The sequence below is a fragment of the Serinus canaria genome, chromosome 15 (assembly GCF_022539315.1).
Source record: "Serinus canaria isolate serCan28SL12 chromosome 15, serCan2020, whole genome shotgun sequence".
Taxonomy (NCBI): Eukaryota; Metazoa; Chordata; class Aves; order Passeriformes; family Fringillidae; genus Serinus; species Serinus canaria.
Genome location: NC_066329.1, coordinates 4,705,610 through 4,774,745, shown reverse-complemented (window position 1 = coordinate 4,774,745; position 69,136 = coordinate 4,705,610). Strand labels below are relative to the sequence as shown.

At 53.4% G+C, this 69,136-nt stretch overlaps 1 protein-coding gene and 1 long non-coding RNA gene across 3 annotated transcripts; both read left to right on the top strand.

The window, feature by feature from the left end:
• Positions 1–19,533: 19,533 nt before the first annotated feature.
• TBX3 (T-box transcription factor 3) lies at positions 19,534–33,192 on the top strand. Of its 2 annotated transcripts, XM_018916521.3 has the most exons (8): positions 19,534–20,122; positions 20,734–21,178; positions 22,996–23,263; positions 24,501–24,647; positions 26,757–26,833; positions 28,169–28,326; positions 29,654–30,357; positions 30,973–33,192. In XM_018916521.3, exons 2-8 carry the CDS (start codon positions 20,784–20,786, stop codon positions 31,417–31,419), a joined length of 2,196 nt encoding a protein of 731 aa, XP_018772066.2. In that variant the 5' UTR covers positions 19,534–20,122; positions 20,734–20,783; the 3' UTR covers positions 31,420–33,192. The 2 variants fall into 2 exon arrangements, with proteins under 2 accessions (XP_018772066.2, XP_009090567.2); XM_009092319.4 differs by having other exon boundaries at positions 19,534–21,178.
• Positions 33,193–36,279: 3,087 nt separating this feature from the next.
• On the top strand, positions 36,280–39,309 carry LOC127060194 (uncharacterized). The gene is made up of 2 exons (XR_007778913.1): positions 36,280–36,739; positions 38,816–39,309. It is a non-coding gene; the product is annotated as an uncharacterized LOC127060194 (long non-coding RNA).
• The last annotated feature ends 29,827 nt before the right edge of the window (positions 39,310–69,136 follow it).

Below are 69,136 nucleotides of genomic sequence, written 5' to 3'. Positions count from 1 at the left end.
TTTGCCCTTCCCATCCATCCCCTCCCCTAGTACCTTTTTGAATTATTTCATAAGTTGAAAAAAGGGTGAAAATTTCCTAAAACTTCTGTGGGGATGAATGGCAGTGAGATAGAGGAGAGACCATTGATGATCCCACTAAAGCAGTGGTTATTGGAGCAAGCTCTCATTTCTGGGCAGAGGACCCACACAGAGCGGCTGTTTGGTGCCCACAGCAGGCACAAACCAAACCCTGGTGTCCCTGAGGACGCTGCAGACTCCACTCACCAGAGTCCATCCCTTGTGCACAGCCCCAGGGGCAGAGCAGGGAAGAATTCCTGCCTGAGCCTCCATGGGATTTCACTCCAATGGGAGATGAGCAGTGGGTGCTGGGAGCCAGGCTGTGCTGTGGGGCTCTGGTGGCCCTACGTGCTGGGTGTGACTGAGGTGTCTCCTGGCAAGCAGCAGCCCTGAGCCTCCTGTGGGGCTGCTTGGCAATCCCTCCCTTCCTCCCACTTTCTGCCTGCACACTGAGCTCTTGGGCAGGAGAGGGGGAAGCTGTTACCTGCTTTCCTGTTTTCCCCTCTAGATATCTCCTCAATGGAAGTGCAGAGAGATCTGGGGCTCATTAATAGCATACCCTATTATCAGCTGAGTGTCACAAACCACCAGTTTTGGATGCCCTGATTTTTTTCTGAGTGGGTGGTTTGGAAGAAGGATAGAGTTGGCTTTCTGGAACACTGCAGAATCCTTCCACTAAATATTTGGCTGCTCAGCAGCCCTGAATACTGAAGCCTTTAGGGCATTCTGGAGTTGAGAGTGTGGAAAACGAGGAATCCTCAATGAACAGACTCGTGAAAATTACAGGTTTCCCTCTGCCGTGCCTCAGTTTACTCATAAGTAAATTGGGCAAAGAAGTCCTTGGGCTTTTGCCCCAGGGGGCCCCAAGTCAAAATTCTTTAAAATCCTTGAAGGCACTTGAATGAAAGACTCTGGACCTGGTAATTACAGAGTGTTGTGCTTGCATGAGGCTATGACATAGGGAAACCTTTGCCAGGCAAGGTTTGGAGAAGGAAATCAGCCTGGCTCTGCCAAACCCTCCGAGGGGAAAATGCAAGATTTACTGTTGCCAGCATCAAAATCAGCTGTTGTCATTCAAGGCCATTGCAAATGGATTTGTGGCAAGACTGTATTTGCACAAACCAGGAGGGAAGAGCAACCTTTGCCAGGGTGAGGCTGCTGCTGCTGCTGCTGGGATTTGCATAGGAGCAGGTTAGGAGGCAGCACTGCCTGGTCAAAGTCAGCTCAGCCCCATCAACCCAGCCAAGCTCTGTTCATTTCCCTAAGCTCAATTTTGGCTTCTTTCCTTGAAAAACATCTTCTCAAGGAGAGAGAGAGAGAGCGAGAGAGAGAGAGAGAGAGAGAGAAAGAGAGAGAGAGAGAGAGAGAGAGAGAGAGAAAGGAGGTCAGCTGTGTCAGAGGATGTTTTGCCTGTCTCCCTTAGGACTCAGTTATGGATTTAACACGAGATTTCCTTGAAGCCCTGGGAAAAAAAGCAAGCTTCAAATTGTAGGTCAAAGCTGTGACTCACCCCTTGGTTTCTGTTTTGTTTTGGGAAGGAGAAGAAGTCGTTTGGGCCAGCTCTGCCCTGTGCAGGGGTATCTCCAAGCTGGGCTGACTCCAGTGTGGTGCTCGGGTTTGGGAAGGCGGTGGGAGCAGGGCTCTCCTGCCTGCACTGCTGTGCCCCACCCCTCTTGCCCTTGCTGAAGAGGGAGATGTGGCCTTCAGAGGTTGGTTTTCCCCCCCTGTGCTCTGCCTGGCACTGGGCTAGAGGGGACATCATAGGGAGGCTGATATTGTGGCTGATATTGCAGTTCAAAGGTAGAAACACGCCTCGGGTCTTCCTTTGCTTGACTACAGGAAAAGCTACAAGACCCCTCACGGCTCATTCTGCTGACACCTCTTTCAGAGGTGCCATTCAGGAGCTTTGTGCATCAAGGAAGTTGTCAGCACAAGATGATAAATGATGAGGTGCCGGCGCTATTGCTAAGGGCCCATTAAAAACGAGACACCTTTGAATTCACAGGGTAATAACAGGCACGGGCTGTGGGTTATTGGTCTCTTTTTCAGCAGAGAAATGATAAATGTTCCTGTGGAAAGAAGTGCCACACCCCCTCAAACAAGCCACCCTTCCCTCTGCCATCAAAATTCCTGGGTCAGAGGAAAGGATTTGATTTCACTGCTAACACTCAGCCAGCACAAATATGTGCTAGGTGTGAAAGCCACCTGTTCTCAGCACAAACCTGGCAGGGAGATGTGCAAAGAGCAAAGGGTGTGAGGCAATTTGGCTGTCACTCATCTTCTCAGGAACTTTGGAGTGATGTGTGAGTGTCTAGAGGAAAGCTCTCACTTGTGGTGAAAAATGCAAACTACTCATTTTACCATTTCCTTTCTTAAATAAAAAATAAAATCCAAAGTTGCCTCACTGCACAAAAAAAAAAAAAAAGGAACTAAAAAATCTTGGGTCAGTGTGTTTTTACCCATCTACTTGGAAGGGGTTGAGCATGGCCTTTGGAAATCCCACTGCTGATGACTTGGCTCAATGCTAATCTCCAGGTCTTTTGATCTTTGTACATTTAGGGCTTGACCTGAAGTCTGGAGAAATTAATGGGAGCCTTTCTCTCTCTCACAGGGTATTTGCTTAGGGACTGATTAATTGATTTTTACATTTGTTGACTCTGCCTATATCATGGACTCAGAGTACACCATGAAAGTTTAATGAAATATTAAAATGGGATATTTGTTGACAAGAGTGACCCTGTGTGTCATGCAAGAAAAACTGCACATTTGGAAGTGTCTTCTGAATGTCCTTAACTCCCTCCAAATCTGATGTTTCCCAGCCATGTGCTCCATCTTCAGGACTTCTTTGGCTGGGTGAACTATCTGATCATGGCAGGTCTTGAGTAGGCTTAGAAAATGTCTGGGGTTTCTGAGCACACCCTTTTCCATGCCTGGAAATTATGCCTGGGCTTAACACATGCAGTCTTCCCAGACATGGTCATTGAATAAATGCAGATCAGCTCTGTCTGGGTGAGAAGCAGCAAACCCAGCACTCCTGGGGTGCCCTGGATGTTTGTGTGTGCCCTGGGAAGTGGGAAGGCACTCCAGCTTGTTTGGGGCATGGCAGGGCAGCACCCATTTCCATCTGGGAAACCCTGGCTGGACAAGGTTTCCACCAGGAGGGTGCCACAGCCAGGCTTTGGTGAAGGGAGGTGAGAAGTGGTTGTGCTGCCAAGGGCCTCTCACCAAGCAAAGGCATCTGTCAGCACTCCCCCCCACTGCCTCCCCTGGGACACACTCCAGTGATCCCAGCACACAGCAGGGGGAAGTGTTTTTTTGTAAAAGGCAGGGCCCAGAGCATTGAAAGGAATGAGGAGGAGACCTTGACTTTGACTGTGTGGTTGATGGCAGATCCCCAAACACAGGTAAAGCACCCTGGGTGTGAAATTGAGGATGGCCATGGCTGAGGAAGTTCCTCCATGGAGAGATTAACTCTTCATGGTCATGCACCTGGATCCATGCCTCCCTTGGAATATCACCCATCAGCTCCAGAGTGGCTGGAAAAAGGTCATTCAAAGTAGTCTTGTACTCCATCCTCTTCCTGTGCCAATCCCAAAGAGCACTTTTGTATCTTCCCTGGAAGGCCTTTACTCCACGGAGTAGTCATATGCAAATCCATCTGCATATTCACATTGCACAGGAGAAAACATAAACCTTTCTTCTTGAGTTTCCACAGGGTATTCCTGGCCTCCTCAGCTCCTGCAATGTCTTCCTTGGCAGGATCATCCCAGAAAGCCTCAGCCTGTGGAAGGAAGTGCAGGGAGAGGCATCCCAGCTCCTTCCAGGCTGTGAAAGGTTGAACTCCTCTCTGTCCCCGTTACCCCTTTGTGATATCCTCGGCCATCCCCACTGGGATGAGTGTTGCCACAAACGATGTTATCTCATGATTACTGTGTAGCAATGGTGTGCATCACAGGTGGAATGGTGAGTTAGTAATGCTAATTCTCTTAAGGGAGGCACAGTGAAGTTGCACAGCCTATTTTTCTGGCCAGAGACTAAAACTCAGCTATTAAGAGGAGACAAGCTGTGAAATCTCTCTCCAGGCATCTGAAGAAACCTCAAGAGATTTTTAGAAGTGCCGAACCCTTAGATGTTCCCAGAGATTTTAGAGGAATCTCGAGTGCTTGCCTCTGGCTATAACCCCATTCCAGGGCTTCGGGTTGTCCCATGAGCAGAGGTACCTGTTTGCAAATCCCCACACTTGCCTCATTTGGGGCAGGTTCTCTACTCTTTCCTAGCCTGGGGCAGTCCAGAGTCCTCCCGTGAGGCATTCCCAGTCTGCTCTGTTGAAACTGACTCTGTGTAATTGGGAAATCATTGCTGCAATGAGCCTAACAGGGGCATGACAAACCTCTGGCTTTATTTTTTTGTTAGAGCTGATGGCTTTGGCTCCCTCGCTGTAGCAGGAGGAGGAATCCAGCTGGAGATCTCCAGCAGAATGTGGCACTTAACGAAGTGAAACTGCTGAGAGCAGCTTAGGACCTGTTGTTTCTTCCCTGCCTGATGTCCCACACTTGTGCACCCCGTGCCTGAGCACTTTGCTGCCCGGGAGCTGTCCTGGGAGCACGGTGGGCATGTGGGATCCATCAGGAGACCTCTGTTTTGTGCTGCAATGTCATGGGGCTTTTACATTTGGCTCTTTGACTGTAACTTCAGGCACTCACGCTGGAGCAGAGCCTCCCAAGGTCCTGCTCAGCGCTGTCTGATGATGCTGAGTGATGAGATGTTGGGCTGTGCTGCTTGCTCACAAGATGCTTTTGGCTAGGGGATACTGAAACATATTCCAGTCCTCTCCAGAGGGCCCTCAGCACCACCCCCATGCCCTCAGCCGGAATGGCTGCAGCCTCCCAGGCGTGCTGAACACGGGGCTGAGTGGTGCTGGCTCCAGCAGCCTCCCCACTGGAGAGCTGGCTCTGAGGAGGCTTTCAGCAGGCACTAGGAGGTGGCAACAGGCCCTTGGGGTGGGGGCTGGAGAGTGCAGCCTCTGTCCTCTCCAGGGATGAAGATGGCAGCTGGGTCCAGCCAGATTCCAGAGGCATCTGGACAGGCTCTGTCATCGAGGTGGGATGTCTGGGGGTAGACAGGGCATGAGGAGGGTTATCTTCTCTCTGCCTTCTTGTCTGGGAGGGGACAGCTAAGAGTTGGACGAGGTTATAGCAGGAGGCTGGAGTGTGGTAAAGGCAGACCTTGAGCACCCTGTGTGCCCGAGGAGGTGCTGAGAAGGGGCTCCCCGGGGTCAGCTGTGATATTCCTGGGGCACGGCGTGGCTGGGGGAGCCTGTTGATCGGGTCCACCCCTCCGTGCTTCGTGTGGTGCCGTTAGGAATACAAGGGAAAGGGAGAAGGAAGCAGGAGGGGCAGCGGTGGGGGAGGACGGAGTGAAAAAGCATCAAAAAAGCCGAGTGAACCTGCTGACTTCCCCAGACTCCGCGGCACCACTGGTCATTTCTGTAGGCTATAGGGGTTGTCAGGGTAGGCTGTAAGGACAGGTGTAAATCTGTCCTGTCATTCCACCCTTCCAGCATCTTCTCACCTGAAGGGCTCCCATTTGTTGCAGAGAGCAAGCAAACAAACCCAGCCGTTGCTTTGACTCGCAGAGGGCATGAAAAGACACCCCGTGCCGCCGGTTAACCTCCGTCCCCTGCCTTTCCCCTCCCGTGTGGAGCTTTTACAGCCAGCCTGAAAGTAAATCCCCCCCTCCAGCTGTTTGTTAAAGCAAAGCAAATAAGGGCTATTACAGCTCAGACCAAAATCCACTTGTTTGCAGTCTGATTTTTAACTGTCATTCCAGCAGAGAGGGCAGGGGGAGGGCTGCAGGCTGGCCCCAGCCCAGGGCAAGAGGGGCCATTTGTCTGCCAGGAGGAGAGGGGTTTCGGCAGCTTCCAGGGCGCTCTGGGGCAGGCAGGGGGATGCTCCGGGGCTCTCTGAAGCGGGGGAACATCTGCGAAACGACCCCGAAGTGTGTGTCGGGTGGAGACGTGACCTCTGGCTGCGGCTTCGCTGCTCAGCCAGGCGAGGCGGCTCCCTTCTCCCAGCTCCTTCCTCTCTTCTTCCTCTTGCAAATTGCGCCGCTGATTTTTGTCCTCAGACCTGGAGCGAAGATTCCTCTCCCTCTTCAAGGAGCCATCCGCAGCATCGGTCTCCCCATGGTTTTCATTAAGGAGTGGATGGTGTGTTTCCCATCAAGAACAACTTTAATCTTGACCGAGCTCTGAAAGCTAAAGGTTTGCAGTTTTCTTCGGCCACCTTTGATTATTACTTCTTCTTGTTTTCCAACTCAATATTATAGATTCTCCCTCCTGGCTGAAGTCCTTAATGGCCCGGTCCATCCCCACTCCCCCAAGTACCCGTTCTGTGGATGTAGCAAACTCTAATTAATTATAACTTATCTCATGACTTGTCAGCATCACATGTTTGATCCTGTTTAGAAACCATATTCCCAGGAGACGGAAAGACTCGGGAGTAGGTTGATGCTACTCAACAGTGATTTAATGGACGCATTAATGCCGAGACAGATAACTGTGTAGCCATGTTAAGTAATACATCAAGAATCTTTCCAGAGAGGCAACTTTACAGGTCACTGCAGAACTGCTAACTGATATTAACCCGCTTTGCATTGTGCTGTGCATACGGGCGCTGGGAGTTCACACACTTTCTTTTGTCTGTGGCTTTTTTCGAGCAGCCTCTTCCCATTCCCCCCTGGAAGCGATGGAGATATTAGACGCCTAATGACAATGTTTCACACGAGGGGGTGGGGTGAGGAGGACAACAGGCTCGTTAGCCGGGTTGATTTTAAGCACACCCAATTACTGGCCCGGAGGAGGCCGGGGCAGAGGCTGCTGCCCGGCAGCGGGGATGCTCCGGGCTCTGCCGGGCTCTCACCGGCCCCGCTGGCTCCGAGCCGCCCGCGCGGGAGATGGAGGCACCTCCCGGGCACGGACGGGGATGCGCTCCTTTTCCAAACCCTCCTCTCCACAAAACCCAGCGGGTTTTGCCTACTTCCTCCTCGAGAGAGAGGTTCCTGCGCCGGGAGGGATGCTGCGACCTCCCTTCTGCCAAACTCCCTCCCAGGATGGGGGCACGCCGGGGACTTGCAGCGGTGGCCCCGGAGGCCCTGGAGGTGGCCGGGAGCACGGTAGCAGCGCCGGGGGCTGCTGCCCATCTTGGGCTGGCAGTTCGCCTCCCCGGGGCCCGTTCTTTGCTCAGCCCCGGAGGAGGGGTTAGGCTTAGGATTAGGGTACTCCGCAGGACAGGAATCGCCCTAGCTACAAGTAGCAGAGTGCAGCGGATTTTACCGTTCGCAAGGTCCGTCTGTCCGTCTCTCGGGCTCCCCCAGCTCCACGCGGGATGCTGGGGGATCTGAACCCGGGCTCCTCCCGGTCTGCCACAGCCTCATCCTCCCGGGCCTCGTCCCGCTCGGATACGCGGAGCGACCCCCGAGAGATCTCTCCAGAGACCCGGCACCCCCTCACAGGAGTCCCGTTCCCACCTGCGAGCCCGCAAAGCGGCTCAGGGGGGACACCCGCACCCAGCTGGGAGTTCCCGTGGACTGAGGGCTCCCCCTCTCTGCTCCCTTCGCTCCATCCCGGCTCTGCGCTGGTCCCGGGCAGAACCGGGGCCACTTCGGCGTGCGGCTCCCCCCGGCCCGGAGCCCCCTGCTCGGGGCACGGGCCCAGTGGGGAGCAACATGCGCCTTCAGTGCCGGAGGGTTTCCTCCCGTGAGGACTCCTCTCCTGAGACTGGAGGGAAGGTGCTGCGGATCCCTCGCTCGTTCCCAACCCTTTCCCGTCTCCCTTCTTCCTGCCAGCCGGACCCTTCAGGGCAGGCGGAGGGAGGAGTGTGCTGAGAGTGAGGGGAAGCTCCCGCTCAGCCGGGGGACACCCCAGCAGGGCTGCGCTGCCCGGCGGGGCGGCCCGAGCACCCAGCGGGTGCCAAGCCGTGACTTCCCCGAGGAAAGCAGGCCGGAGAGGGAGAAGCAGCCGGCGGAGCCGGGCTGTCGGCGGGGCGGCCGGGATGTGGGGTGGGCAGCGGGGACCGCCCCGTCCAGCGCCGCGGGGAAAACTCCCTCCAGCCACGGGCCCGGCTCCTGGCCGGCTCTGTGGGGAAGGCAGAAGCCGAGGCACCGCGGAGCCCCAGCCCTTGAAGCGCAGGGACGGGCGAAGCCCCACGTGCCCGGCTGGGCAGCGGGAGCTCCGCCACCGCCTCGCAGCCCCTGGCACGGTTTCACCCACTCGGGAAAGGTGGGGGGCGGTCTTTTTTTTTTTTTTTTTTTTTTTTTCTCTCGGGCCGTTTGCAGGGCGGCGGAAAGGGAAGGTGGTGCGGTTTGCCCAGGTTGCGAGGGGAGGATTGTGTGCCACTGTTGATTAAACGCTCTCCCCGAAAGATGGTATCCGACATGAGATAATGAGGCTCTGTGACCGGCCCCAGGTTCCCTTTAAGTTTTCCCATGGACTCGAGCTGTCGCCAGTTCACAAAACGACAGTGTAAGACAGCACCACGCTACTCAGATCCAATTTACGGCGCACAAAAGCTGATCCCCAAATCCCCACTAACAAACCGGGACCCGCAGACAATTCCGATAATGTTTAGTTTTTATTCATTTCTCGACTAATTAACTGGAATCCCACCTCCTCTTCCCCCCTCTTGACAATGCCCAATTAATCCGCAATGTATGTCAAAGGTCTGGAACCCACTGTAAACTGCTAAACCTTTGCAAAGATTTGTGTGTCTCTATATTGATCTGATTAGGACCGCGATGCTTTTTCTTCGCTATTACTGCTTGGAAAATAAAACTGTCGCGGGTTTGGGGTTTTTTTGTTTGTTTTGGTTTGTTCTTTTTTATTGTCCCAAAAGCTTTACTTTCTCCAAGTCTAATAGGATTTCTCCAAGGCGCCTTCAAACCTTGCATGTCCATGACTAGCACTGGCTCCAAAGGGAATCAAGCGAAATAAAGTTATCTGCGAGACAGGAGTGGAGAGTGCGTGTGTGCGATGGCGGGGTGTTCCAGGGGGGTTAGACACAATCTGGATATGTCGGAAATTGGCTTGTCTTGAAAAATAAACACGAGTGGGGAGGGATGGGAGTAAGGAATTTTTTTTTTAATATTAAGTTTTTGTGTGTGTGCCAGCGGCTGGGCTGGTGGCGAGCTGGGAGCGCGGAACGGAGCGATCCCCGCCGGCCGGGGCTGCCGCCCACCCCGCTCTGCTGTCGCTGGGGCTGGGGCAGCTCGTTTCTAATCTTCGGAGGGAGCGAATATAAAAGAGGAATTTATTAGCTTTCAGGCCATCAGAGGAATAAACATTGATTTTATTGACCTAATTATGGGCCAAATGACTCCTTCCATCGATCACGTAAAATACTTCATTTGGAGAAAACCAGGCGCAGGCGCCCGGAGGCGGGGAGGAGAGCGGGTGGATGTGCTGCAAGAGGGGGAAAAAAGCAAAAGCTCGAAAACGTATGGAGAGGTTTTAATGCAGTTAACGTGCCCGTCGCGCTGGAGCTCAAGCCCTGTCTCCCAGACGTTATAGTGCGGATGTTTTGCAAACTAAAGCTTTTATGTCGAATTCCAATCCGGCCAGTCAATTTGGCTAAAATAGCATTAAAGAAATGGACAGCAGTTTATTTATATTCCCCCCACACACGCTGTATTTTATAGACAGAAAAGAATTACTTGAAATGTATTTTACAAGCACAGGACAACACGTCGTTTCAGCCCGAGAGCAGCGATTTCTCGTAATTAGAGTAGGCTCGACACTAATAAAGAAGCAAACAGGCTCTTTTTTATGCTTAAACCCAGCTACTGTCCCCGGCGCTTTGCTGCGCGGTGGGATCGTGCTTGGGTGGTGGGCGCACCTGCCCGGGGAAGGGGGCAGCGGGGGGCGAGCGGCTCCTCTCCTGGTCTGATCCGGAGGAGCAGGACTCATAAAACGCGATTTTTTTCCTTTTTTTTTTTTTTTTTTTTTCTTGGCTGGTGGGTGACAGTGAGACGTGACTTTGGATTTATTCGCTCGAGGGTCTTTTTTTGGCGGGGGGTGGTCACTGTATTTCGGGGGAGGAGGAGGTGGTGCGGGATGAGAGATGCTTTTGGCAGGGTGTTTGCTCCCTTCTTATGTCACCTGAAATATTAGATCTCGTACACCTTCACCCGGCCTTCAGTCTGGAGGGGGAGGGTGGATATTTTTAGTCCAGCTGTTTTGAAGAACGGATCTTTCCCTTCCCGGTCCCTAAGTTTAGCTCAGCGCTTCTCTTGCCTGCCGCGTTATTCCTCCCTCTTGGCGAGCCCGGAGCTGCTAATACCGGCCAAACTCTGACCGCCAGGTCCTGAACTTTCCCCCATCCCCTTCTCCCTCCTTCCTCACCACCCTCCCGCGGGACAGGTTATCCTGCGTCACCCGCGGGTCGTCGGCGCGGGAGCAGCGATGCTGTGCCCGTGGCTCGCGTTGTCTCTCAGCCTATAAACGCCTGGCTGTCACTTCTAAAAGCTCTTTTATTGCGATCCGTCCGGATGAGCGGTGCCACTGCTCCAGCCGCTGCCCCGCTCCCGGGGGGGACCGGGCCGGGGGGTGCCCCGGGCCGGGCCGGGCGAGCCGGGCCGCCCAGGTGAGCCAGGCTCCGGCAGGTGAGAGGGGGTGGCCGCGGCGCCATCCCGTGGCCGGAGCCCACGGAGCCTCCTCGGGGCGAGCCCGGCCCTCGGCGGGACCCCCGCGCCCCCTCCCCGCCGGCTGCGAGCGAGGCGTTCAGCCCTCCCTCCTCTCCTCGCTCCGTCTCATTAAGATAGGGCTTTATGCAGAACATCTGTAAGGGAAGGCAAAATAAATGACAACACTTTTACACCACTTCCTACTTAACTTCTCTTTTTATGTGGCTGCTCTGGATTTTCCGACGCTTTGTACTGCTAGAATCTTGTTTGGATGTTTGTACATGTAATACTCTGCCCACTCCAGCTCTTGGGACGGGCTTGTCTTGTATGTTCTTTCTCTTTTCCCCCTCTCCCACCCCCGTCCCAGTGTGCAGAGGCTTCACAATCTGCTCTGCTTACTTCTCTGTCGGGGGACGAGCAGCAGGATTTGTGAGGCAGGGCAGGGACAAACGGCTCCACAAGTGTCGGACATTAATCACACCTTGTCTTTGCAGAAGGTGAGCTCCAGGCACTATGCACCCACTTATTCGCTCTTCAAATCCCCCCTTCTCCTTCCAAGCCGTCGCCTTCCTGTCTCCACTGAACAGCATTTTTCCCTGACCCAGGGTCCGGACAATTGTCCTAATGGTATTTAAAGAAAACAAGGATTAAACATTCATTAATGCTTTTCCCCCTTATTTATACTGTAACATCAGAAAGTTGAGTGCCCCGAGCCCGGAGTGTGTGTCAAGCCTCACTCTACGGAGAAAAAAGCCGTTTAAGGGGGGTGGCTCTCACGGACCACGACGTGATTTGGGCTCCTGAATACTCCTGATGAGCAAGGAACCAATTTTCGGGGGGAATTAACGCTCCCAACACCCCCTAGAAGCGGTACCAAAACGAGCAGAAAGTGGCTGTGCTCTGTGAGAGGGCATTTCCTTCCTTGTCCCGAGGATCAGGAGCGATGCCCCGGCTCCCCGTCTGTTTTATCCTCCCCCATCTCCCATCTACCTGGAATCATTCCTTCCCGCCGCCGCTTTTCCGAGACCGCTTGTGAGCATTTTAGCTTCCCCTTAAGCCCATGTCATTAAAGAAGCGGCTGAAGCAACAGGTGAGCAGGGAATTTTCAGGGCTAGGAGGTGGCAGCCGGTGGCCCCGCGGGGGCTGCAGGCACCGAGCCGCCCAGGCGCGCATCGACCGCGGGGAAAGATGCTCCGCGCCGCGCAGCCCGGCGCCGGGCCGAGCCCGATGGCTCCCTAGCAAAATCTCCTGCGGGAAAAAAACCCCAAACCTTTCCCCTCTAACCCCAGTTAGAGCAAGGGGAAGGAGCCGCTCCGGGAAGAGCAGCAAGAGCTGTACAAATGCAGTTTACACCTGCGACGCGGAGCTGGTTGTATTCTGCTCCTCTCGGCTTTAATTGGAAATCTTTTCAGTCTGCCCCAACTCCTGGATCATCTGGGTTTAATAAATTTTCGCAACACTCCTGCTGCTCCAAAGAAACGCTGTGGCAGAAGCCGGCTCTGCCCGCGTTTCTGAATCCCAGCAGAACAGTAATTACCGTAGGCGCAAGAGTGGCCTGGGACTTGTTTTTGGTCCAGGGGAAAGGGTGGAGAGACGAGGAGAGAAAAACCTGGCCGTGAAATGGGAACTGTAAAGCCTGGAAATGTATATACACACACATGCATATATGTACAGAAAAGCAAGGAGCAAGTGCAAGATCGAAAGCAGAGCCCCGCTTTGCTGCAGCCACGTGTGCCATTAAAAGCAAATAATTCAAAGTACTTTTAAAGTATAAAAACATGGGATCTTTCCCCTTCTGTTATATTTTTTTTTTTTTTGCGGGGGGCAGGGGGGAAGAAGGATACAGATCCCGTCTCCCCTTCTCAGATGACCTCGAAGGACCGGTTTTTTCACTTTCCCATGTGTGCGCCTTTGCGCTTTCCGGAAATCAATCTGAAGTTTGTTCAAAATACTAAACTAAAATAAAACCGCGCTACAAAACCTCCCACGCCCCAGAGACAGAGAGGAGCCCCTGATTTATTTTTCTGCTTTTTTTTTTCTTAATTATTATTATTATTTACTTCCATCTTGTCGTGCTCCCCACGGAAATGATCTCCGGAGGGTTTTGCTGGATCGTGCGTGGATGTGCGAGGGTAGAGGAGATTTTGGTGAAGCGCAGCGGGAGCCGCTGCCCCGACGGGCCGGGGGCTGGTGGCGGGGCTGTCAGCACCCCAAAGCAGGGGTGAGGGGCTGAACCACTGGCTCAGCCCCCGCGGGAAGGTGTCCCCTGGCAGTGGGGACAGCATGGAAGCAGTGGGGAAAGAGGAAGGATTTTCTCGGTTCCCCACATCCAGTGGAGCGGCGCTCCGAGGGAGCCCGCAGCCCCCTGCCCTGCACGTCGGGTGATGGTTTCAGGCTGACCGAAGCGGTCAAGTTTTTGAGAGAAATTTGCCGCTACCCAAAAGTTTCCCAGGGCCGAGCTGGCACATTTCGCCCGCCTTTTGCAGCTCCCGCTTGAAGGGAGGGCCAGTGAAGCCCTTCCCTCGCCCTTCGCAGGCAGATGCCAAGGGTCAAACGCACAGAGGGGCTCCACGAGAGGAAAAAAACCCCGTTCCCAGCCTCCCCCTCCCGCCCCGAACCTCCTAACTGGGACCTTGGAAAAAAAATAGTTTTTCCGTCTTTCACAAAAAAAAAAAAAAAAAAAAAAAAAAATTGATGGAGTTTGTTAAGTTTTGTTTTGATTTTGGGGTTTTTTTGGTTTTGGGGTTTTTTTGAGCTGGGGATAATTTCGGATCTATTTCACGCGAGAAAGGAAGAGTGAAATGAAATTGTTGGGAACACGGTCACGCTGTGGGTGCCCACGGCTGCGCCCCGAGCTCCTCTGCTGCCCAGATGCTCGGGGAACTTCCACCTTGAGCAGTTTTTAATTCCTGCAGCCCATGGCGGGAGGGAGCGGTGCCGGTGCGGGGTCCCGCTGCCCGCAGGGACGCGGCTCAGCCCCGGCCCGGCCGCTCGGGGCCGGGGGAATTCGCTTGGGCACGTCAGAGGCTCGGGGCTGGCTGGAGTTGTCCGCTGCCTCCTCGTCCCTTTCATGTGTGCCCTGCCTTGGGGTGTGCGTGTGGGGGTTACAGCTCTTTAATTGAAACCTAGTAAGGAAAATAGTAATGGATACCAGGCTTCGATGGAGAATACGTGTCCGCGGCTGCATGATGAGTGTTAGTTCAGCAGACTTTAAGAAGCCGATTCTTCTTCCCTGTCATTTCTTTATTGACAGCAGCCCCTATTAGATTTACCATGTCCTTTTGCAACAGCTGGTCCTCCCCCCGCCCGAGGTATTAATCGATGATCGGGTGACTTGGTGGCATCTTGAAGAAAACGGGAGCAAAGCGTGTGTCAGTGGCGGTGCCAGAGGCTCCCGGCTCCCCTCCTTGACCTGCAGCCAGCCTCTGCCGTGTGCCCGGTCAGCCTCAGCCCCTCCCGGGCTCCGGCCCCGCTCCGAGCCCCGGGGGAAGCTGCGCCGCCCCGCCGGGCCTGGGGCGCGGAGGAGGCGCCCGGGGGGCGTGTGGAGATGGGAAAGGCTCCGGTTCTGGGTTGTTAAAGAACACGGCTGATGGTCAAAGCAGATAAAATCGGTTTCTTTGCCGGGTGCTCTCGAGTGCCTTGTTCTACTGGGTCTGCGGGGAGATGGGGGGGCAATGCCGTGTCTGGAGAGCTGGAGGGCTTCTGCGGGAGGAACCGGCGCTCCTTGGCCCTCTTGTTGTGTTGTGTGTGTGTTTAAATAATTGAATAAACGTATCCACTCGTTCCCTCTTTCTCCCTCGCACGCAGAGACACAAAGACAGCATTGAAAAGATAGATCTGTTTGACTATAGGAAAGGACAATTAGCGCGACTTCCTGAGTGGCAAACTGGATGTATGGCTTGGGTATTAAAAAAAAAAAAGCCCTATCCAAATAGTGAACTCTGTTTACAATTTCTGCTCGGCCAACGGTGGTGGAAGCAGGAGGATGGGTGTAGAGAGGGCAAGGGAGGAAACGGGGCTTTCATTTTGTTTCTGCCAGCAGCACCTTGGTGAGAAGAATAAGATCGGGAGTGGAAAGGGTCGCCAGATCTGTGAGTGCAGTGTGGGTTTGTGGCAAGCAGAAGCTGAATGGTGCAAAAAAGGCTCAGAAAAGGTAAAAAGGGATGTGAGCTTGGGAGGGAAGAGGTCCAGCCCCAAACCTTGCTGTGCCCTGACATGCCTTGGTCGGTGAGGCTGGGCCTGGCCCGAGGCAGAGGGGAGAGCTGCAGCAGGCTGCTCTTGGTGCTCCTTTATTTTCTTTTCCAGTGCAGGACAAAGTGGAGGCAACTGGAGAATGTCAGAGCAGCTGGGATGGGGATAGATGAACGCAGGTCTTGTGGGGAGGGGAGGAACTGGGGTAGGGCTGGTGATGTGAGTACCTGGAGCCCTGATGTTTTGGGCTTCCAGCAGAACCAGCAGCTGGCAGGATCTCGAGCAGGCTCGGGGTGCCCAGGAGGAGCGAGGGGAGCTGGGAGCTGTGAAGGGCTGCTCAATGTGCTCAGTGTGGTGACCTCGTGTTGGGGGACAGCACTGCCTGACCCTGCCACACTCAGTGCTGCACTGCTCCCACCAGGCTGGGCCACGAGCAATCCTTCCCCTGAGGATTGCTCATCCCAGTGAGAGGTGGTGGAGGAGAAAGCTCTCCAAGTGGTCTTTCCTCTCTTTTTCCCCCCAGTATTACAACAAGCAGTGCTGTCTCTGGGTTTCCCCCAACTCTGCAAAGCCCTTAGCTCAGCTGTGTTGGGAAGGGGGCCTGATCCTCCTGGTGGGGGATCTTCTGTTGAGTGCTGGGAACGGCCCTTGTGATTTCAGTGAAACACAACGGGGCTGAGTCTGCTCAGAGAAAGATGTGGGGAATTTAATTCTTGATATTTTTAATGCCTCACAATGCTTTTTTAGACTCTGGCAGGTTATTTTTTAAAGTTTTTGGGCCAGGCTTTCCATGAAATCCAATTTGTAATTGCAGGAAGTGCTCTGCCAAAGGGCAAGGCAAAGAACTGCTTCAGTGATTCCCCACTCTCCCCATAGCAGTTTGTATAATCCAAGTGTATAGACGAGCTCCCTAAGGGAGCTGCTCCATTATGCTTGTGGCCTGCAGTGCCACTCCGGGATGGATCTGTGTCAACACGGCCCTCGTCTCCTGACACCTTCTGTGGGGCTGGGGAAGGGCCTGTCTGGGGCTGGGCACACTTTCCCTCGGAATCAGCGTGTAATCACCACTCCCCAGATGCCCCCCGTGCTCCAGCCAGTATTTACTGCAAACCTGCCAAAGTAAACCAGCCCGCTGTGTTTTATTTTGGATAAACACAGCGTGGCCACGCCGGGGTGTTGCCTCCTGAAGGGCTGGAGACAGAGCAGAGGTTGCATCGCCGTGGGAAAGGGAGGGAGGAGAGGGATAAATCCTGCAGGATGCAGAGCTGCTGGCAGGCAGGATGGGTCTGGGCCCCTGGGGATGCTTGGAACAGGCAGCGCGATAAGGAAATGCATAGATAGGATGCAAAACCCCGCTCAGGCTGTGCACGTTGGCCCTGCTCACCGTGCACCGAGGCTTGTTCTTTCCTGCAGAGCACCCAGCACATGGAGGGGGTGTCAGGGACACCTCAGGGGCTGCCGTAGGAGCGGGGATTGGCGGTGTGCCCCAGGGCACGAATCCCTCCCGGTGCCACACACCCACGGCGCACCTCCGCAGAGGCCGTGGAGCACTCACAGCCCCTCCACGCACGCACACACGCCTCGGAGCTGCTCCCGCAGGCCTGGGAGAGGACGTGTGGGCCCGAAAGCTGGGCTGCCTTTATTTTCCTCTTGCTCCTTCCTCCAGCTGGCTCTTCAGGCCACCGGGAGAGAACCAAAGCCTCTCCTCCTACACCTCTAACACATATGCACGGGGAATGCTCGCTGCAGCGCCGAGCTCTCGTGCAAACGCTAAAAGTTGCTTAGGAGGGTGAAATCCGAGGAAGCGGAGCTTTCCCAGCCACTCAGCCACCACAGACCCGGGGTCTGGATTCAGCCGGGGAAAACCCATCGAGGTGCTGGCGATGGTGCAGTGAAGAAGAGCTGGGGAGGGTGGGAGCCGCTCCCCCCGCCCTGGCCTTTAGCTCTTGTGCTCCGAGATTAGAGAGCCCCGGCCTGGCCGCTCTCCGGGGAGACAGCAGAGACCTTTCATGCCTCTTTGAAGAGCCAAGATAGTGTCGGCCTTGGTGCAAGCCCAGGCTGCAGACAGGCCGGGAGGCGCGGGGGCAGCCGGCTATCTTGGCGTGCTATCACCCTGGCTCCCCCCGCCACCAGCCCCAATTCCCACCTCCACCCGCTCCCGCTTCACCGTCAGACACCCTGATCTCTTTTTCTTCTTCTTTTTTTTTTTTTCCTCCTTACTCCCGTACCATCCCTTCGCTTTGTCATTCATTTCTACGGGTCTCTCCTTATTTATTTATTTACTTCTGCGCCTGGCTTATTTATTTCAGGCAAAGAGGAGGCTAACAAGTAGCTGGAAGCACTGGCCAATATTTAACTAAGATGGCTGGCCATCAGGTCCCTTTTGTTTGCTTGCAAATTAATCATCCAGCGCGCAGTCGGCGCCAGGGTAGATTTATCACACACAGAAGGGGGAATGAGGCGGCCGAAGGGAGACAAAGACTGTTCGCACCTTCCCGCTTTTGATCTTAGATTAGTGCAGCCTCCCTTCATAATACGAGTCTCCGGGGGGCTTCGTCGGGGAGGTCACTCGGAACTGGCGGAAGTTGGCACGCCATTAGCCAGACGCTGGAATTGGAAATCATAAGCGGCAAACATTTTATTTTCTTGCGCGGGTGGGTGCGGAGCGCGGCGCAAGGTGCGGGGCAGGCGCGGAGGGCGGCAGCGACTCCGGTTTCTGCCGCGGCGCCGGGGGCGCGCTCCGGCGGGGCGGGCGCGGGGGCCCGGGGCGCGGCGGGGCCGGGGGCGGCAGCGCTTGTCCCGCGGAAGCCCGCGGGCACCTCCCGGTCGCCGTGAGACAGCGGCAGCCCACTTGGAGTAAATTGCAGCAAACTTCTTGAGGCCGCCGGGCGTTTGCTGTGGACGCTGATAAAGGGAAGGCAGAGGCTTTGGGGGTTCCCACCGTGGCAGGAGCCCGAGAACCGGCTCCGAGCAGAGGCTAGAAAGACTCGCTCTCTTGGTCGATAAGCAGCCGCACAGCGCAGCCGAGCGCTGCGCGGGTAACCAGGCTCCTGGCTTCGTGAAACACATCAGACTTCTCCCCCTCATCCTCTTTGAACGCATTACTACCGCTTCCTTTCCTCCCTCCTCCTCTTTTCACCCCCACCCCCGACTAAAGGGGAGATATTTTGGTGAATGCAAAGCGATCCTAGACGCTGGTTACTACAGGGACTTCACCAAGCTGGCGCCAAGCGCTCTTAACCATGTGCGTCAAAAATGCAATGTTAGAAGAGCTAATCACTTTAGAGGTTCCGCTCCCATCTGCGCACAGCCAGCGCCGAGCCCCCGCGCTCCCCCGCTCCGCTCCCTGAGGATTATCCTGCCCTGTTTAAAGCAGGGTGGGGGGCGTCAGGAGATTCCCCCTCCATCCCCAGGGCAGGCTGGTGATTCGGCACCTCCCAGCGCTGGGATACCCTCTGCCTGACACGCGTGGGCGCTCCGCGCCCTGCATGCCCACGACACGCACAGTCCCAAGCCCCCTCTTACTGCCCTGCACTGTCACACACCCATTACCAGCAGCACCCCCCCCCCCCGCCCCAAAAGGAATATATCTCCCCAGAAACTTCCCAGGAGGATCCTGCCCGGCTCTTCCCTCTCTCGGATCAGACCCACGCGTGACGCCTTTCCCGGGGGGTGGCTGTCTCCATGCGAGCCCGGGTTAACCCGGAGCTGGCCCCCCCCCCCGCCCGGCGCTGCCCCGGCCCGGGCGCAGGGAAAGCCGCACTTCCCGTCTCCTCCCCGCGCACCTCGTGGAAGAGGAGGGGTGTGGGAGCGTAACCCTGTCGGCGCCGGTGACAGCCGAGTGGCCTTAATCGGCAACGCCAAAGAAAGGAAGAAAAAAGGAATAATAAAATGCATTGAAATCCCATTTTCCAGCGGCCTCCCGCTTCCCTGCGCGCACCCGCTTCGATCAGCAGCCGCCGGGGCCGGAGCTGAGCCAGCGGCGGCCCGCCCGCCGCAGCCTCCAGCCGCCCACCACAACAATAACAGCGGCGGCCGCGGCCGCTGGAGCAGCCGGAGCCGAGCTCCGAGCGGGGGAAGAGCCTCAGAGCCACCCCCGAGCCCCGGAGCTCACCCCCCAGATTCGCGGGGGGAAGGAAAGCGCCCTGCTCCCGGCCTGGAGGTGTCGTTTAAAGAAAGCAACTTTGCCGGGGAGGGGAGAAACGGCGCGGGGGCAGCGGCAGGGGGGTGACACCGACGCGGCGGCCGCGGGGACCGGCGGCAGCCGCGGCGGGCATGGGCGTGCGGCGCGGCGGCCTCCCGAGGTGGCTCCGGGCCGGGGGGGGGACACGGGGGGAACCCGCTACGGTACCGGCGGCGTTTGGGGAAGGGGGGAGAGCAGCTTCGGAACCCCCCACCGCCACGCGTGGAGCCCCCCCCGCTGCCGGCGCTCGGGAAGCTCCTACCGGGGGAGAGCGGCCGGGCAGTGCCCAGGCTGCCGGGGCGGCGGGAGGCCGGGGCCGGGGGGCGAGGCGGCCCCCAGCACCCCCCTAGAGGCGGGCGCTGCCGGCCCCTTCCCTCCTCCCTCCCTGCTCCCTCCCCTCTGATCATGTTGACATATTCACACGGCCCGAAGTACTAGTGATGCTTTGCTGCAGCGTTACAGTTTCCGACACCTTCTTTTTATAACTCGGCGCTGTCCCCCTCCACCCGAGCTGTCAGAACCCCGCCTATGGAGCCTCACAATTGGTCCGAAAGCGTCAAAGAGCCAATCAAGGCGGCTCCAGCTCCCCTGTAACCCACAACACATCCCTACGATCGGGTGCACGCAGAGCACAGACTCACAGGGAATTCTCAGAGCCGAGAGGCTCCTTCTCCCTCTCTCTTCTCTCTCTTTCTCTTTTCCTCTCTTTCTCCCTCCCCCTTTTTTCTCTTCCTTTCTCTTTCCCTCTCACTTTCTCTCTCTTTTATGGAGACAACAGTATAATTCTGGCAGATTTTTTTTAAGGCACAGCGAAAGAGAAAGAGAGAGGGAAAAATAAATTAAAAAAAAAAAAAAAAAAAGGAGGAGGGTGAAAGAAAGAAGAGATCCTGATGGAAATCAGGACACCCTGACCAGCTCCTGCTTGGGGAGTGAGGAAGGCGAGGCGGAAACGAGATTTTCCTACAAGTTGCTGCTGAAGGTTGCTCAGGAGCCTTCCTCGGCCGGCGAGGGGGGGTGGGTTTGTTTGCTTCTTTCTGCTTTCCCTCCTTCCCCAGCCTCTGCTCTGCAGCCTGACCGTACGGAGGAAAGGTGGAGGGGTGGGGGGGAGGGGGAAGAGAGCCAGCCACCCAAAAAGAAAACCTCGCTTCGAGCCGTCACCGTCCGCCAAGGAAGAAGAGAAGGGGGATTGGGACTAAGAGAAAAAAAGAAGAAGAAGAAAAAAAAGGACTTCGGCTTGTCCAGCTCTTCTGCGGCACCACGAGCAGACAGCGAACCCGGTGGATTTTTTTTCTTCCCTTCTTCGGCGTTTCTTTTCCAGCACAAGGACTTCCACTCAGGAAAAAAAACGCGAACAACTAAAAAGCAAAACAAAGCCTCTGAGACGGAACACGAGAAAAAGCAAGACTAATAATGAACAATCCTGTTAATCCGCTGTCCCGAGGGCTGGGGATGTGCCCCGGCTCGGGAAGTTGTAGGCTGTAGAAGTTCTGCCTCTCCTTCATGTACTGTGCCGTTTAGAGCTTGTTTCCCCCAACCCTTTTTTTTTTTTTTTTTTTTTTTTTTTTGGTGCTTTATTGCTGTTATTATTATTATCTTAATTTTTCTTCTTCGTGATGTGCTGTTAGAAACCACTCCGGGACTACTCCAACAGTAGGAAGACCAAGGAGTGGAGTGGATGAATTTACCGATGAGAGATCCAGTAATCCCTGGGACAAGCATGGCTTATCATCCCTTTTTACCGCACCGGGCACCGGACTTTGCCATGAGCGCTGTGCTGGGACATCAGCCTCCCTTCTTCCCGGCTCTGGCTTTGCCTCCCAACGGGGCGGCTGCCCTGTCCCTTCCCGGGGCTCTGGCTAAACCCATCATGGATCAGTTAGTGGGGGCTGCAGAGACTGGTATTCCCTTTTCTTCCCTGGGTCACCAGGCAGCAGCCCATCTGAGGCCTTTAAAAACTCTGGAGCCAGAAGAAGAGGTAGAAGACGATCCGAAAGTGCATCTGGAAGCTAAAGAGCTTTGGGAGCAATTCCATAAAAGAGGCACAGAGATGGTGATTACCAAATCGGGAAGGTAGGTCTGGGTAGGGGGTTCGTGCCTTCCCCCCCCCCCCCCCCAATCCCCCACCCCTCAGGCTCCGCACCCCAGCAGGGCAAGGCTCTCTCTCGGGCGGTTTCCTCCGTAAATCTCCTTTCACCTGCAATTCTGGGAAGCTTTAGGCAGCTGAAGATCCGAGCCCGTCTGGGGCACCAGGCTGCCGGGAAAAGCCCAAGCGCGACCCGGCCCTGCTCAGCATGAGCGTGTGCAGGGGGTGAGAGGGTCCCTTCATGGTTCAGTAGCTTAATGCTTGCTGGAGAAAACTGGGAGCAGGAAGAAAATAATTTGGGGTTGGCAAAGGGGATGGCCTGGTTTTCAGCCTCGCTACACGCAGTTTTTCTTCCTTAAGCAAGGGGAATGAAGGAAAAATCCTTTGGAGAGGCGTCTGGCTGCTGGTGGGGCAGGAGGGCAGATAGGCTCGGTGTGTCAGGCTGTGCCTCTCTCTGTGCTGGGATCTCGGCTGGGTTTGTGCTGGCTGGTTATGTCTGGAAATGTACAGAAAAGCTGACAAAACTCCCCAGCCGTCCTGCAGCCGCTGCTGGAGTGGCAGGGAAGGGTTTGCAGCTCGGCTCTGCCTGTCCCTATATTTATGTAACCTTCACGTGGGAATGAATGAACACACACGGCGCGTCCACGCTCGGCATTTCTGCTTTTTATAGGTTTACCCGTCTGAAATCTCTCTATATTCGCTACTCATTGACATCTGGACTCTTTTACAACTCTACCTATTGCTGTGATGATACGTAGGGTGAAAACCTCCTTTGCACCCGGGTGTTTTTCTAAGGGGCTCTCTGAGAAACCTCCCAAACTCTCCACATGTGATTTGCCAGGAGAATTACTCAAGGAAGCCACTCCTGAAAAGTCTTCTTAGATGGCCTTCAGCTGCCTTGCTGGAGCTTCGCCTGTGTGCAAAGCACCAGTTGCAGGCTACAGACTCAGGGGAAAAAAAAATAAATAGAAGCCCTAAAAGCAGTAAGGAGAAAAAAAAAAATCTCCTCGCCCGTTTTACTGCTTTCCCGAAGTTTTTTCTCTTAATTGTGGTCAAAAGTTTTTGCGTGAAAGCCTCGGCCAGTATTAAGAGCTCTTACATGTTGCAAAGTCATGTGTTTCCTTTTAAGTTGAGATTTGCTGAATGCCAACCACTCGATATAATAAACAGCAAATTTGTGGTATCCTGTTGCAGTTTGGAGCCGGAGCTGGGAGCGGAGGGGAGCGGGGATTGCAGAGAACCCTCGGCACAGGGGGGATCCCCGGCTGGCCGGAGCACGGGGAGAGCCCCGGCAGCCACGCTGCCCTCGCTGGGGGCTTTTTATTCTCGTCTGCGAAGTGTAAAACTCCGCACTTTATCTGGAGGCTGGGTTGTAATAATTCAGACGATTTATTTTATCGGGGTGCGATCAGCTCCCATTTCTTTGTTTAGCAGGCAAAAAGGAAACTAATGAGAGATCAGAGAGCCCCAAATGGGCCTTTGCTGTTTAGGAATGGCAGAGAGAGGTAGGCGCCTGCTGATTTCTAGGGAATGCCTACCTTTCCCATCCAGGGACCATTTTCTCCTGCAACTTTTAAGCATTTGGGAAATCTTTTCACTGGGGGGGCGGGGGGGGGGGGGAGGGAGTTGAGGAAACCTTTTTGCTGGACACAGACTTACTCTGCTGCTTTTGAGAGCTGAAGAAGTCGCTTGGTAGACACGCTACCAAAATTCAGAAGCTTATTTAAACGCTGTAATTAATTTCATTTTATTTCTCTCTTGTCTTTTCTTCCCCCCACTTCCTCCCTCCCCCCTCTGCCCATAGGAGAATGTTTCCTCCATTTAAAGTGAGATGCACTGGACTGGATAAAAAGGCCAAGTACATTTTATTGATGGATATTGTGGCGGCTGATGATTGTAGGTACAAATTCCATAATTCCCGGTGGATGGTAGCCGGCAAGGCTGACCCTGAAATGCCAAAGAGAATGTACATCCACCCGGACAGCCCGGCCACCGGCGAACAATGGATGTCCAAAGTAGTCACCTTTCACAAGCTGAAGCTCACTAACAACATCTCTGACAAGCACGGATTTGTGAGTGCCTTTTACGCCTTCCTTTGCCCCCCTTTTCCCCTCCCTCGTCACCGGCCGGAGCGGGGGTCCCGGGGGGGTGTGCCCGGAGCACGGCGGCTGCTCGGCCGGGCAGGTCCCGCTGGCAGCTCCGGCGGGCGGCCGAAATGAGGGGAAAACGGGGCAGAAAGACCTCCCCGAGCCCGCGGGACGGGCATCTGTCCGGGTTATAACAGTCCTTGATTTTTCCTCCTGCTGAGGTCAGGACTAAAGCCTGGAGTTTGCTCTGTAACCTCCCCGTGCCATGCAGCGTTAACTTCAGGGATACATTTCCAGCGCAGCGCAACTCGATATTTGTCAGAGCTGCGGTGACTTTATATATCTATATATATTTTTAATAAAGTCGATCACACTTTCTAAGCATAGGAAAACGATATGCATATGTGTATAAAGGGCTTAAAGGCCTAAGTACGCAAACGTTTAAATCTATATTAATCTGGATAATGTAAAGCAAGCCGGAGTGAAAATAAACAGGGACCAAAAGCAGAGGTCAAGTTGCCCATTCATGTCTATCCACTCCTTTACATTTACCGGGTGTGCAGAGATAAAAACTTACCCTGAGAGTGAAATCAAACAAACCTGCTGATAAGTGCTCTGTCGATCCTGGCCATTTCTTTCTATTCCTGGGAAAGCCTCCGCCTCGGAGCCGGGGCTTGCTGCTGGTGGCTGCGGCCGGGGGATTTCTAATGTGCCGAAGATTGCATTTGCTGCTGTGATTTGATTAGACGATACATTTTTGCCGTTCGCAGAAGGCCTTAAGTGAATTGGGGCACGCAATTAGACCGAGCCGAGGCTCTCGTGGTGGTGTTGCAACTGTAGCTGCTGCTCCTGCTTTACTTGATTTTATATTTTTATTTTTACACTTTGCAATCAAAAGACATTGCTGCCGGAGCCCAAACAGCTTCTCCCCCTCTCCCAGCAGAGCTCTGAAGGGGTTCCCCCCTCTCTCCTCTCCTTCGAGAGGTCCAGCGAGAGCCTAAGCCCGGCGAGCTGGAGCTGTCAGTACTTTTAGTTGGATGCTGCGAGGCGTGTGCGTGTGTTTGGAGTGTGCTTGGCGGGGAGGAGGAGTGAGGGGAGGCAGGAGAGGGAAGGCAAATTAGGAGGAGAAAGTGCCGATGGCTGGGGGAAATGCTGCTCCTGTTGACCGTCTTCTTTCCCCCTCTCCTGCCCTCTCTGCTGCCGGCCGCTGCCCCCCCCCCAGACCATTTTAAACTCCATGCACAAGTACCAGCCCCGGTTCCACATCGTCCGAGCCAACGATATCCTCAAGCTGCCTTACAGCACGTTCAGGACCTACGTTTTCCCGGAGACTGAATTCATCGCAGTGACCGCATACCAGAATGATAAGGTAAGGAGATTAAGAGAGGATTTGTTTTACGTGTTTTGGCTTTTAAGAGAACTTTTACTCTGCATTGTTCCCTTAAAACTCACGAAGCCCATCCCGCTCTTCTCTCTCTCTCTCCTCCTTCATCTTTTCCCCCAAAATCTCCTTGATCCAACTTCGGGGAAGGCGCTGGGGGAGGGGGTCGAGCACTCTCATAGTACTGACCTCGGGGAAGGCAATTAAAAGGAGGGAGGACTGGGGGTGAGGGGGAGAATGTTTAGGGGTTTTCTACGTTTTTTTCCCCCCAGTATATCTCTCCAGCATGAGGAAAGGGATGGGGTGGGGTTTGCTGCTCTTAGTGTGGATTTAATCTAAGATGCATCAGGGAAAAAAAATTAATAAAAGAGACTCGGCTCCGTGTGTCGAAAGACAGAGTGGGGAGAGCAGCAGGGCTGAGATTTTGTAATTCTTCCTGGCCTTTGTGCTGTTTTAGCTCCTTTAACAGCAATTGGCAATATGTCTGGAGAGCACGTCTGGTTCCTATTATTATTATATTATGATTTTTTTTTTGCATCCTGCAGTGTTTTATTATTTTTTGTGGTACAGAAATATGCTCTGGTCAGAGAGGGGTATCTCGCTTGAATTTAACTGGAAGGGCTGGAAAAGCCCGTGTGAGAAAGTTTTGCAGCACTGCAAACGCTGCCTTTCCATTGCTGCTGGTTTATTGTCGCTTGCGATGAAGGTGGTATATTTGGGAGAGTGGCAAACGGCGAATTTACGATTGTTAAGTCAAGTGGAAGGAAGGGAAGGAGCCAAAAAAAGGGGCTTTGATTTTTTTGTTGTCTGTGAATTACAACTTTGCGTTCGCCTGCGTTGAGCGCAGAGGCTCTGGATGCGCAGCGCCCGCTCTCTGCAGCTCTCCCGTGCCCCTCTCTGCTCCTCGCATCCTTCACCGTAAAAAATTTGGGGGTGAAAAGGGAGGGGTCTGTACCCTTCTGCCCTCGGTCTCCAAAAAACCGCTTCCCCCTCGGGGCTCGGGCTATTTTCCTCTCTGTTTGCAGCCAGGCACTTGCAAGGAAACTGAAAGAAAATGGGTGTACAGAGAGTAGACTTTGCTTTGGGACTTATCAGCAGGGCTGGCCGGCCCGGTCTATCAGCTGGGGGCGGCTGGGTTGAAGGACAGAAATGAGCATATTTGTGTGATTGCCATGAAATCGGCTGGGAAGCGGCGTGCGGAAGCGGCGGGGAGCCCTCGGCTCGGTGCGGGGGGAGCAGAAGGCATGGCCAGGAGCACCTGGATTAAAAGTCCCGCTGGCTTTAGCAGTGGGGTTTTCCTGCTCCCTCCTGCTCCCGTGTGTGCGGCGGGGGGGTGACTCGGCAGCCGGGGCTGCTCCTGCCCGCATTCGGGGTTTCCTTTTTGGGGTCATCCTCTGCCCCTGAATTGGGGGTCGCTGTGCTTGCAGCCCGGCCCGAGGCCGGGAATGGAGCGGCGGGGAGGCGGCGTTCCCGTTGCCACTGCTCGCATCCTGCCGGGCTCTGAATTCGGTTCCGTGCATCGTAGGCGCGGGCACCCGGCACTTGCGGGATGCCCCGCACCCCCCATCCCTCCCAACAGCCATTCCCTGCCATAACCTGAACCCCAAACGGAAAAACTTCCACACACACCCCCCCAAAAAATATCAACTGGCTCCTGGCACCCCTGGCGCCCCAACACACATGGAGTATAATGCGATTATATGAAGTATTTTATTATAGTGAGGGGGTGGGTATGATTCCTTTGCGGTTTAATTATGGTATTTAAAGAGTTTTAAGCACGGGCATAACTTGCATGGATCTCATTGCACGGCTCAATTAATTCCGATGTGGTGGCAGCAACACGGGGCTCTTTCATTGCCACCACGGTCCAGGTCACCGGCCAGCCCGGCGGGGGATTGGGGGCGAGCTGCCTCCAAACAGCTCGGGAACACGCATGGATTCACCCAAAATCCAGGGACCTTTGCCCCCTGCCCTGTCCTACTCCTGCCAGCACTAGGGGAACTGGGAAGAGTGGGGTTTGCTGTTGTTTTATAATACAAAAATCTCCTTATTCTGCCCCAAACCCCTCGCTATTTTTTTTTTCTCTCTATCCTATAGATCACGCAATTAAAAATCGACAACAACCCCTTTGCCAAAGGTTTTCGGGACACCGGGAATGGAAGGAGGGAAAAGAGGTGAGTCTGGCTCCATTCTATACAGGCTCCTCGTTTGGTTTTCATGTGTTAAGCTCAGAACACGAGCAGAGGTCAAAATCACCTTGCCTTGCCTCCAAACCACACTTCCCCCCGCCAAAATCCATAAGGATCTTGGCGTTAATAGCGTCAAACAGATTGCATGGGAATTCTTTCCTGCTTTCCACGTTTAGTTTTCACATCACAGGGGATGGCTGGCCAAAGGGAATGCAGCACATTAAGCAAATATTGCTAGAAAAAAGCTTTCTCTTACAAATTTGAGAGGGAATATTACAGTGTAGTTTGGATCTGGGGCTGGAGAAGAGGGGCAAGTGAGGGCTGAGCACTGCTTGAATCTCCTCTGGCATTTTTCTGGGGGCTGTCTGGAAAAGAGTAAAATGGAGGAGAAACAGAAATAAACACAGAAATTGAGGAGAAACACAGAAATAGAAGAGAAACACAGAAATAAGCTGTTTGGACAGAGGTATCTCATGAATATGGAAGTAATTAATGATAGAAGATTCTTTATTTTTTCCAAAAGCAGCAGGACAGAGTTTGTGCCCCAGGTAGGCAAACAGAACTCGTTATAATGGGACTCGAGACTCTTATTTTTAATATAAGAAGAAAATAGAGAAAAAAGGGACATTTTTTTTCCTTTAATGGGGGATATGTCTGTTTTGTTGCATTGCAGGAGACAGGATATTTTAGCCATTTGCAGAGGGGGTTAGATAATGAATAAATAGATCTGCTTCTCTTTTTTTCAAACAAACAACAAAATAAAAAGGTGGGGGGAACGTGGTGTAAACCAAGAAGCCTCTCTCCCTGCCCTGCACACACACAACCATGCACACGCCAGCTCCTCTTGTCCATCAGTGTGAAAATAAAGCCAGCGCTGGAGCCACAGGACGGAAACGATTTCTAATTTCTCTAAATATAAATAGATTTTTTACTCCGGGTTAATTGTTGGTGAAAAGATTACATAAAGTGCCTAACAAAATAACCACTTCCTAGCAATCTTAGCAACCATTAAGATGGCTCATATCTCTGGAACATCCTTGCCTTTTAAAAGCTAATCTCCAGGGAATGCTTCCCTCTCCCCTCCGCCCCTTGTCTTTAATATCAGCCCTCGCTGAGGAGCTGCTCACGCTTCCAAGAAATCTCCTCTCATTAGCAGCCAAGCCCTGCCTGCCAGAAACGCGCTCTCCTCCTCGAGGGGACCGTGGCTCTTCATTCCCTTGTGCTCCTCGTGCCCCAATGGGAACTGCAGGAGGGGCTGGGGAGCAGGGGGGGTCCCGGGGGGCGCCAGGGACCCTCGCCCAGCGGGTTCTGTGCCCGCAGGAAGCAGCTGACCCTGCAGTCCATGCGGGTGTATGACGAGAGGCAGAAGAAGGAGAATCCCACCTCGGACGAGTCGTCCAATGAGCAGACGGCCTTCAAGTGCTTTGCCCAGTCCTCCTGTCCTGCCGTGCCTGCCGTGGGCACCTCCAGCCTCAAAGGTGAGAGCTGTGGCCCCTGGTCTCCTCTGGGAGAGCCTGGGTGCCCGCTCTGTGGTGGCAAATCCTGGCCTGTACCACTGCCCTCTGGCACTGGCCCGTTTTCTTTCCTTCCTTCTTTCCTTCCTTCTTGCCTTGCTTCCTACCTCTTCTCTTCTTTTCTCATGTTTTTTCTCTTTGCTCTCTTCTCTCTATTCTTTCTCTCTTTAGTTTTTCTGCCCTCTCTTTCCTTGCCCTCACTCTTCTTCTTGTTTCCTTTCTTTTTGTCTTTCCCTCTCCTCCCTTCTCCCCCTCACTCTCCTCTCTCTGCCTTCCTCACTCTTCCTCTCCTTCTCCCTCTCCCCCCCGGCCTCCCTCTCCCCTTGCCGCACATTCATCCCTCCCCTCCTTGGTTCAGAAAGGAGCCAGCTCCGAGTCAAGGGAGCAAAGACAGACCACGGGGCAAAAGTTCAAAACTGGAGTCACTCCATTAATATCCCTCACTGAATCTGTTACTAGAGGAAGGATCTTTCCCCTGGATACAGTCGCGAACTTTGTTATAGAAAAGTCACCCTGGGTTTCTCCGCGCGGGGTTGGGAGCTGTCTGCAGCTCTCTCGTATGTATTAATCCATCCCGGGCCGGGGGGGCAGGGGGAGGAGGAAACAACCTCTTTTTTGTAGTTGCTTTACTCGTTTTTTTAAAGGCCTGCCGAGCTGAGGGGAGGGGAGCTGGGAGGGGACCCGAAAAGCAAAGCAGAGCTTCGCACCTGGGGCGCTGAAATTAGGAGATGAAGTGCAGAGGAATCCAGCAAAGCCGTGCATGTGTCTGGGGAGAAGGGGGGCCAGGCCGTGATGAAGACGGCTGCGGGTGTCTCTGTGTGCCTTTGCAAAGTTTGCCCGTTGAAAGGGATGAAAATTTTGGGAAATTTCGTGGGAGACACATCCCCAAGGCCCTTCAGCCCTGTGCTGAGGGTGCTGCTGTCCCGTTCCTCCTCTACCCCCGCTGCAGCTGGGGAGGGAAGGGGGGTCCCTGGGGACTCCGGCAGCCCCGGGGAGCTCTGGGGAGCAGAGCTGCTGGCCCCGGGCCCGCCCGGCTGGGGGGTCGCTCCTCTGGGCCGCTGCTTTGTTTCGCAGCCAAATTTCCTGCGTTGTGTAAAACTCGGGCTGGCTTGGACGGGGCAGGCGGTGGGAGCCGAGGGCTGTATTTATTTATATAATAATAAAGAAAGGGAAGTATTTCCACACAAACCTCTGGCCGGCCAGGAAGCGTCTCTGCCCACTCTCCCAGCCCGGTGGGGATTTCGGGATGTGCAGTGCCAGATCCCAGCCCCGGGCCCCCTTTGTCTTGCAGATCTCTGCCCCAGCGAGGGAGACAGCGATGCAGACAGCAAAGACGATCCCTTGCTAGAAGGAAACGAGTCGGGCAAAATCAGCACGACCACCGCCGCCACCCCAGCGCCGGCCAGCTCCGCTGCCACCGCGGGGGACGACCCCCGGGACAAGGGCGGCAGCCCCTCCAAAAGCCACTTCTTCCCTGGGGACTCGGCAGGGAGTCGGAGCCGAGAGAGGACTGAGAAAGCCCCTCCGGACTCGCGGCACAGCCCGGCTACCATCTCTTCCAGCACCCGGGGGGCAAGCCTGAGCGGCGAGGAACTGAAAAGCCCCCTCAGGGATGGCCCCAAAGTAGATGAGAACCGACTGCTGGGGAAAGAGCCCTTCACCCCCCTGACGGTCCAAACCGACAGCACGGCCCACCTGAGCCAGGGACACTTGCAGAACCTCGGCTTCCCCCCTGCCCTGGCCGGCCAGCAGTTCTTCAACCCGCTGGGGAACGGGCACCCGCTGCTGCTGCACCCCGGGCAGTTCGCCATGGGGGGAGCCTTCTCGGGCATGGCCGCGGGCATGGGGCCCCTCCTCGCCACCGTCTCCGGGGCGTCCGCCGGGGTCTCGGGACTGGACAACACGGTCATGGCCACGGCGGCGGCCCAGGGACTCTCGGGAGCATCGGCGGCTGCTTTGCCTTTCCATCTGCAGCAGCATGTCCTGGCTTCACAGGTACTGCGTTCCCCCGCGCCGTCCCTCCGGGCCGGGGAGCTCCGAGCCTGGGGAAGGGAAGGGGGCAGAGGGCACCTCCTTTAAATTCCCCGCTTCCATGTCTCCCCCAGTGCCCCTCACAGGGGCCAGTCACAGGGCTTGGCAGCAGGTCGGAGGAGGGAAAGCTGTGGGCGGGGAGGGTGACCCAGCTTGATCTCCCTGAGCTCTCCCACCCTCCCCGCTGTCCTTCAGAGCCCGGGGCTCGTCCCGGCCTGCGGAGCGGAGCCGCTGTCGGCGGGGGAGGGCGATGTGCCGGGGCTGTCCTGCGGAGCGGGAGGGGGGGCTGGACCTGCGGGGAAAGGGCGCTTGCCCCAGCGCAAGAGAATCGTCCGGTGCGGGGGGAGAGCGGGGGAGAGACCCCACGGCCAATTAGGCCCCGGTGGGCCCGGCGGGAGCGGGGCCGTGTGGGGCAGAGCCCGGGCAGGGTGTGCCCCGTGGCCCCGGTGTTTCTGGCCCGGGCAGCGGGAGGACAGCTCTCCATCGCGGGGGAGCGCTTGGCGCGGGGGCGCCGTGCGGGATCCCCGCGGTGAGCGTGCGGGCCGGTAACCCTTTCCTCTCTCTCCTCCCCTCCCGCAGGGCCTGGCCATGTCTCCCTTCGGCAGCCTTTTCCCCTACCCCTACACCTACATGGCGGCGGCGGCCGCCGCCTCCAGCGCCGCTTCCAGCTCGGTGCACCGGCACCCGTTCCTGAGCGCCGTGCGGCCGCGGCTCCGCTACAGCCCCTACCCGCTGCCCGTGCCCCTGTCGGACGGCAGCAGCCTCCTCACCACCGCCCTGCCCGGCCTGGCCGCCGGCTCCGGCGAGGGCAAGGCGGGCGGGCTGAGCGCCAGCCCCGGCTCCGTGCCCCTGGACTCCGCCTCGGACCTCACCAGCCGCTCCTCCACGCTCTCGTCCGGCTCCGTGTCCCTGTCCCCCAAGCTGGGCGCGGACAAGGAGGCGGCCACCAGCGAACTGCAGAACATCCAGCGCCTGGTCAGTGGGCTCGACCCCAAGCAGGACAGATCCCGCAGCGGCTCCCCGTAACCCCCCGGCCTCCGGGAGCTCATTTCAAATCCGTCTCGCAGTGCACTTTGTTTAAAAGAAACCACATCCTCCACCCCGCGAGTGTTTGTTTTTTACCCCCTTCTTTATTTTGTTTTTTTCTTTTTTCCTACTTCTATTTTTTCTTTTTTTTAACATATAAAATCCCGCGGCGTTTAGCAACAAAAAGGTATCTGGTGGAGCAGGGAAAAAAGGGTCGGGGATGGGGGAGTGCTGGGTCGGGGGCTCCTCACAGGGATCGAGGCACCGGTGGGGTTTGTGGCATCCTCCTTTTATTTTCTTTTTTACCAGTGTAAAAAAAAATAAAACCCAAAACCAAAACACACCGGAAAAAAAAAAAAGAAAAAAAAGAGAAAAAAAAGCCTAAATGAAAAAATAAAGCAAAAAAAAAAAAATCAAACAAACTATGAATAAAAATTAAGTAAGAGAAGTGATTTTTTTTTCTCTCTGGAAGAAAAGCGTGTAAGTAACTCCCGTATTGGTTCTTCAACAGTTGTTTCCTGGGCGGGTTGTTAACCACAACCCCCTTAGTCGATATTAAGGGAAGCTGTGTGTTTAAAATATTATTGTGATGTCTGAGAGCCAGTTGGTGGCTTTTTTTTTTTGCATGTTCCAGAGTAGTCTGCTTTTTTTTTTTTTTTTTTTTTTTTTTAGGGGGGGTGGTGGTATTTTTTATTTCAGTGGGGTTTTGTTGTTTATTTTTAATGCTCGTTTCAAATCCCAGGGAAAAAATTATTATTAATAATAATAAAAACAAAAATAAGACCTTTGTCCCTCTACCTTAAACATTCTCCCTTGTAGCAACAAAAATAAGACGTGTAGTTGGAAAGAAAAAAAAAGTGAATTTATTTTATCTAAAAACCTCTGTAGCTCGACTGTAGATTTATCACAGCTTTCCCTGTTTAATTGTATATGCAATAACAAGGTTTAACATACTGAGAAGACGAAAAGAGTGGACACTATTATTAAAACAAAGTATTTATGTAATTATTTGATAACTCTTGTAAATACGTGGAATATGAATACTCAAAATTAAACTTTAATTTATTGACATTGTACATATCTCTGTAAATATGACTGCAGCGGTCTTCTTTTTTTTCCTTCTGTTTTTATTTTTAGTCGTTTTCATTTCAAGTTGGTAATTCCTTTAAACATAGATCTCGACCCAGAGGAGAAATTCCCCCATTTGTGAGGGCTCAGTTTTTAAATCAGCTTAGCCCAGGAAAACCTCGTCCTTTGGTCAAGGAACCAAATGCAAAAGGCAAAGCAGAAAGAAACCAAATTATTCAAAGACCGTAAAAAAATTCAAAGAGAGAAAAAGACAAAGGAGTGTGCCATGGTAGCTTTTAATCCTCGATTTCTTCGGTGTTCAAAATGTCAACAACCACAAAATTATATATGTTTATACATGACAACAGGCTTCTCCAGTGGCTTGAGAGAGAAAAAAAAAAAAAAAGAGGTGAAGATTCTAGGATTTTCTGTACTTTCCATTATTTTTGCCCGTTTCCTCAGTGCGTCAGAAAACAACCCTGCAATGGAGTTTCACTACTGTGCTTATTGTTGTCTTTGTTTGCGTGAGTGCATATTTTCTTGGGTTGAAAGTCAGGTGCTCAGAGCTGGTTCAAAGAAAAAAAAAATGAAGGTATATTTTGTGTTATATAAATGTTGAGAAGTTCTTGCTATTTTTTTTTTCTGTAATTTTTTCCCCCCCTTTTAAAAGTCACTGAAGTTTCAATAAATTTTTATTGAAATGTCTTGGGCGTACTGTGAAATGCCTTCACCCCAACCCTCCCCGACGTGCCTGGGAGGATGGAGGGGTTGAAAGATATATATCCCTCTTCTGCCTTTCTCCTCCACCCCCTTTCCCGTTCCCAATATTAAGATATTTCTCCTGCAAGGAGCTAGTACGAACCAGTCGAGATGGTGTCATTGGAATTGTTGGGGGGGAAGGACGAGTTTTAAGCAAGCTGTTTAATGTACCTTTTCCGTCTTTAGCCCTCTCGCTTTTAAAGTCGATCCAGAGGCTGCTAAAGTCACCTCTTTTAATGGAACAATATTAAGTGGCGTTTGAAAAGTTAATGAGAAAGGCTCAGCTATGCTTTTATCTGTCATAAATTAATAACGCAAAAGTGAAGAATTAGAGAATAGATCGGTTAAATTTTAATGCAGAGCCCTCCTTCAAAGTTTCCAGGTAAAGTGCTCAGGAGTTGATGCTGCTGCTGGGCTCGTTTTCCTCTCCCGTCCGGGCAGAGGATTTGGCTTTCCCAGTCAGTTATCACCTGGAAATACATGGGTTTTTAATATCTATTTTCCCCCCTTTTATTGGAATCGCCCCTTTTTGCCCTCAGGCTCCCGATATATCGAGATTAAGCTGGAAAACGGCTGGAACGGGGACAGACATCCAGGCTGGACCAGTGGCCTGGGAGGTCACTGAGAGGAGAGCTGAGGAGAGCTGGCAGCCCCTGCTGTACCTCTGCCAGCCTATGAGCACATCCTTTAGCAGAACATATATATTTCTTGTTAATGAGATTTTTTTCCCCCGTCCCTTCAACAGTTAGTGGCCCGTATATTGAAAAGCGATTCATCGTCCGCCAGTAATAAATATTATAAGGATGTACTTCCAGCCTGTATCCTGTTTTATGCTCTGCCTGCCCCTCGGCCCGCGGCCCCCGGTTCCTGCGCCGGCGAGATAAAGGGAGATCCAGGGGGTAAAAGTGGCCCTGAAGTTGTGGGGTTTTGTTTGGGGTTGTTTTTTTTTTTTTCCGCCCTCGATTTTTTAATTTCAAAATTCCCCCACGAACATGAAACTTCCCCTTCGTGGGGAAATGGGACCCTTCCCATTTCAGCCTGGGGATGGGGTTTTGTTTAAATCCACGATGTTTGAGAGGGAGAAAGGTTTGGGCTGAGCAGGAGTTTTTGTCTCCCTGTTCTTTGGATGGCCCAAGGTGACGGCTGCTGGAAATGTCACTTGAGCTGATGCTCTCCTGAGCTGGCCTGGGCGAGGAGGGGCTTTTAGGGATAGAGGTGGCGGCGGGTCTGGCCAGAGAAATGAGAAAAAATAAAAGAATCCACGCGAAGAAGGAGGCAGCGCTGTGCAGCCACCCCGAAGGCTGCAGCCCCACCAGCCGCTCTCCACACGCGTGGGAGCTGGAGCCGCTCCGGGAGAGGGACTCCGGTGCCGAGGGGAGCAGGACAGCGGGACAGAGCCCTGGGACAGCCATCCCTGCCCGGGGAGCAGCTATCCCCTCTGCTGAGATCCGGCCTCAGCGGCAGCGCCAAGGCTCCGGTCCATGACAGACAGCCGGGCCCTCGCCCCCATCCCTCTGGCTTCAGGAATCACGCGAGGACCTCAATTTTTTCTCCTCTCTCAGCTGCTGGTCCCCCAAACGGCTCTTAGAGGGGGACAGCCGCTCTGATCTGTGGATGAGTGGGGGAAATGTCCTAGTTGGTGAGGAATTCACTGCTGATGGTCAAGAGGGAAGCAGCAGACACCCACCCCAGGCCCCCCTTGCCCGTCTCGCTGTTCTGACAGCCCGGTAGCCGCCCCTCAAGCCGGGCAGGCACCGGCAGCCCCGGGGCGCCGCAACCCCCGAGCTCACGATTTATTCTTTTTAAGGCTGAGGGTGCAGCCTGATTGCTTCAAACCCCCACTTTTCCACGGGCCTAATGCTGACCTCCCCCTCTCCATGCCCTTGCAAGAAATCCGTGTACCGCAGGTGTAACTCTGACTTGCAAATGGCTTTATCTCTTGTGTATCTTATTTGTATATAGTAACGTTAATGAGTAACTCTTGTGGCGCTTGTGGAAGGAGGTAAACAGCGAGCAATCTCTGTGGATTATCCTGTCTATTACTCACCTGGCGCCTGTCTTGATATCCTCAATGGTTTTATGGCTGATGCAGGCGACCCGGCGCTGGGTGGGGGTGGCCGGCGGCGGGGGGGCTCCGGCGGGGCGGCGGCGCCACCTCTCGGGCAACCCGAGCAGAGCCCCGAGACCCCCGAAAGGACCCACGGCCCGTGGGAGGGGGCACAGAACGCCCCGAACGAGGGGGAACTCGGGGCGTGCTGGGGGGAGTCAGCATCCCACACCCCCCACCCCGACCCCCGGGCGGGCAGCGCGGCGCAGCTCCCGCAAGCGCAGCTCCCGCAGGCTCCCGCAGGCTCTGCTAGGAGCCGAGCTGCGTTTGACCCACGGGAGTTTCAGCCCCGAGTCCAAAGTCTCTGGGAAAGCGAGGCCGCGGCCGCCCCGCGGGGATGGAAGGAGCGGGGAAGGAGCACGGAGCGCTCCCCGGAGCGGCAGCGGCAGCGCCCGGGGGGCAGCGCGACACCGACACCCCGGCGGGCCGGGCACCCGCAGTCGCCGGCGCGCTCGGCCCACGCTCCGCTATTAGTTAATTATTGATTGATTACAAGTGAAAATTTATGACCCTCTCTACCCCCCGCCCCCCCGCAGCCTCCCGGTCCCTCGCACGCACACACGCTCCTGCCCTCTGCAAACACTCCGGGGGAGGCGGGAGGCGTGTTGTTGTTTTTGGCCTTGACAGCTTCCAGGAATATGAAATATTTAAGCCCTTCGGTCGATCTCCCTTACCCTGGACGTCCTTTTTTTTTTTTTTTTTTTTTTTTTTTTTTTTTCCTTCCCCCCTTTCATGTCCCGGCTCGGAGGCTCCCGCGGCGGCCGAGCCCCCTCCCCGCAAACAGCCGGCGTGCGGGCTCGGAGCACGCCAGGCCTCGCAGATCAAAGGGACCTCTCCGGCCTCTGCACAAGCGAAGAAAAAAAAAAAAAAAGACAAGAAAAAAAAAAAGTTTGATTTCTTTAACGATTGTTCGTAAAAATCTTGGAAGCAGAGACCATCCGCCTCCTCCTTCGCCTCGGGCTGCAGGATTGCACCGGGAAACGATTTTGGGAAGGCAGAAAGACAGTTTGGGAGAAGGGAAGAGAAAAAAAAGGGGGAAAAATTAAAAATATAGAGGAGTTGCTTGAATTTAGCAGCCGTTTATCGGCAGGAGCGCACACGCCGTCCCGGGTGGGAGCCCCAGCCGCAGCCCCGGTGGGCAGCGGGGTCGGGGCCGCTCTCGGACTAGCGCTTCCCAAAATAGGGAGGGTTCAAAGCCCCTGAGTGTGCCCGTGGCTGTGCGGGGGACACTCCCCAGGGGGACACTCCCCAGCTCCGGCCGGCTCGCCCGGGGCGAGGGGCGCTGCCAGAAGGTGACCGTAGTGCTGCCCCGGCCGGGGCTGAGAGACGGACGGACGGACGGAGGGACGGCTGATGGACGGAGCGGTTGTTTGCCGTCTCGGGAGGGTAAATGGGCCGATGAGGCGATTGCCTCGAGGCGCTGGCGCTTGGCAGCGTGCGGGGACCGCCCCGCTGCCCCCCCGGTCCCTGTCACCGGGCCGGGAGCGACAGCCGGCCGGGCGGATCCGCGCTGGAGGCGCCGGGACGGCGGGGCTGGAATCATCTGATGGGGGAAACGGGGCGGGAGAAACCTCCCTCCTTCGGCACCTCCAGCCGCGCCTCGCAGAGAAACCCACGGGGGCACGGCGGTAACCCCTAGCCCTCATCCTGTCCCGGGGGAGTGGAGAGACCCCCGGCAGGACATCCCGGCCTGGGGATCTGGGCTTCGCACCGCGGTATCGCCGCGCAACCACCTCCCTTTGCACCTGAAGGTTTTTGGTTGCGGGTGGGGAGAAAAAACCAGCGGTTCCCAGGGAGGCAGCCCCGGAGGGTGATGCCTTGGTCTTCTTCTTGTTGGCATTTTTGTTTTGGTGTTTTGATTATTTTTCTTTTCCAGCCAACCCCAAACTTCCCACGTGCTTCTCCCCAAACCCCACATTATTAGGGAACAATTAAGGCGTGTAAAAACACGGCGGGGCAAAGTCCTTGAGCTGGAAGTGGCCGTCCAAGGCGCTATTTGAGCTCCTGGCCCCATCCTCTCGCCCCGACGAGGGGGCTGCTGAGGGCAGGGTGAACCCCGAGGCCGGGCCAGGGCCCCGGAGCTTCTGTGGGGCTCCGGAGCTGCTCTTTCCTCATCTGCCACCCTCCTTCGTGGAAGATCAACCCGCAGCCGCCTCGCACACACCACCTTCGGGCTTTCCCTTTTCTAATCCATCTCTTTTTTTCCCATTCTTTCTTTGGTTTCGTGCTTTTTATGATCTGATTATTCTAGAATAAATGCTTAATAATTATTATACTTCTAAACGCTCTCAGCCGAAACAGTTCGACCTTTAGCTCAGGTAACCGCGGCCATAATTCCTGCTGAATTTCACCTTGGTCTCACCAAACGAAGCTTTCCCTCACCCTCCCACATAAAAACCTTCCCAGAGAAGGCATTCAAATAAAAACCAAACCAGCACCGAGCGGGCTGGGCTGAGCGGAGCCGACCCGACCCCACGGACACCCCGACCCCCTCCCCTCCCGGGGCAGCTCCCCTCTGCCTCCAACTTCTCTCCTTTCCGAGGTCCTTTCGAGCTTAATTTCCTTTCAAGCCGCCCGAGCGCCACTCACAAAATAAAGCTATCAAGGAAATAAGCCCGAGAGAAAAAGCCAGTGGTGCTTTTCCCCCCGGACCTGCTCGTCCCAGTGAAGGTACGAGCGGAGCGGCTGCGGGCAGGGGGAGCCGGCCGAGCCGGGGGACGCGGGGTCCGGCCGGGAGCATCCCTGGGGCTGGACTGACGGGTCGCTAAAACAAGGAGGTGTTCTTGGGGCAGGAGGAGGCGGCAGGGAGGGACTTGGAGGGATTTCTCCAAGCTTTCCTGGAGTCTCGTTCTAGGTCCCTCTGCAGGAAAGGGGTCCCCGCCACCGCGCTGCCCGAGCGCGCTCCCTCGGGGATGTGTCACCGCGATTTTCAGCAGGATTCTGTCCCTTCTGCCCCGACACTGCTCCTGGGCGCTCTCGCGTTTATTTTCCACCGGTTTCTTGGAAATGCACTTTCCCAGCGTTCCCTCGCTGTCCATTCCTGGCCTTCCCCGTGGATTTTCGAGGGGCGCTTTTTTATTCCTCCGTTCTCCCGTGTCCTTTTTCAGCCGGTTTTCATTTCTCCCGTCTCGGATCTAAAAAGCAAGCAGAAAAAAACCCCTCAAACCTAAATACAATTATAAACCAGGTCAGGAGGCTCCCCCGCTTCCCTTGCTGGAGCTGGTGGGGGTAGGGGCTACCCCTAGGAAAAGTGAAAAGCTCGTTTTAATGGGCGGTCATTGCTAAATCTCACCTTCGGGCCAAAACGACTCGCGACCCATTGCCCTCCTTACGATGTATTTATTTGTCTCAGTGGCACCAGCCGTCAGTCATTAGTGGGGGGGTGAAGCCGAGAGCCGCCCCACGGTGGTGGCGGTGGTCCTGTGGCTTTTTTGGTTTGTTTTAAATACTATTTTTCAACAGGAGCCCTTCCAGAAGAGGAGGAATAACCTGTCCCGGGAGGTCTCCTTGGCGAAACACGGGGGGAACACGCGTGGGAGCGCAGAGAGCGGCGACCCCTCCGAAAATGGTTTTGGTCGGAGCGAGAGGGGTTTGGTTCTCTCCCCGAGGGGTTCGCTCCCAGGAAAAGCGGCGCTTGGGCCGGCAGGGACTTTATTTAATGGACGGCAACGTTTTCCAATAGTAACAATAACGGAGGGGCAAACCAGCCCAGAAACCCGAGCTCAGCAGCAGCCGGGCGAGCATCCTCGACCCCGGGACCGGGAGTGCAGCCGGGCAGCAGCTCCGGACACCCGCCCGGCCGTGCTCGCCGGCACGCAGATCTGTGGTTACGGCCGATGACACTTTATGCACAGCTTTCTCTGCAGGTCGTATTCAGAAAGCAGTTTTATATACATTTTATCGATTTATATAGCTCAAATGCTTGTGTGTGATTATATAAAGTTGATATAAAGAAACATGGCTGTGAGCACATTTATTTTCACTCCACACCAGGCGTGTGCTGTGTGGGATCCCGGCTCGCCCTGTCCCCGCTGCCCGCACTCGTCCCCTCCGGCCCCGGCTTTCCCAGCTGAGTCCCGCCTGGCCGAGCTCAGCCCGGCCGGGGCTCGGACCGCTGGATTTGGGATTCGTTTAGTGATACTTTTGCTATCGAGTATTTTGGGTCAATTCATCTCTGCCAACAGCAGTTCGCTGAGCAGCCCCAGGCTCCGCCGTCACCCCCGGGACAGCTCTGGGGGCCCTGACCACCGTGCAGGGAGAGGGAAACGGGTGTGAGTGTCCCCGGTACTGGGGTTCACACCCCTTCCACAGGCGGCTCTGCTTCGTTCCCTCTGCCAAATATTTAACCAGGGATAGGGACGAGAGAGAAACAACAAATTTCATCCTCCCTTTCCCCCAGCTCGCCATCCCTCGGCTCCAAACCTGTCGGGAGGCTGCACCGACGGGGCGGGAGCGCTTGGCCTGGCTGGCTCCGGGCAGGGAGGGAGGAAGAGAGGGATGGAAGAAAGGGATGGATTGGGGACGGGGTCGGGGTGGGGAGGGAGAAGCTCCATCCTCGTGCCACAGCTCATTTCATCCTGAATTCGTGAAATCACGAAATTAGGGAACCATGAAACCACGGCAGCGGGCAGGACCTGGGTGCCCGGAGCCAGCAGCCCGCAGGAGGAGGACGGGGGGCTCCTTGCTGCTGGGGGAGTCCCCGCGGCCGCTCCCGGGCTGCTCCCGAGGCCGGGGCCGCTCCCGGGAGCGGGGCCGGTCTCTGCCGGGCCCGGTGTCGCCTCCGCCGCTCCTGGGGCGCCACCTGGCGGGAGCAGCCCGGCACGGCACTGCCCGGAGCACGGGCACGGCTCGGTTCTACGGGCACGGCTCAGCACGGCACGGGCACGGCCCGGAGCACGGTCACGGCTCGGCTCCAGAGGTCCGCGGGGAGCCTTTCCCAGGGCTGGCAGGGGCAGCAGCGGGGTCAGGGGGTCCTGGGGATCCCCAAGAGCCTGGCCATGAGGAATGAAGAGAACACAAGCAGCAGGAGCCAAAGGGAAAAGATCAGAATTGAAGTGCTCCTTCTTCAGAGGCAGAGGAAGAAGAGGCAGGGCTGGAAATGCTGTGAGCCCCCTGCTCTGCTCACCCGAGAGCAGGAGGGCAGGGCTGCCTCCAGCACCGCCAGGATGGCTCCTGGGGACTTCCACGCACTCCAAAGGAGAACCTTTGGGCTGGGCATTCAGAGGGAAGCAGCTTTGGGCCTGGCACTCTTGCAGGAAACCTCTCAGGGTTCTCCAGGTGTGTGTGAGTGTAGCTGGGAGCAGGGCAGGGGCTTCACAAACAGAACTTCGCCCTCCTGGCCGTGCCACGGGCTGGTTTGGGTGGCAGAGGCCTCCTTGCTTTGTCTCCTTGGGCTTCTGATGCCCTCCCTCACACCTACGGAACTGTTTTGCTCCCCTGGTTCTGTCTTTGCCCTCTGCCTGCTCACTCACAGACAGGTCCCAGTGCAAGCAAGCACAAAACCAATGTGTTTATGTTTTGTTTCACAGTTTTATTCGTACTCCTCCAGCTTGCCTTACACTTTTACTCTCTCTTACACACAACTATCCTTCATAAGCACTTTGCCTTATAATACCCTTGTTTTAGCTCTGATTTCTGCCTCCTGCCCCAGAAACTGCCATTTCACATTAAACACTTCACTCTGGGCCAGAGATTAACCGGCTTTGGTGACATCAGAGGGCACAAAAATGTGAGAAGGAGGATGTAAAAGCAAGGAAGACAAGCATCAAACTTCAGGGCAAACAGTGGGCATGATACTGATTGCCTTTTAGTGTGCAGTGGGTGCACAATGGGGAGGAAAACCTTCCCAGAGAAAAAAAAAACAAAAAACAAAAAACCACTCACCCTGCCTGAGGATCTTGGAGCAGACAGTGAAACTTAGGGATTAACTCAGAGGGGACCTTATCCCAGGGCTTCTGTGGGGAAGTGGTTTTCCAGGTCTAGCAGAGCTCCCAAATAAAGTGCTGTCCTACTTTCTGGCTGTGTCTGCAGAGTGATGAGAAATGGCCATTGTCTGTGCCCAGGCTGGTGCGTGCTCTCATTAGGGCTCTGAATTGTGTGTGTGCATCTGGCGTCAGGGCTCTTGGGAAGGCAGGACAGGCAGGGCGTTGTGGGAGGGAATTCCCAGCTTCCAGCAGGCTGGGACATTTCTGAAGGAGTTTTAAACTCCTGGAGCCTCAGTGGTGGGACAGGAAGCTGGTGGTGGGCAGGATGGTGGTCCTGCATCATGAATGTTTAATGGAGCTGTGTAGCCACATTGCTCCTCACAGAGAAAAGCAAGGCAACCTTCCCAGGAATATTTCTGGGATTCACATTCTCTGAACCTCAGAGAATGATCAAAACAATCCTTATTGTTTGCTGTGCCTGTGTTGTGCCAAAGTAGAATGCAATGTGGAGATTGTTTACCCAAAGTGAGGGTGTTTTGTTTCCTTGGCCTGTCAGGACCAGGTGTGTGTGTCAGGATTGCTGGGGGACAGTCAGGAGATTCTGGGCACTTGAGTGCAGCATTGAGTGCTTGTCAGATTCAGTTTAGATGTAGTATGGATGTAATATAGTATAATAAAGTAATTAATTAGCCTTCTGATAAGATGGAGTTCTCCTCATCATTCCTCTCCATTGTTGGGGGCAAAACTATCCACTCTAGAGTTGTGTGAGCAGAGCTCTGGGGGAATCCTCCCCTGCAGGGGCAGAGCCTTCCCTGGGAGCAGCAGGAGTCACTGGAGGTGTATCCAAGTAAGCCCATTTTGCTCCTTGGGTGTTGGGTTCTGATCTGAACTGACAGGGGTTAGGAGACCTGGAAAATGGCCTTCCCTCCTTCCCCTAATGAGTTACCCCGAGCCCAGGGCACTCCATGTTCACTGAGGATGGTCTAACAAGGAGAAGTGTCAGGAAACATGAAGGCACAGCTGTTCTTTCCACTTGGGTAGCTGTGATCAGTTTAAATAATGGATATTCTGTTCAGCTCCTTCCAGGGCAACTTGGAGTCTCCAGCCCCTCACTAAGAGGAGACACGCTGATTTATCATTTATTTATTGGATTCTAACCCTGTTTTACGGGTAATCAATCGCTGCTTTTTCAGCTTCCTCTTAAATCACATCACCCCCGTGCAATCAGGGGCTGAGGCCACTCCCAGAGCACAGAGGTTCCCACTGGAAAAAGTGTTTCCATCAGATTTGGAGATGCTGATGTGGGCAGTGATGGGGGCTGATTTGGCCATGTCTCTGGGGCTGGGTGAGCACCCTGGTGGCCCTGAGGTCACACTGGAGGAGGGTGCTGTTTTCTCAGCTGCTCTGCAGTTTGGAGACCCTGGTGTTTGCGTTGGGATGAGCTGGGACAGAAATCCTATTTAGGGCTAAATCCTATTTATTACAGAAAAATGGAGGGCAGGGCACAGTCTGTAAACTCAGATGAAAACTGTCCTGTATTCTTGGCACATCACTTGTACATCCCCCCAGATGCCTCCCCACCACTGAGTGGGACCCAACACATCCCCAGTGAGAGCTTCACACGAATTTTAGTGCCAGGACCCCTGAGAGCAGCGTGGGCACTCTGTGAGGGCCCTCACTGCCTGCCTGGGGTGGTGCTTGCCCTCCTCCTGTGCCCAGGTGATGCCCATCAGGCTCAAGGAGAACCAGCTGTGGCCAATGAAGAGATAATTCCAGTGTGGATTTGCTGCATGGAAGAAAAGGGCCTTGAGTTTTTATAGACCTGATCCAGGCTAAGGAAGGATTGTTCCTCAAAGCTGTGCTGCTGAAGGAGCTATGAGAGGTGTTTGGGAGAGGACCTGTGCTGGGGAGCTCTGGAATCCTTGTGAAGGTAGGGAACTGTGAGAAGTGAGGGGGACGTGGTGTAGACACGGATGGAAATGGTTGCTGTGTGATTTCCTGGCTCCCCTCAAGAGCTGGGGGGGGTTTGTTTCCCTGGAGGGAGTTTTAGATGTGTCAGATGTGCCTTCCCTGTGACTCAAAAGGGCTCCAGGGTCTTGGAACTTCTGGTTTCTGCTTCTCTGGGGACGGGTGGGATGAGCAGAGACAGAAGCAATGTGATTTACATGGAGCTGAGGGTGGGGGAGAAAGCAGCTGCTCTGTGCAAATCTGGAATCTGAGTGTGTGAAAATGTGGGAAGGGCTCACCGAGGTTCCCTGTGGAGCTGCTTCTCCTCCCTGCTCCTGCAGCTGATGCTGGGCCTGCTGCCCTCCATCCAGGGCAAAGCATTAAACCTCAGGGGTCTGAGGTTTTCCGTGGAGCCTGGGCACAAACTGAGCTGGCTTTGCTCTTTGTTGGGACTCTTCCAGACTCACCCTTGCTCGTCTGTGGGATTCAAGCTGGACCTGGTTTGGGTCCCCAGGTGCCAGTGTGTCCCCACAGAGAGCTGGTAGCCATCCTGCCCCTGCAGGCAGAGGGGAAATGGTTTGGGGTGTGCGTGGGGTCCTGCCCTATCAGTCTCTGTGCTCTTTGATTTTTGGAGTTCCTTGGCTGGAGAACAAAGGAAGAGCCCTGGGTTTGGGGAGGATGTTGAAACCCGGGGACCAGCGTGGCAAAGATTCTGCTGCAGAATCAGGAGTGTAGCTGGAAGGGAAGGAACTTGACAAACGAGTGGAATGCTGCCCCTGGCTGCCCTGGCAGCCTTTTATCATCCTGCATCATCTGCCAGCCTGGCTGGGCTGCTCGACACCTGCTTTCTTATGTGAGAAGTCCCCAAGCTCCCCACAGTGGTTTTGCTTTTGAAGGACCTCAGCCAGGCACAGCATCCATGTGTAATTTTCCACTCTTGGCAAGGCCCACCCCAGTGAATTTGGGAAAGCCATCTGCTGATGATGGCTGTCCCTTGGGGCTCTGGGTGCTTCAGGGCCCAGCCCCCAGGAACAGGGTGGGAGCTGTGATGGGGGCCAATGGCCCTGGTCAGGCTGAAATGGAGTAGAAATAAATGTTGGTTTTTAAAAACTCTCTCCAGGAAATGTGATCTTTGGCTTTAAAACAATCTGTTACCCCCTCTAAAGGTTTAATGTAGAAAAAGAAAAATGCTGGAAGGGTGGGATGCCACTACAACCATCAAAGCTGCAGATACTTCTTCTGCTGTTGTCACAAGAATGTGCTCATCTTTGCACACAAGACAATACCAGATGTTTGATTGTTGAGGAAATATTGATTTTCCAGGAAAATGACAGCACTGGATGAATTTCTCATTTGCTAGTGAGTTGTTATACATAGGATTGAACACCACAACATTTTAGGCTGGGTTCTGTTCTCATTGTCTGCAACTTCCTAAATTTCACAAAGCCTAGAAACTTAATAATACTTATATATGATATATATAATATCTAGGAGCTGATTCTCCTTGCAGGAGCTGCACAGCTGCTGCCAACCCACGGTGTAAATGCTGCCCTCCCTAGCCACGGGTGCCCCATCATTCCCAGGGGTGAGGAGGGTGCTCTTTATGGTCATGTCTTACAGCTGGGGGCTGAAGAACCACTCACAGGTTTCCAGTGGGCAAAGAGACACAAAAAAAGGCTCAAAAAGCTCCTCTGCCTTGGCACTGAGGGGGCAGAGCAAGGGCAGGGAGTCAGGACACAGCCCTGGCTGGTTTTGATCTCTGTTCTGGTTGTACCCAATGGTGTTTCCCTGTGAGCTCTGCAGATCGCTGTCTCCTAATCCCTGCTGCCACCCCTTCCTGCAGGTGAAGGGCAGGCCTGGCTGGAGTCCTCTGGGGCACCCTGGTGTGCAGGAGCAGGGTTCCCTCACCCCCTGAGCCCTGTGCCACCCTGGTGACCCATCAGTGAGGCCTCTGCTCCTGTGGGGAGGGAAATCATTTGAATTTCTCTGATCTGATACTGGTGCAGCTTTGTCTAGATCAGGGAATGCTTTTCTAGGCTCGGGTGGGATTTGCAGTGTTCATTTCATTTAAATCCCTTTAGGCAGAAGGTCTGGGGTGTTTTTGCAGGGCTCAGTGCATGGGAACAGCTACATGCACATTATGGTAAATACAGCTTGGAAAAATTCTGGGTGTAGAGGCACAGGTGTTTAAGTCCTTAATTTTAATGGAGATAACAAACCCCAAACCTTGTAGTTAGTCCTGATTATTCTGGCTTGGCTGTGAGGTGCCAGGCTTTGAAACACGGATGGTATCTTTGTCATTAACCAGCCTGCTACCCTTGTAAAAGCTTTTTTTTTTAATAAAACTTTCCATGTTCACAAAGATTTTTAACGGAGGGGGAGAGGAGCATGTGCCGCTCCTGGTGTGTCAGAGGAGGGGCTGGAGATGCTGCTGCGTGCTGTGGGGCAGGAGGACTCGGAGCAGGCTCTCAGAGCCCGGTTTGCATAGAGCCCAGGTGAAGGCGCGGCTGTTCCAGGGAACCGTATGGAAATGTGCCGCTAGATGGCCCCAGGAAGAAGGAGGATGGGGCTGCGGGGCAGCGAGGGCAGCGAGCCGCCTCCAGCAGGCACCTGGTGCCGCCGCAGGGCCCGGGCAGGGCTGGGGTGCCGCGCTCCGACCGCCGGGACAGCGCTGGTGGGAAAGAGCAGGGGCAGCACCCGGGGCTCCCGCACTGCTCAACTCTCCCGGCCCCTGCTGCTGCCTCTTGTGCACGGCAGCGTGCTCCGGGCTGTGCCCAGCTGGGCTGCTGGGGACTCCCTGTCCTGCTGTGATGGCCCACGGGACTGCTGGGGACTCCCTGTCCTGCTGTGGTGGCCCACGGGACTGCTGGGGGCTCCCTGTCCTGCTGTGATGGCCCACGGGACTGCTGGGGGCTCCCTGTCCTGCTGTGATGGCCCACGGGACTGCTGGGGACTCCCTGTCCTGCTGTGATGGCCCACGGGACTGCTGGGGGCTCCCTGTCCTGCTGTGGTGGCCCATGGGACTGCTGGGGACTCCCTGTCCTGCTGTGATGGCCCACGGGACTGCTGGGGGCTCCCTGTCCCTGTCCTGTGTCCCCAGGACTGCTGTGGGCTCCCTGTCCCTGTCCTGTGTCCCCAGGAATGGTGTGGGCTCCCCGTGCTGTGTCCCCAGGACTGCTGTGGGCTACCTGTCCCAGTGCTGTGCCCTGTCTTGGCACTTTTCCATGAGATGAGGGACAGCCCAGCACAGCTGGCATGTCAGGGTGGCTCTAAGCTCTGTGTGTCCCAGTGTCCTTCTCCTGTCTCTGGAGAGTTAACCAGGTTTGCTGGAGCCCTGGTAACTCACAGGCATCACCTTCCATCTGGAGTCAGCCTGGCAGCCACAGCCCCGGCCCCACGCTGGGATAAGTGACAACATCTCCCCTGTGATGAGCAAAGCCTGGGGTCTGCTGGCCTGGCTGGTGGGGCTTGGGGCTGCTCTTTGGGACTGTCCTGTGTTTGGGACCAAGGTGCCTTTCCTTTCCCCTCCTGTGGAGGAAGCCTTAACTTTAGAAGGGGACACTGAGTGTTCCCTTTGGATGGGGCTTGGGGCAGCCTGGTGTCCCTGCCATGGCAAGGGGGGGGGGGGGAGCTTGGTGGTCTTTAATGTCCCTTCCAACCCAAACCACCCTGGGGTTCTGAGTGTCTCCTTCTGTTACTGCTGCTTCAGCTGGATGGAGGGTCACAGACATTTAGGGCTCCAGGTCCTCTGGAAGGGTGGTGGCTGTGCTCAGGGGAGCCCATGGGTCAGGAGGGGATGTAGGGGCTGTGGCTCCTGCCCCACACCTGAGCCTGTGGGAAGCAGAGAGGATGAGAGGCTGTGCATCGTTCCTGCGCTCCTCTCTGGTGTGCTGATGAGCTCCTGGGGAGGATTTAATGAATGGAGCTTCTCTGATGGAGGAGATAGGAAAAATTGCTAACCTGGGGAGGTGGAAAACAGTGCAGGGCCATGTCACAGAGTCAGCCTGGCCTGGTGGCCTCTCAGGAGGGGATGGCTGCTGCGTGAGCCAGCTTAGGAGGGGAAGCACAGCCAGGGAAGGAGCTGCCACCGAGCCACGGCTTTCTGGGATGTGCTGGCACAAATCTGCTCTGGAAGGAGCTCTGGGAGGCTCTGCAGCGCTGCAGGCAGGTGTGAGCACTGCCAGGGAGCGCTGCAGGGCAGGCTCCCCTCGGGCCAGCCGGGGAAGTACCTGCTCTCCTGCAGACAGGGAAGCTGCGTCCTCTCCCCTGTGATATGGAGTTCCTGCGGGGCCCCGGGCGAGTGGCACTGCTCTTCCAAGCCAAGCTTTGCTCCTGAGGCAAGCTGGGATGAGTCCAAGGGCTTGTCTGGTTTCCTTTCTAGGTTTCCTCCCTGTTTAGTGGGATTAATAACACCTAAGGGTGTCAGAGTTAATTACTCATCAGGCTTTGGGCGCTCTGAGAAAGCCCTGTGCCATCCATTGTTTGCATTTATGAGGCACTGCTGCCTCCTGACTTCCAGAGGAGTGACTGAGGGCCCCTCTGTGACTCTGCTTTTTGAGGGACACACAAAAGCCCCTCTGTGACTGCTGATGCCAGCATGGACTGATGGGGCACAGGAGGGAATCCAAAGGAGCAGTTTGATTTGGGAAGGGGTCAAAAAGAGGATGTGGCTCCTTCACAAGACCCCTTGATTTAAGGAACAAACCAACCTTCAAAAAGCCAAGACAACATCTTTAATCCCTTACCCAGAATTCAGTAAAACCCATGGAAAACCTCTGAGTCTGGGGGATACTGGATCACTTCCAAAGGGTGGAAAACAGTGCAGAAAGGTTGAACCCGGGTTGGGACAAGCTGGAATTTTGTGGTCAGGACAGAGCTCAGGTCTTTCGAGGGAGAAGTGCAGATTTCTGTCCCTGTGTTTGAACTGACACAACTGAATTTACTCACTTTGGGACATTTGATGCAGATTTGAGCCACAGGACAAATATCCCTTTTTTTGGCCTTGTCATAACCAGTATGAGCTGAAATAACACCTGCTAGGGAGTGTCCCTGGGTAGCCATGGATCAATCCAGTTCAGCATGGCTCAGAAAGGGATTGGCAAGGCTGGGACACCTGGCCTCTGTAGTCAGGAGCTTTTTCCCTGAAAATCTTCATCTTACCCCTCCCCATCCCTAAATATCAATTCAGAGCTTTTTTTCCCCTCTTCCAGCCCCGTTTTTAGAAAGCATCCTGTAGAAATAGCTGCTCACTGAGTACATTCCTTCTGACAGGCAAACTGAAAGCTGCTCTTGGATTTAGGTGCTTTTCTCTCAGGGAGGCTCAGCTCCAGCTGAAGCACGGCAGGACCTGCTGAGTCAATGTGTCTGTGCTGCCCTGCGAGGTGGGAAGTGCAGTGCCCTGCCTGACACCTGCTGATGAGCCCAGCCAGGATTGTTTTACCTGTGGGAGGAGGAATTTCTGGAAGGGGAAATGCAGAAGGGAGCGCTTGGAGTCAGGCTGAACCTGTTCTGTGGGGTGCTGGCCCTGCTGAGGCACTGGGATGATTGCTCTGCTCACTCTGTGGGAGCAGGGAGCTGAACCTACCAACACATCCCTGAGGATTTTATTCCCAGACTTGCTGGGTTCATTAAGTGGCAGCAGGGGTAGGTTTGGATCCCTTGTGACCCAGGAGCTCTGGAGGATGCGTGCTAGGAACTCCTCCAGCTGACTGCAGGTGCATCTTGAGGCTTTTGGTGTCTTGAATTTCAGGCCTTTTAGCAATGTGGGGAGTTTGGGAGCATCCTGTGGTGTGTGATGGATGTAGGAGGGGAAGTGGATATTCAGCAGGCCCTGTGGGATGGGTGTGCCTGGAGGAACCTGGGGTCCTGTTGCCTGAAATGGCTCCTTTTATCATTCTAGACTGTGTCATTCCCACCCTGCAGGATGGCAGCTGTGTCCACTGTCCAAGTCTTTGCTGCCAAATTCACACAGCCATGGAATTGTCTGGATTGGGAGGAGTTCTAAAGCCCATCTCATCCCTCCTCCTGCCATGGGCAGGGGCACCTTCCACTGCCCCAGGGAGCTCCAGGCCCTGTCCAGCCTGGCCTTGGCACTGCCAGGGGCAGCCTCAGCTTCTCTGGGCACCCTGTGCCAGGGCTGCCCACCCTCCCAGGGAGAATTCCCTCCAATATCCCATCTAACCCTGCCCTGTGGCACTGAGAAGCCATTCCCTGTGTCCTGGCATTCCAGGCCCTGTGAAAAGCGGTGGAAGCCCTTGGAAATCTCCCAGCAAGATGGGGAGGAAACTCTTGGGAGGACAGAAGGAAATGAGAAGCTCTTTGAGTGCTGCCAGGCTCCTGTTCTGTGGCTGCTTGTGCCTCGTGCTGGGTCTGTGCTGTGGCTCCCTGGGCAGGGCAGGGAGGAATGGGCTGTGCTGGAGGAAGGAATTCCTTCATGGTGGGCTGGTTCCAGGTTGGTTTTGATGGCAAAGTTGGGAATAAAAAGGAGTGGCTTTTATTTCTGATTTACCTCCTCCACCATCCCTGCTCCTCTGCTTTCACCAGCTGTACAAAAGGACACGGAACAGTGGCTTTCTTTTTTTGCAGATATTTATTTTGTGGGCTTTTCTTACACAGATTTTGGAAATAGGAAACACAGGAATGTGCTGCCAGGGCCGTGCTTTCCTCAGCAGAGCTGCTCCCAGCCTTGGCTGCCCTGCTGTGGAGGAAAGCTGGTGCTCCCAGCCCTGCTGCACTGGGGCAGTCTCACCTGGGGGATCAGGACTGGTAGGTCCCACCTGTCCCTGTGTGGGTTGCTCAGGGGGATGAACCCCCCATGTACCCCCAGACTGCAGCCTGGGCAGGGGGAAAAGGAGCCTTGCCTGCCCCTTCTCCCCTGCAGTGGGTGCAGAGGGCTGGCCCACGAGCTGGCTGTAAATCAGAGTGCAGGAGGAAGGCAATTTTCTGTGAGTGAAACCTGCCCTCACCGAGCCCTGGGGGAGGAGGAGAACTCCCAGTGTCAAGGTGGGACGGAGGAGCACCAGAACGAGATTTAATTTCCTTCCCAATAATTTTCTCAAGCTGTATAAACTTTCCTTATTTAAAACAAATACTCCCTGAAAACACATTCTGTGTCAGTGGCCCTGTGAAAACAGCCCCAGTCACAACCTGTGCCTGTCCCTTGCTCGCAGCCTCAGCCAAAAGCCAGCAGTTTTACATTTTGCTCTATTAATTCGAGCTGTAAATTTCCTTGTGCAAAGTCTCCCAGGCTGGGGAATGAATTTAAGTAAACAGGGTGTACAATAATAGACTTGTGTTAGGGCAGGTTTTTCAAGTGGCCTGTAGCTTTTGGAGTAAGTTGGTCCAAGTCTTGCCCTGTTACAGAGGAGAGCGTGTGAGTTTGTCCAGGAGGTGGAGGAGGTCACAGAAAAGGCCTGGCTGGTAAAAATCTCTGTATCCAGACAAGAGCAAAGAATTCAGGTGAATTCCTTGCCTGGCCCATGGCAGAAGGGTTGAACTAAGGGATTTTTAAGGCCCCTCCCAACCCAAACTATTTCATGATCCTATTATTCCATTATAGTTTTTTGGTTCGAGTCTTCCATAATTAATTTTTTTTCTCAGTGATAGCATCTAGGAGATAATTATGACGCTGAGGGTTTTTTTTCCTTCTCCTGACCTACACAGTCCTGATTGCCCACTCTAAAATCAGTTTGATTTGCTGACTAAAGAATTAGTTCCTTCTCAGTTATCTTCTGTGGGGAGAAGACAGGAGGAGTTTCTCCTGTAAGTGGGATGGAAACCAACATTCTGTTCCAGGTTTGTGGGCATCCTTGCTCTGAGACCCCTGGAACTCTGCCTGCTTGCTGTACAGCTGTGCTGGACCCGTTTCTGGCTCCTGTTGCCAAGGAATCTGAAGGGATTCTGGGGATGTTACGAGGTGTTCATGTTTCCTGCTGCTCCAGGAAATCTCTACTGTAAATGCAACCTACTTATCTCAGATTGTTGTTCAATCTCCTGCTAAAACCAGGCTCAAGGTGAACATGATCTAGGAGGCTGCAGCTGAGCAAAGACTGATCCCATGTTGCAAAATAAGCAGATTTCCTGCCTGATGCTTCTGTGGTAGATGGTTTTATTTCCCCCCATGAACTTGCAGTTAAAATGCACATCTGGTCAGTGTCTTGGAGTGATCTTGTAAAGGGAACTTGATCATTAGATAAAGAGGAAAGGAACTTCTGCCTTACAGACAGCCCTTTACTGAAAAAAGAAAAAAAAAGGAAAGTTGTATGGAATACCCTGGCATAGAAGCCCAAGAGCAGGGGTTTCTTTGGGTTTCCTTGGGCTCCCCTGGGTTTGGGGATGTCTGGTTATCCAACCTTTCTCCAGCTGTCTCTTGTAAAACCACAGCAAAGTACTTCTGACTTCTGCTGGGGGAAAAAACTCAAGAAAATATCTTTAAGCCCTTATCCAGAACTCAGTAAAACCTCTGGGTCCAGGGGATATTGGATCACTTCCAAAGGGTGGAAAACAGTGCAGAAAGGTTGAGCCCAGCTCATGTTAGATCTAGGAGCCAAGGGAAATTCTCTGCTCCTGGGAATGGGGAAAAGAAAAGGTCTTGGTAAAATCGGGGTCTTAGTGCTGGAGGAAGTGATTGATTGACCCAAAATGGAAAAGGTTTGGGTTTCTGGGATAGGAGGAGGATAAAACCTTGTTTGCTGGGGCACTTGAGCATCTTCTGAACCAGGAGTTTCCTCTTGGTCCCTTCCTTAGACAAAAGGTGGGTGCCAGTGTTCCTGCTGCTGCCACAGCCCCAGCTGAGATACATCCATTTCCTCTCTTGGAAACAAGTGTCTGCAGCCCAAGTTCCCTCCTTCCCCAGCCAGGGGGTGATCCTGCAGCAAGGCTCAGCCCAGGGCTGTGTGCAGCCCCAAAAGACACCGAGCCTCACTTCTCTGGGCCTGAGGTGCAACTGGCAGCAAAAGGGCAAATTTACCCAGCTGAATGCAAAGACTTTTTTAGATCAAACCAAGTGTTTGCCTTGGCTTTCAGAAGCTTGGAGATACCTTGGGTGGAGAGCTGCCAGCTGGCTGCTCCCCAGCCACTGACTCAGAATGTAAAAGTGGAGTGTGAGTCTCTGTATTTTTTCCCCCCAACTTCTTGACAAACTTTATAACTGGCTTTTTTTTTTTTTTTTTTTTTAGGAGGAGGAGGGAATTCTCATGGTTTTAAGCAAATCACAACTGACTCAGCCTAAGCCCAAGGGTAGAATGGCAAAGGCTTGCTGGATTAAGTGTCCTGGAACAACTGGCTGCACAGCTCTTTCTTGTTTTCTGGCTGTGAGGATCATCCTTTTGATCAGATCCATTTCCCTGCTGCTTTCCGAGTTGTGAATCCAGGTTGGTCATGGCAGGGTGGCAAACAATGAGCATGGAGCAGGAGGTTAAGCCCAGGGAGAGTGTGGTGGTCTCTGGGTGCTGCTCACACCCTGCTGGCCCAGCAGGGACACCTGAGGCCACCTGCTTGTAAACTGGGGAGGGTTGGGGGCCTGAGATTCCAACAGCAGCCTGGATTCCTGTCACCCGTGCAGAGAGGTGTCTCTGACTCACCTGCTGGAGTGTCTGACTTCCAAGTCTGGCTGTAAAACCCAGATTTGTATCCTTCCCCAGGATTTAGAAGCTGTGTTTGGGCCATTTACCATCTCTCCTGCATATCTGACCCTCCCAGCTCCTGTCTGTGCTGCTGAGCTTGTCCTTACCCTCAGGGCTCCCTGGAGAACTGGTCTTGGAGAGCATCAGCAGCTCCTGCTCATCCCTTGGGTGCTGCTGATCCCTACTGGAAGCAAACTTCCTTGCTTCTCTGGCTGGAGAGGAAATTGGGGTGATTTTATAGACCTCTGCATCTGGGAGAAATCACTTAAATTCAGAGTCACCAAGGTTGGAAGACTCCTTCTAGATCATCAGGTCATCAACTTTTCACTGTCACCCCTTTTCAAGGACTTTGGGGACCATGAGGAGGCCAAAAGCCCAAAAAGTGCCAAGTGTCCTGATTCCCAGTCAGTGTGCTGAGGGATGGGCACAGCACCACCACAGCCCTTGGCTGGTCTCTGACTGAAATCCCTGCCCAGCTGCCCCAGTCAGGCTGGTTTGAAGGCCAGTTTGTGTTCTGCTTCCCCAAACAGCTCCTGCTGTGGCTCTAAAACGATGCCTGTCCAAAAGTGAAGGCTTTGTAGGACATGAGGTGACTGTGCCCAAGTGACTGCCATGTCCAAGCCTGAAAATGTCATTTTAAGGCAATTCTTTAGAGCAGTAAACTTGCAGCACAATCAGTTTGCAGTGGGCTCCCAAAGGTGGAGCCAGCAAGGGCTGCTGTGTGAATTTGCAGATTTATTTGCAATAAACTGATTTGCCTGATTAGGGTGGCTCATGAACACAGCTGCTGCTTGGTGCAGGGCTTCTGACATCAGCACTGTTACACCAGGGGTGAAATTGGCCTCCCCTACATTGTTACCAGTTGCAGGAATTTATCGTCCACCTGTGCTCTGATTTAGGCGTGTGTAAATCCCAGGCAACTGCATTAACATCAATAAAGCTGCTTGAAGAGATCTCTATCTGGGCTGCTGCTGAAGCCTTCTCCTGTTGCTGTTGGCTATGCAGGTGCAGGGATGTGGTTGGCTTCAGCTGGGAAACAAGATGCCATCCAAGTGTGTGTCTAGCATGCAAACAAGAAAACGCTGAGTTGAAACCACAATGCTCATTTAAAAGCAGGGGGGAGATGCTGTCAGGCTTTCAAGAGATGATTTCTCTTTGCCATCTTGAAATATTTGAACAGACAGAAATTTTCTGGTGGATGTTTGCCTGGAAATGTTTCCCTTGGAGGAGGAGAAACTGTTCTCCTCCTTTGTGGTGGTCAGAGGAAGGTGGGCTGGTTCCAGGTTGGTTTTGATGGCAAATTTGGGAATAAAAATGAGTGGTTTTTATTTCTCATTTACCTCCTCCACCATCCCTGCTCCTCTGCTTTCACCAGCTGTACAAAAGGACACAGAACAACAGCAGCTTTCTTTTTTTGCAGATGTTTATTTTGTGGGCTTTTCTTACACAAATGTTGGAAATTGGAAACAACCTTGAGGATGTGGGGTGGAGCAGAGCCACCTTGCACTGGTGTATGGATTTGGGGTCAGTTGTTCTTGTGGTAGCAGCAGAAATTAAAATTTACCTGAAAAAATTGTCCCAGGGAGTGGAGGGAGTTCAGCCCTCAAAGAATTTCTCCACTGAGCTGGTGGCTGCAAACCCAAAGCATTTGGGACTGGCAAATGACTGAACCCCTTGTGATGTTATAAAGGCTGCCAGATCAATTATCCATACAATTTCTGGGTCTCACTGCCCCCTTTGGGGCAGCTGCCCTAAGGAGATCTGGGATTATTTTGGGGCCATATGGAAACTCCCTGGGCAGAGGTGCAAGCCAGGATTGCTTTGGATTGGTTTTTCACATGTGAAATGCAGGTTTTTGACTGGAATTTCTCCTGATTAGCTGAACTAGAAGGATTGGAAATACTGTTCAAGGCAGTTCATTTCTGGGAGCATGTGCTCATATCTGGGGACTCCAGCACTGAGCTAACAATGGACAGGTGCAGGGGAGGAAGAAAGAGGATTATTGGTAGGTTTAGTAGCAATTTTTAAAAAATTAATATGTTGTCTTCTTGGAGTGAGAGGTGGAATCTTATAGAAGGAAAAGACTTGTGGCATCCTGAGGTTTTCCACTGCTGGCAGGGAGGGATGCTGGCTGCATGCCCTCAGCTGGTGACAGTCTGGGCAGGAGAAGGGGGTGCCAGCCTCTGCTCTGGGGACACTGCCACCCTCTCTGCGGGGTCCCTGCAGAGCCACTGTGTCCTCCAGTCCCAGCCTCTGGCCAAATTCTCTTTCCATTCAGACAAGTGGCAATGGTCAATATTGGGGTGTGCAACCTCCCTCTGTTTTTTTACCCCTGCTCCCTCTCGTGCCCCTGAGCTGGAAGCAAACACCACCCAAAGCCAAGCACCTTCACCCCCAGACTAAACCATGGCCTTCCTCATACTCTTCATCCCTCAGAAAACTGGAATGCTGCCTTTGGAACGAGCAGAGGAGGTACTTTTGGGCTGTCACCTTTGCAGCTGCTGGGTCTTTAAAATGAAGGAGGGTCTGAAAAGATCAGTTTGGATCTGATCCTCACTCACCTTGCAGGGCCCCTGGAGCAGCTGGTGCAGGAGTTGCAGTTCAGGTGTCTCATGTGCCTGTTTTCCATGAACAGGTTTCCCACCTGGGCTGTGTCTCCCATGGCAGATTGTAGCTGGAGGTCCCTGCTGGGAATTCTGGCAGTTTTTCCCACAGGCCAATGCAAAGTACCACAGGGGATGGGAAGTGGGCAGGAATCTGTCCTGGAGAGGAAAGCAGAGGCCCTGGCTGCATCTTACATTGCCATGGTTTGTGGTGATGATGCCTTTTGTCAATAATGGCTCTTGGTTTTTATTGATCTGGGGGGACAGTGTGTCCCAAACAGCCTTCCTTGGGGACAGGGCTTGGAGTGGCTCTTGTAGAAATGCCACCTGTGCAGTGGTGTGAGGAAGGGGGCTGTTAAAAGGGAGAATTCCTTTCCAGCCTCAGTGCTCCTGTAGGTGTACCCAGGTTTGCTAAAAATAGGCTCCTTAGCTGCCTGAAAATGGGCTGCCCCAGGGCTTTGACTCCTGCAGCTCCCCTCCTCCTTTCCCTGCTTTTGAAGTTGAATGCTTATGGATGTTTTTTAGCTTATCACAAACCCATCACAGCTGGCAGGACTCCACTGTTGCAGGGCTGAGGGTTTTCTTTCTCAGCCTCCACCCATGCAGGCACCTCTGGGGAACAGAGCACGTGAAATCCTCTGTGGCTGCCAGAGCAGCTCCTCACCTCTCCCTGCCTCACAGAGGGTGCTTAGCATTTCTGTCAGGAGGATTTCCCACCTCCTGGAGCACCTCAGACACTGCCTGTGCCCTTGATCTCGGCAGTTCCTGTGACAGACCCGTTCTGGTGGCCTTCAGTCTCTGCTTGGAGCCCTCAGGCTTGTCCTGAGGGGCTGGATCAGCTTGTGAAGGGGATGGTATTTCCAGGAGCCCTCCTGTTTTAAGTGTTTCCCTCCCAGAGATCACAGGGAGAAGAAAATTCACTGTTGATACCTGCTGAGACAGAACCATGGAATTGTTTGGGCTGGAAGGGACCTTGAATATACTTTAGTTCCAATTCCCCTGCCATTGGCAAGGACACCTTCTAGACCCCCACCAGATTTAAGGGGCACCTTCCAGGGGGTTTAGAGAGTTTTTGCACCATCAGCAGCTGGAGGGGTCTTGTACTAATCTTGTTTTTGTGGGGCACGTTAGAGGACAGGTGTGGCTGAGAGAGAACAACCTGTTGGAAATAAAGGACATTTAGAAACGTGGCCATGTCCCCAGCAGGGCCCTGGGGTGGGAGGCACTGACACAGCCCATGCTGTCCCCAGGAGAGGGGACACAGAGCAGCTGTGGGACTCGGAGGGATCTGTGCTGGATGTGTGGGCTGGCTGTGCCTGGGAGCACGGCAGGAGGAACCACAGAGTGCTGGAGGCTGGGAAAAGCCACTGGGAAAGCTGTGTGTGCCCTGCTGTGCCTGCCAGCTGAGCCCAGGGATGGTTCCAGGCTGCTCTTCTCACCTCGGGCCTGCCAGGCTTAGGGGGGCTGGGTCCAAACTGTGTTTTAAAGGTTGGGGGAGCTGCTTTGGGCACACCTGAGGGCTTCCAAGGGGCTCCTGCTGAGGCCTGAAGGGGAGTGCAGCTGGTGCTGGCCATGGCTCCATGGCTGGAAGGGTGGCACTGGATAAAGGAGGGTGCAGGACACGTTTTAGGGTGCAGCAGAAAGGATCCATCCTGGTTTATTTCACACATCTCCTTCTGTAGGGTGTTTTAAGAACATCCCCTATCCCCAGTTGGTCAGTAACAAGTTGTTACCCTGTGTTAATTGGTCCCTCAAACCCTTGGTGTGTACAGGCAGGAAAGGTTGTTTGTGAGAGACAGCTTCCATTTTTCTGAGAGTGTAAGAACAGTTTATACAGTGGGTAAGGTTTATCACAGTCCTAGAGCTCTTCCTCAGGGAGAGCAGGTTGTTTCCCACAGTTCTGGAGCTCTTCCTCAGGGAAAATGAGTTGTTTTCCACTGCCCCAGAGCTCTGTGGCCACCAAGGGCTGTCAGCATTCTCGTGGTTTCTGTCAGCTGCAGTCAGGGTTTGGTTTGTGGGCCTTTGGCTGCTGTTCCACCACCACAGGAGTGGTGCAGGAGCTGGGACACGTGGGCTGAGCATGGCTGAAGGAGCTCTGGGAATGGCTGTGTGTCCCCCCTGCTCAGCCCCCAGTGCAGGAGCTGGGCCCAGCTCTGAGCCAGGCTCATCTCTGGGGTGAGCAGGCAAAGGCAGCCCAGGCAGGCAGTGGGATGGATGGATGGATGGATGGATGGATGGATGGATGGATGGATGGATGGATGGATGGATGGATGGATGGATGGATGGATGGATGGATGGATGGATGGATGGATGGATGGATGGATGGATGGATGGATGGATGGATGGATGGATGGATGGATGGATGGATGGATGGATGGTGCTGCCGCCTGTGCAAGGGGATCTGGCTGAACAGATGCATGGCCATGTGCAGGAGGAGCTGCTCCTTGCCCTTCCAGCACAGATTAACCCTGTCACAGGTGCTGGATAAAAGGTCCCTTCCCTGGAGAAGGGAATAGGGATTCCCCCTCTCCCCCCAGTGCAGGTGTGGCTGCAGTCCCTGCACACAAATGATCCCCCTGGAAGCCTTTCCAGCAGGTTTCTACCAAGAAAACTTTTCAATTTAGGGAGAATTCTGTAGGGCTTCTTCAAAAATCTTCCAGAGGCAGGGACAGGGTAGAACATGTAGGGAAAGAGTCAAGTCAATGTGCAGGATCTTTTCAGAGGGTTCCATTCCATGGGGCAGGGACATCCCTGTGGTGTCAGCACAAATCCTACAGATCTGGGTGAGAAAAGTCTCAGAGGCTCTGTGCAGGTGCAGAGGGACCCAAATGTTGCTGAATTCCAGTTCTTTGTGACATCCCTGCTGCTTCAGCTCTGTGTCCATGGACTGCAGCAGTGGACAGCCCATTGCTGAGCCCAGGCCCCACTGCTGTGTCTGCCCTGTGGGGCTGAAACCCCTGTCCTGTGCAGGGGGTGGTGCTGACTGACTTTCAGGGGTGTCATTGCTGTCAGCTCCTGAGGAGACAGGAAAATTCACAAATGTGCTTGGAAACAGTTTGTCTTGCTAAGAGCTTTGCTCCCTGGGTCAGGCTCTCTGATAATATCAGTGTCTGAGCTCAGGGAGGGATGCTCTGGTGGCTGCTGCCCTGCAAACAAGACAGATAAATAATAGCAATCCATGTAGACAGAGGTAATTAAAGTGACAGCCCCACTGACAAATAGCTGAGTAAATGGATGGGGTGATTTGCTAATGAAATGAGGATAAATGGATATATGGACATGCAGGATGGGGGAAATGACAGAAATATGAATTTGGTGTATTCCCAATAGGCACTCTTGGGGCTGCTGGGCAATGATTTAGTCAAACAAGGCTTTGTGTCCTAAATCATTAAGTTGTTACAGATTGCACAGACTTTTTTTTTTCCCCCTTTGGCTAAGTGTGGGATTGATCCAGAACTGCAGGAAGAGTGCAAATTCCTGAAAGAGGCAAAGCTGGACAATAATCCCAGCACTGGGCCAGTGACCGTGGGTTAAAGCACAAAGTACCTTCAAGGCAAGGAGATGTGCAAGCAATTGGATGAAAAGTCAAGGGAATTTTCTGGTTTTTAGTCCCCCATTTAGTGATGGTGCAAGGTGCAGGAATGTTTGGAAGTGTTAGCATTGGGGTGAGTCCAAATGGGAGAAAACAGAACCAGGAACTTCTAATAGCCAAGTTATGCTCTCTGCAAGCCCCCAGATGATGCTGGAGGGGACAGAAAGTCCTAAAGATGGTGTGAGCCCCTATTTAGGGCTGAGGATCTGATGTGTATCAGCCTCTCTAGACCCTGATTAAGCCCAGCTTAAGCTGCTTTACATCTGGGCCCAGTGCAAGAACGGTTGAAGCTCACTGTTAGACAATGAGGAGTTTCAGGTCTGTGGTTACACACAGCTTGGCTGATAAACAGCTTCTCTTGGTTTTCTCCTCCCCTCTGCTGTATGCTGGGAAATCCATGATTTTTTGGACAATTTCAGTCAACTTTGGAGCAGAATCTGAATAGCCAGCTTGTGATCCTACTGCTCATCAACAAAATACCTGACAAAGATAAATACTAATGTGTTAGTTGCTGTATTTTTAGCTTATTCTGGCCATCTGATGTTATTTAAAGTGTTCTCCCTACCCTTGCAGCCTCCTAACACCCTACAGCAGTCTTGCACATGCAGCTGTTTCTGGGGAAATACCAGGGAAAAATCAGAGTTGTTCCACTTTTTAAGTGAAGCTTGGAGTGGTTTCTCTGGCTTTAATGGAGCAGGCACCAAGTGCTGAGCAGCTTCTCAACTTCATGTGCTCAGGGTGGGGAAAAATGCTCCTTTAATATGAAAATGACGTGATGCTTCTTTTCCAGAAATAGCACACGGTGTGTTTGGAGGGTACCCATTAATCTTCATTAAATTAGTGTCCTGGAAATTGGGGTGAACAGAGGTGCAGAGGGGGAGGAGATGGGGCAGCTCTGGAGCACGTGTACCCTGCTGCTTTGTGCAGCTCAGAGCATTCAAAGTGCTGCTTGTCAGGACTTGAAGCTGAGTTTTCTGGAGGGATAAGATGGAGGAGGCAGGAGAAGGAGGCAGCATAACTTCCCTGGAGGCAGCATTTCTGCTCAGAGCCTGCTTTGTTTTGGTGTGCTCTTCCTTCCTTGAGATGAACTCATTGGCAGTGCTGGGGAAGCTTTTTGAAGGCTGCCTGGTGCCACAAGCCACATGTCCCTGTGTGTCCTGCAGGACAAACACAGCAAACAAACCTGTCACTCTGCTCTCAAGGTGGAGAGCTTCCCCCCAGCCTGGGTGGCTGTTTTGTTTCCAGAGAGGCCAACAGCAGGTGTACAGCACCTTTTGGAGGCAGAGCTTTCAAAGCATTGCCCCTGTGTGGAGCTGGGCTGTGTTTGCAGCCCCCAGTGCCAGGATTCCCCTCCCTGAGTCTGAGTCACTCCCTGGCCGTGGGTTTGCTGTGGGTGCTGTGTGCTCTGGCCTGGTGTGTGAGCAGCAGGTAGGACACATTGCCTTCTGCAAGGGGCTGTCGTGCAGGGTGCAAACCCAGAGCACCAGGAACACTTCTCTGTCTGCTCTGGGGAAACATTTCTCTCTCTGCCCTGACCCCCAGGGCAGCACTGACTCTGACCCTCATCCATGGAGAAAGCTCCCTAAACTCCAGAATAGGCTGGAATCCACAAAAGTGTGAAATAGATCATAGAGAGCAGTGCAGGTGTGTCACTTAGGTGGGAAATTGAGGTTTTGGGATTTTTAGTGTGTTGTGGATGGCAGCAGGATGGAGGGCACAGGGTGTGCTCCTGGGTTTCTTCTTCAGGCTGCTTCTTCCTCCTTCTCCATGGGTTTGGGTGGCATTTTGTAACTGGGTGGAAAAGTCCCCATTGCAGCTCTGTGGGATCAGTTACTGGGTTAAAAAGGGACATAATCTAGCTGTCAGTTCTTAACTGGATAGTTTAGCTTTAAAAGACCTTGTAAGGAAAGATTTTTAGCCATTTTTGCAGTGCTTTTCCAGTGCACTGAGCCTGGTGTGGACAGCGTGCAAAACTCCAGATAAGATAATAATGAAGAACCTGAAGACTGAAAAGATCCAGTGTGTCTCTTTCCTGACACAAAACCACTCCAGGAGGGTCTCCCTGACAGGGGAGGGCCCAGCCAGAGTGCCAGAAGTCAGGGAATCAGCCCCAGGTACCCCACCACTGCCTTTCCTCTTTGTTTGCTCTGTCCCTGGGCTGAGCAGAAATCAGGGCTGGTGCTTTCCCCAGCCCAGGAGCTCCTTGGCTTCCCCTCAGCCCGTGCAGGATGCAGAGCCTGCTCTTGAGGGATGCCCCCTGAGCAGGGCCACACCTCTGAGGCTTTGTGCTGATTGGCAAAAGCTTGGAAATGCTTTTTGTCACCAACTGGAATTTCTCTCCATCAGTTTTGCTCTGCTGGTTCCTGTCTGGACCCAAATCTAAGTGTTCAGCATTCCAGACAGGCTGGATTCAAGGGGCACAGCTGGATCATGGCTCATGATTTTTTAAGGATTTTTCAATATATCTTTCAGAAAAGAGAGTTTACAAAACCTGGCTCTGTGTGACTTAAAAATATTCCTCCCACACACTCTGTTTATTGTGATTTTTTTCTCAAGGCACTTTCAAGCTTTCCTGCTTCATGATTCAAACAGAAAGAAGTGGATGCTATTTCTTGTCCATCTCCATGTGTTTTATCACTTGTCTTGAAGTGGCAGGGAGAAACCAAAGCTGAGTTGGGATTTTTTCAGCCCACAGCTTTTATTGCTGACACTGAAAGATTGGATGTGTGTGGATGGAAGAGTCTAAAACTCACTTTTCCCACAGTAGCTGGACCTCCTCAGGTTTGCTTTCTTCTTCTTGGTGCCTTTTCCAAATTCCTCTTCGTGCTGAGTAGAGGGAGGTTGTTGCCACAAGTTAGGCAAGGCTTGCTAACAAAGCCTGAGCTTGGAATTCAGGAGTCTAATCCTTGTGTAAGGTGCAATGCCACAAACCACTCCAATTACAGAGCAAACTGGTGTGCACATGCTCCATCCTGAGCCCAGCTGGAGTCTGGCACAGCCTTTTATTCCACACTGCTGGGGGTAGCAGCAGAAAATCCGTGGGGTTTATTCAGTTTGACCATAAAGTGAGTATTAAGAAATTCAAGATGCAAATTTTGTCTTCAGTAGTTCAGGGGGCCCCTGAGATGGATCTGATGCAAGCAGTCTGTCCTGGCTTCTTGCTCTTGTTAAATATCTTTCTCATGCTTTTGTAGAGTGGAGGGGGTTTTCTGTGCCAGGCATAATAAAAATATAACCTCTGCCCCAAATCCTGCTGCTTTCATGTCAGAGCACAGTAAATGTTTGCAGATTTTGATGCCCAAATGCCAGCCTAAACCTCCTGTCAGCTGTGCTTTGTAGTCAGGGTGAAGTTGTTTATCTCTTTTTCCTCTTACTCAAACTTGTTTAGGTGTAACCTGTTCCTGTAAAAAAGGAATTTCTCCCACACTGTAAACGATTTATTTTTTTGAGATCCAATTATGTAGTATGTGGAATTTCCCCTCTGTATGACAGATATACCAAGACTATTTTTAAGTCCCTCTCAGCTGAATTAGGTGTATTTTACCCCCACATTTTGGGGCAGGTGTCTCTGGAGAGCTCCCAGCCCTGGTGTGTGGTGCAGAGCTTGCCTGTCGTGGCAGACTCTTGTCCCTAAGAGGCATTGCAGGGCCAGAAATGATAAACCCTCCTCTCCCCTCCTGGGCTTTCCCATCGTTTGGGAAGAGGAGGAAGGGCTGGGATGCTGGGAAATGTGGTGGAGAGGCCATGGATTGCTGCCCATGGCTGGGTGCAATGGGCAGAAATGGGAGGGAATGGGAATGCTGGGATAATTCCTGCCCCATTCCTCGCCCTGCCCCGGGCACTGCTGAAGGCTGCTGGCTTCATGGCACAGGCACAGCCTGGTGCTGCAGGGGCTGGGAAGCTTTGGGCTGCTTCCAGATCACCAGGATCAGAGGGAAAATGGGATCAGGCGTGCAAATGAGTGAGAGTCAGCAGCAGATTTAATGGATTTAATGTCTTGTGGCATTTTCCTTAGAGCCAAAGCAATTAGCTCAAATATGGAGCCCTGGGTGAGCTTTAATTCCCTTTAAGGTGTATTTTGAACGTTTCTTGCAAACCCAGGGCTCAGGTGGCATCCCAGCCTTCCTCCAGATTCATGGAGTCTTCCATGCTTGGCTTGTGCTGGAGTTTGAAAGGAGCTCCCTCTGGGAGCCAAAACATCCCAGCAGTGCTGGCACTGGAGCTGTGGCTGTGTCCTGTCAGTGGCAGCTTGTTACTGGTTTGTTGTCTGAAACTGGGATGGGAGCTGCTGGGGAGTTGTCAAGGCTTAGCAAAAATCAATAGTTTTATTTTCCTTTTAGCAGAGCTGCCTCTGAGCCCCTCTTTAGGGCTGGTTTCATGTCCCAGTGCAGGTCCCCAGTGCCCTCAGCACGCTCCACTGGCTCTGAAACACCTTTTGTGCTGGGCAGCGTGTCTGATGTCAGCTGGTGTGGTTCTGCACTGCTCCTGCTGCTTCCCTGGGCTCCAGGGGAAGGAAAAGAGCTGAACTGGTCATGTTCCACTCATCTCCAGCTGTTGGAACATCCTTTTCCAGGTGATGAAGAAACATTGTTAAGGCTTGAGGCCTCGCTCTTTGCCAAGGATCTCGTGTCCATTTATCTTCCCTTAAAATGCTTTTTGTGTTTCATCTCTCAGCTCATCTTCACAACACCCATCACTCTGACACCAACACCCAGCTCTAGACTCAGCACTAGGGGATGGAAAACAGGAGTGCACTGCACCAAAGGGACTTCTTGAAGCTGGGCTTTATTGCAGATTAGTCATGAATCATAAAACAAAAGCTTTGCACAGAACCAGTGCTCCCATGGAAATTGTGGGAGTGCTCTCCTAAGCTGCAATCTCATTTGTGGTGCTCCTGACCCTTTTGGTATTTGCTGGCACTCCAAGAGGCCTGGTAAGCTCACAGGAATTGGCAGAGGAGTCTTTAGGGAAATGTGGACCCAGGTGATGTCTTCAGCCTGGTGGAGTTATGGACTGGGGCAAAATGCAAAGGAGAAATCTCTGTGCTGGGACAGAACTGGTTGTACTGTCACTGCTTTGAAGATATCTGCAAGATCTGGGGGAGGATCCATGGCCCAGGAACTCCATCCTCAGCTGGAGGAGCGGGGTGGGACAGTCTGTGACACGGTGCTGGAAGGGAAGCTCTCTCTGTGGCCAGGAGAAATTAAAGTGTCAGTGAGAAGCTCCTAATGCTGGACTCAGGGTTCAGCCTCTGGAAGCCTTAAATCATATTTGAGGTGGCAGCAGTGCTAAATCCCAGTAAATGTCATCTCCTCTCAGGTGGTGGCCTCATTTGTGAGAGGAGATGAAGCTCCCCAGGCTGCTCACCTTGCTGGTGGGAGGCAGATCCTCACTGTGCCTCAGTTTCCTCCTGCATGGAGCACTCTGCTCCTTTAGGGGAACAGGGAGATAGAATTAGTGTTTATGAAACACTTGGGGAGTGTGTAAAACAAATCACAAAAAAGGGGAGCTCTGCCAGAGTGCTGACAATATTTACACAACATCCAAAGCCTGCCTGTGTTGATTGATCACAAGGAAATCCGTGCAGGTGCCAGAACTGGAGCAACTGTTCAGTGCATCCTTCTGGCTGGGCCTTGCCATCCCTGAATCCTGTGGGAAGGCTCAGCCCTTGAAGCTCAGCCATGATGTTCCTGCTGGTTATCATCCAAAGGGGGAGACCTCCTCTCTGCAGCTCTGTCTGGAAGGGGGGTGATGGATCCTCAGGGAGACCCAAGTGTTTGAGGGTTGTGAAAGTGCTCTAAATTCACAAAGCTCTCCTGGCCTTGCTCTCAGTTTGCTGCTCTTGGCTTTCCCTCCCCCTGCTCTGAGGAGGGGTGGGGAGGGTTTAAACTTCCCCCTGAAGCCAATTCCAGTCGCTTCCTTTTGCAGCGTCCTCCTCGTTTTAGGTGGCACTTCCTGCTCCAGGAGGAGGCTGCATCTTCCAAGAGTTCCAAGTCTAAACACTGGAGGTTATTTCTGCCTTCCTTTAAAAAGCTGGGATTGGAACTCTGCTCAGGGCTGCCACCAGCATCTCAGAGCTGATTCCTGCCCATCAGGATGAGCCCTTGGAGTCACATCCTCATGCCTGATGCCCCCCCCAGAGCTGTGCCCAGTGGGATGAGGCACATCCAGGCTCCTGCAGAAGGAGGATTTATGGAATCATCCCTCCCTGAGCTTCCTGGGTTTGAATCCTGTTTCACCCTGACATTCCACGGGAGCCAGCTGTTGCCTTTCCCAGCTGATAGGCCTTATCTCCTTGGAGGCCTTTCCCCTGGGATGGGATCATTCTGCAGGATCACCCTTGGCACCAGAAGATGTTTTTTCAGGCAGGGTGGGTGATGGGATTTCAGGATCCTTGGGGGAAATGCAGCCAGGATCGACGTGCTGCTTGTTTCTTGTGCCTGAACTGCAGAATTCCATCTTTTTTCCCTATTCCTTGCCTGGCTCTGATGCTCAGCTGGCTGTTTATCAGTGACTTCCTCCCCCAGCTGCACCTTCAGGGTGACTTTCAGACGAGTGCCAGGCAAGCATGGAACATCCCTGCCTTTTAACAGCATTTTTGGGATCAAGTCAGATCCTTTTCAGCCCTAGCATGCTCTTGTGCAAATACCAGCAGCAAAATGTCCTTCAGGAAACATCTCCCAGATGGAAGACAAGAAGTCCCTCTGCTCCTGTGAGGTGGAGTTTTGAGACTTGTCCAAGGCCATGGGGAGTGTTGGGAAGGAGGAAAGGGCTGGTGCTTGCAAATTCCTCTGGCCTTTGAGCTCACTCCTAGGGTTCAAATGTAGGAATATGGTTTGGTTTAGCTGGAGGAGATTTATGGCTTTTGGAGGAGGTGGGTGAAGCAGATAGATCTGAAAGCCCTTCTGAATTTCAAACAAACAAATGCTGAGCATGTTTTATTATCTTTTCATTGGATGGCATCTTGTGTCTCCCATGGACTGCAGGGAAGTGCCTGGAATATTGAGGCACTGTTGGGTTCTGTTGATCACAGGGATAAATCACAGGGGATGTGGAATGAAAGAAATTCATTCCTTCTGTGCATTTTGCTGTATTGCTTAGGAATGAGGAAGCTGTGCCTTCCTGGAATTTCAGATGCCTTTGGATGTTTGATCAGATCCCATGTCAGACCAAGTGGTGTGTTCTGGCTCTGCATTCAGGGGTTTTTTGCATTTCTTGAAGTTACTAGAGAAGCACAAAGTCCTGGCAAGAAGTGGATTTCTTTACATCCTGCCTAATGCTGAAACTCCTGTCTGGGCTTCCAAATTTCAGTGGGAACAAGACTAATGTCCATTTATACAAAAACAGAAGTTGGATTACGGCACTTTCTGCTCTTCTGTGTTTGGGGAGGGAGGGAGGGAATTGAGAGGGAAAGCCAGTGAGGCTCAGCAGCATTTCTAATCAAATCCATGGTCTGATGATTGTCTTAATTTCAATTAGTGCAAACATCCTCCAAGAGGCTGAGGCCAGCTGTGGATGCTCCAGGGAATCCAGAGCCTCCTCCTCTCTGAAAGCTGGGATGGATCTGCTGGAAGCACCAGTCTGATGGATTGTGCAGGGCATGCAATGGCAATGCAGGCCTGCAGTGGGAATTGCTGATAGATGGTGCCTAGATGGACTGGAGCAATCTTTCACCCAGAGCTGCATGGCTCTGTTAGAAACACCAGAGCCTTCAGCTCAAGCCTATTTTTGATGTGCAGGGAAAGCAGGAAGGTTTAAACAGAGCAGACTGAGGGATGTTTGCTGCTTTATTAGCCAGGATTTGATATTAAAATGGTGTTGGGTTAAAATTTGTAGCCTTTAATTCCCCTGGAAGCTCGTTGGCTTCAGTGGGAATGAAGGAGAGAGGTGGGGCAATCCCAAGCTGTGAGGCTCAGGGAGGCTGCAGCTCCATGCCAGCACTGAACACTTTCCCTCAGGAAGGCTCTTCCCCACCCTGGGGGGATGTTTCAGTCACCAGCTGGGGTCCAGCAGTGATTGCAGAGGGCTCAGAGTGTGGAAGGCCTGGCTGTCCAGGATAAATTGGGATTTCAGGCCAGGACCTCAGAGCACCTCTGTGTTGCTCTGTATGGTCTGGGCTGCTCAGACAGGAGCTGCTCTGCCTCTGAAAGCACTCCTGGAAATGTTTTCAGCTGCATCAGGAGCTCCTGTGGCAGCTCAGGAGCTCTTTTGGATCACAGCTTTAGCTTTGGCTGTCCAGCTTGTACCCCAGGATCTCTTCCCACAAAACACTGGCACAGTGCTGCTTGTCTTGGTTAAAAAAATTGGAGAAAACTTTGATTGTGTGGTCTCAGGCTCTGGTTTAGTCTCTTCAGCTGAACTCCCTTGACTCCTTGCCAGTGGCTGCTTCAGGGACTCCTGCTGGGTAGAATTTGTGACAGTTCAGCAATTCTTGTGTTGTTAATTTGTCACACAGAAGGGTTTTCTCCACTGCTGCTTTCCCCACCTTTCCTCACCTTGAAGAGGGGGAAAATCCCAAACCAAAATAACATAATCCAGAGTTTTGCAGCAGGAATTACCCCTGAGGCACTGAATGTGGTTTGGGGGATCCCTTGGACAGAGTGGGTGTCAGTTCCTACAACACACCCAGTTCAGTGCATTTCTGAACAGGAATGGGGATGTAAATGTTTGTGAATGATCACCCAGCAGTTGTGTCAGCTTAGGAATGGGTTTCATTCTGCATGACATCCTGTGGAATCTTAAGGCAGAGTTTCTGAGCTCCTCTTCCCTGGAGAAAAAGGTGGGAGAGCTTCACACTTCTACAAGAATTGGGGTTTGAGTTTCTTCACTGGCATTCATTGCCTCTCTGCTCTCTGGTTCTGCCTCCTCCCTGGCACTTACTCTGAAGAGGCTGTGGCAGTTTTCATGCCTTGTCTTGATAATCTGCTGCTGGTTTATTAAATAACTCTTTGGCTTTAACTGGATTAACCCTTCATGGATGAAGAATTGGATGAAACCTTTACCAAGCTTCTTCCTAAGGCAGGGGGTTGGAGCTGAAGGGTCCTTAAGGTCCCTTCCAAGCCAAACCATCCCATGGTTATTCTCCATCCTGCAAGCCTGGCATCCACAGCTGCTCAAGCAGGTGCTGCCCTCTGCTCTGCCTGGATAATTGCATTTCAGCAGTGCCTGCAACACCTTGAAGCCCTTAATACACTTCACAGCCTTGCTGTGCTTAGCACACCTGAGCCCTCAGTGTCTGCAACAGCTCCTCACCTCTGCCATGCTCATCACTATTCATCAGGCTCAGGGCAGGGCTGTATTGGTATTTTCTGGGTGTTACCCAAGCTCTCAGCCCTGCAGGCCACGCTCTGATCTCCTCACTGAGGGCAAGGAGTCTTTGTCCCACAGAAAGAATCAATTGGGAAATGAGTTCTGATCAGTGATTTACTGCTCTGTTTGGAAACTGCCTGGGCTGGAAGCATTTTAAAAATGAAGCTGGCTTCAGGAGCTGGGCTAGGTGGCACAGATAATTTGAATCCAGGAGCTAATCACTGGCTCATTTTTAGATGCACATCCACACTGCTGTTATTAAGAGGGAGTGCAGGCAGCAACACTCCTGGTGCTCTCAGGAGGTGCTGCTGTGGTTTGGTGATGAGCTCAATTAGGCACCATGTGAATTTCTAGGTTGTTTGAAGAAAATCAGGGCCAGTTATTTTTAAGAGATGCTTCCAAACTGCCCCTCCAGAGGTGAGAGCTGGGGTGTGGCCCAACTTTGTCTGGAGATCTCAGAGTTCCCGGAGGCAGAGGGGTCTCTGCTAGTTCAGAGAATTGAACTGTGGACATTTTGAGTTGTAAGGGAGCTGGAGAAATGAAGCTGTGAAGTTTCTGTGATGTCAGCATTTTAAACACCAAAACCACACTCAGCCAGGAAATCATGGGTGGGAAAAGTGTCTCTGTCCAGAGAGAAGCTTCTCTCCTGTGGCTGTGCTCTGCTCCTTGTATTTCTTGTCTTATTCACAGACAGGTTTTGTCCCTGTCAGTGGATTTATCTTTCCCTGCTGGCTTAGCAAATGCTTTTGTGGGGCTGCAGCTTTCTGGGCCCTGCAGATGAAGGC

Coding starts and splice junctions, on each gene's coding strand:
- TBX3 (XM_018916521.3), top strand. CDS start 20,784: ATGAATTTACCGATGAGAGATCCAGTAATCCCTGGGACAAGCATGGCT. Junction 26,834..28,168: donor AATGGAAGGAGGGAAAAGAG/GTGAGTCTGGCT, acceptor CTGTGCCCGCAG/GAAGCAGCTGACCCTGCAGT. Junction 28,327..29,653: donor GGGCACCTCCAGCCTCAAAG/GTGAGAGCTGTG, acceptor TTTGTCTTGCAG/ATCTCTGCCCCAGCGAGGGA.